Source organism: Amblyomma americanum, chromosome 1 (assembly GCF_052857255.1).
Source record: "Amblyomma americanum isolate KBUSLIRL-KWMA chromosome 1, ASM5285725v1, whole genome shotgun sequence".
In the NCBI taxonomy this organism is placed as follows: domain Eukaryota; kingdom Metazoa; phylum Arthropoda; class Arachnida; order Ixodida; family Ixodidae; genus Amblyomma; species Amblyomma americanum.
Genome location: NC_135497.1, coordinates 442,616,370 through 442,688,289, shown reverse-complemented (window position 1 = coordinate 442,688,289; position 71,920 = coordinate 442,616,370). Strand labels below are relative to the sequence as shown.

Sequence of the window (71,920 nt, the reverse complement as noted above, 5' to 3'; positions counted from 1 at the left end):
CAATCCAATAAATGACGAAATTCAAATGTTTTCTGATAATATTCTGACACCCTCTTTTCAATATAAGTCAGTAGAATATAACCGCGGGTTCAATTTAGAGGCAAGCTCGCCGAAATAGTAGCCAAACATGTCCCGCTTATCACGCTATCAAATCATAAACCTAACACTTGCTTTACAAGAAAGCATCAATGCATGAGAAATAAGAAAAAAAAACGGTTGTACACAAATACAAAGCACGAATGTTCGCCCTGCGCGCCGGGTAAATATAAAACCTACCTAAACCTCTGTTGTTCTGGCCTCTGTGACGAAAAATTTTTTTTTTCAAAAAGCCCTTCCTGCGCTACTTAAGAACAATAAAAGCAAGTCCTTCAAAACAATACGTCCGAACAGTGTCAGTAATGATATATCAATACATGATATTGACAGCACCCCCTACTTCGATGCTGAATGTCCTAAAGCATTTAACTCGTTTTTCGCATATATTTTCACCCAAGAAGATAATCCTAACGTCTCGTATGTACCTGATTTTGGTTACCCGTACATGGCGCCGGTTGACATTACACTTGATGGCTTAGTACACCTGATAAATAACCTAGTACCCTCTTTTTCTGGTGTTGATTAAATCAATTCAAAATACTAAAGAAATGCCATTTCTGTCTCCAAAATCATCTTCCTTCATATCTTTAAGCAGTCAATATCTACAGGTGAGGTTTCCACCGGTTGAAAAATAGGAAAGGTTGTACCGGTTTTCAAAAGTGGCAACAAAAGCTCGCACGAAAACTGCCCACTTCCACCTTTTTGGACTTTGCCAAAGAATTTTATCGGGTAGAACATTGCCGACAAATATCTAAGCTTTGTGCGCTTAAATTACATTCTTTAACTCTGTCATGGGTCCGTAGTTTTTTTTCTAATTGCCAGCAGTACACCGTTGTTAATAAGTTTTAGTTTCCTGTTTGCGATGTTACATCGGGCGCGGCGCTAGAAGCCTCCTCTGTCCATTACTATTAATAATTTACATTAATAACCTGCCAGCAACAATCTCATCTTAGATACACATATTTGCTGACGTCTGCATTATTCATTGACCAATAAAATTTACTAATGTCCACCTTGAACTTCAAAGTCACCTCGATTGCATAAACGACTGGTGTAAAACGTGTCTAATGACTAAACATTTCTAAGTGTAATATAATTATTTTTAGCCGAAAATGCGCAACTTCGAATTTTCCATACCGCGATAATAACGATACATTGGCTCGGAATACGCAGTATAAGCATCTAGGTGTCCATATTTCACCAAACTTTTCTCGGGCTGAACACACATCCACCACTTTCGCTAATGCTTCCCGGTCACTAGTTTTCTTTCGCCGTAACCTGCTATGCACTACCCCTGACATGCGTAAACAAGCCTATATTACTTTTGTAGCACCGCAGCTAGAGTACACTTCATCCATCTGGTCACCTTATCAGAAATATCTAATAGACAATTTGGAAGCTGTCCAGAATCGGGCTTGTCGTCTCATTTTGGCAAAATTACAGTTATCAGTCCAGTGCAACCCAACTGAAGATCAAACTTTCGCTCCATGCATCCTTTGCAAATTCGTCGCGAGACTGCCCTTTTATCTATCTTTCACAAATACGTCCATGCCACTGATTCACCGCCAGCACATCTACAACGTCCCTCCTACTTATAACTGCAGCTATGCCGAATTTATGGCAACACACATGATTTCAACTTCTCGTCACTCCCGCGTGCCATTCGTCTCTGGAACGATCTTCCGGACTGCACCGCCCTGCAGGCTAATCATGACCCCTTTCGCGAACATCTACCCAAACATTTCGTTGATAACGGTTAGCACGTCATTTAAATACTCAGGATTCGTACAACTTCGTTTTCAGCAGCTTGAGACTATTGCCTCTTCGGTTTCGTGATGCGCAGCTTTGCTCATTTATGCCTGATATGTTTTCTTTGGCTTTTGTATAATTCTTCGTGCATTTCTCCTGTTTTTGTTTCATGAAGCAGAGTGGTTTTTTTTACTTTTATCCCTGTTAATGAATTGCGATATCTTATCTGAACTCACCTGTTTTTTGTGTGTTTTGCTGTACTTTTAATATGATTTTTGGATTTCTGGCCTATTTCTCACTAACTTCTGTATCGCCCCCTTACACAATGCCTCTCCAGAGGCCTATAAGGTATCTGTATATCAGTAAATAAATAATTTAACTAGTCACGGTGACGATACCGCCTTCAAGGCAGTAAAAAAAAGCCCTGAATATAAACAGTGTTAATGAGAAAGTATAAGAGCAATGCCCTTCAAATATATTATAAAAATTATTTTGTAGAAAATGCCACTGTTCTTGCTTGACAAGTGTGTAAAAGTAGAACTCGTGTGTCAGCTCACAGGATAACAGTACATATGAATTCCTATTAAAAATAGTGTTGTTTATGAATAAACGATTATACTCTGGGTAGTGACTTCGCACAAAAAAGTTGCATGTCTTTCCGCATGCGGAATGGCGAAAAGAGTATACAGATCTCGGGCGAATGAGGTGTGGCGAACTCAGAAGGTCGCAAACGCCAGTTAGTCTGTCTAATGTCATTAAATACAAGTGTGTGGCACCGCGCCAAAAGTAATTAATGACATAAAACTTGACCGTGTGGCACGGGTATAACACCTCGAACTGTCGTTCAGCTCAACGGACGGTCAACTGCACAGCAGTTATAATCGCCCGTGTGTAAGAAGGATGAGAGGCGGAGCGGATACGTACAAAACCGCGCCAGAGGCCTCAGTCTTGGATGTTTACCACCTTTTGAAGAGAAACGATCAAGCTGAGGTCAATTAACGCCGACAAGACGTCTCCAGAAATGAACATCCTGGATGTCCTGAAATTATATCCCTGTGGAGATCAATTCGGTGTCGTTACGTATATGCACAGCTAGTCGGCTTCTCCAAAGACAAAGGTTATCCAATGACACTAGTGACATTGAATGCGGGAAAAACTGTCTTAACAAGATGAGCGTTTAGTGGGCACAGTATAGTAGTAGGCGCAGTTACTTACCTCATAGTTACGGACTTCCAAGAACTGCCCCTCGCTCACTCCGTCCCTGTAGAAGACGATCTGCTCGGGCTTGTGCCTGGTGGCGCGGTGGAAAGCCAGTAGCAATTCTTTGATCATGTCCTTCAGGTCTCTAATGATTTCCACACGCGCCTTAGCCTTGGAGTCTTCAATCTGTACCCGAATGGTGGCGTGAAACTTGGACGGTACAGTGTCTAGGCTTCCGACGCACGCGGCGATGGATGGCCTCACCTTGTCTCCAGGCGATGGGTGCGACACGTCTGCTCCAATGACGATCACGGGCCTATGAAACAGCTTCGGCTTCTCCTGCATCAGGAGACTATTGTTGATACCGCCAATCTTGGCGTTGATCTTCTGGCACAGGTTTTGGATGAGCGCTGCGTTGCACTTTTGGACCACGTTGTTGTCCAAGATGCATTGTGTGCGCAGAGAGAGCTCAGTCTCTGCCACCTGCTTGATCTCAGCGTAGTTCGTGGCTTTTGTTATCACTGCACAACCATCTCCAACTGCGGGTACTGCTTGCGCTGCTCCGTGAGAACGGTCCGCATGGGCTGGCGGTTTGTGTCGAACGTGATGACCGCAAGCGGCTGCGCAATGCGCATGCCCAGTTCTTGGCCGATACGGATCAGCATCCTGATGAAGTTTTCCAGGGAATCCTTGTGCGCGAAGCGGCTCACGTTGAGAACAATCCACTTTGTCATGGACATCGCCTTGTAGAAGCGCTGCCCTCGGAGATCCCACGTACCGTCGCGCGGCTTGCACATGGTGTTGTTCTCAAATACCAGAGATGGCGGGTCGAGCACTCTGCCCACAACCTGAGTGGGCTCAGTGTTGATCTTGACGCCGAACTCTCGCAGGTACTTGTCCGAGCTGCTGACCATGTCGCGCACAGACTGACGAATCTTCTGGAAGCGCTTGGCTGGCGGCTTGGCCGTGCGCTTGATCATCTCGGCGATCTGACTCTCGTCGAGCTTCTTCCGACAGTGCTGGCCTTCGGCCAGCTCGCACACCTCCAGAGGAATGTAGACCGGATGCGTCGGGCTGCCACTCTGCACGCAAGGGAAGTTCGGGTACGACAAGCGCCTGTAGCGGCTCTGGAAGTAGTCGGCGACGGAGATCTGACTACCTTCTGATTCAAAATAGATTTCCTTCGCAGGTTCCCTCGTGATCTTGACCACTTTGTACTTGCGCGGGTACGGAAGGTGCGTCACTTTGACACGGAGTCCCATGAGCTCCCTATTCAGGCGCAGGTACTGGTTGTCGCGCAATGACCGGAAGTCTGCGGGCGTCAACACACGACGGCTGTCGCTTAAGAACCTGCACATGAAGTCGACCAGTGGAAGCGACTCGTAGAATGTTGTTGCTGACATGTCGACGTTAAGCATGGGCTTCCATTGGGCGGGTCGAACACTCGTGTAGTAGCCAAACCACACCTCCCGGCCTCCTCCGAGGTCATTGTGCTCGTTGGGTCCCGGCGGTCTGAAAAACGAGCGTCCAACCGGTGCAAGGTTGATCGAGGGGCTTTGCCTCAAGATGATGTCTATGGCCTGGTGGACTTCCTGGGGCACAGTTTGCACGCGCTTTTGGAAGACGCCATGCAGGGCGTCCAGATTCACTGTGGCCGCGTACTGGATCTTGATTATAAACTTCTGGGATCTTTGGTCTTCCTCGAGGTCGACTGTGAATGTCCGCTCGCGGAAGTTGAGCTGGCGGCGCGTGTACAGGTTCTTGCGGCCATCGAAAGCCGGGATGCAGTTGGCCAGGTCTTGCCGGTACTTCTTTACTAGGAGCTCGATGACAATCCTGTTGATCTTTGTACTGAGGCATCGGTACTTTTTCTGCTCAGGAACCTTGGTCTCCTTGGCAGTTTCCGAGGAGATGTCGACGTCGTAGTGGTAGACGCTGCCAGTCGGTATCTCGATGCTGAAGTGGTTGGCAAGAAGTTGTATGGTCCGGCCCAGCTGGCCGTGGGCTGGCCGCCGTGGGAAGTGAGAGGGTAGGGTTCGCTCGAGCTCCTGCGCCGTGTTTGGAGGTAATTAGAGCAGAGCATGAACAATTAAGTATGGACGCACTGTTTCGTGTGTTGAGCGTCACATAAGTTTGGCCGAATGGTCTTCGATCTACACTACAGCGAAGGACCGGTTCCGGTGAGTCTTAATGGAAAAAGCCTCCTGCACCCCGTGCATTATAGCGAGCCCTTTAAAGGACAGCGCTTGAACAAGAATATCCTCCAGTGACAATGTTTAAAATGTTTTGTGCAAGCGAAGTTATGTGCAGTCAAAATTTAAATTTCAGCGTCTTCGACCCTTTCTATATCTTTTCATCACTCTTTTCATGCTCACAGGTCGGCGCTGTTCAGCCAGCCCTACCCACTCGGCCCCACCGCCGGCTGCCTATGCGTTCGGGATTCCCCCCCCCCCCCCTGTAGAATGGGGTCGGGGGGGCTTCCTGAACCGCCGAAGCGACGCTTATTACTGGCAGCGGCCATAGCAGCTGCCTTACTTCTGAATCTAACCGACAGACACATCTGAACAAAAATACGCAGGAGCGCGAGGCGGAGAAATGCGCGGGCGTGAAAAAGTCACTGGAAAGAGCTCGCCAACCTTCGCTCGGGATTGTGGGTTCTGAATATTTGGTTCCGATGTTTATGACGAGAGAACGTAGTGATTGAGCGAGGTTCTGTACCCGGTTGGTCAAAAGTTTCGGGGCCAGAGGGCTTGCTTGTTTCATCGGTATATCATGGCATTTAAGACGCGAATAAAGCTATCAAGGTTCCCAGAGCACAGAACGATACCTCTTCCGCTTTCTACGGATATTCTGAGTCTGGTGGTGTCATGTCTGCCTGATAATACAGCTCAAAAGCAGACCCTTTGGCCTGAGAACTTTTAACCGACCCTGTACTTTCCTCGGATTATATTTCAGAGCCTTGTGCTATTTTGAGCGCATATGACAGGGACGATCGGGACGATTGCAAAATCAAGGAACCGCACTGCGTAGTCGCGGTGTTCATCAAAAGCGAGACAGTAATTACTTGTTCTTTTTCTGCCTTAAATTATTTATACAGTGAACCAAGGCCATGATGGTGCCACAGCTGTAGAAGCATTTCTTGAAAGGTTTCTGAACCACTCAAAGGAAAAATGTGGGCTATTTTGAATATGTTTAGACGTGGTATTGTGTTCCCATTCGCATCACATTTCTTAAGAGTCCCTTCTCTGTGCCTCAAAAACCGTTTTTCAGAATCCTGAGTAGAAGCTCTTTAAAACAGGAAAAACAAAGAACGCCGAAACCAAAACTCGGTTTCTCCCCAAGTATGACGCCGAGATCGAGGCTTGTCGTCATGCATACTGTCACAGAACCTCTCGGTGCGTTGACTGACTAAACTGGAGACTGTAAGCGACAGACCACTGTTTGTGTGAAATGGCCAAAAACAAAGGTCTTATTTTTTTTCTTCTTGACCAATCTCCGAGCAAATATCGACGGGCATGCAGCTGGTGACGTCACATGTCCAAGGTCGCCCACAGAAATGGTCCCGATTGGGGTGAAAAAAATTGGAAAAATTTAATTATTCATGATGAAACAAACCGGCGCCCGGCACCGAAGCTCGGCACAAGGAACTACAGTGGAAATTTCGGCATTCGTGGAGGTCGGAAAGACGCACCAGCCGCTTATTAACAGTGAAAGATGAGCAACATACGGGAATCTTTCTATGAATTGACAATGTGCAGACGCGTAATTTATAAGAATCAACAGCTACAGCCCAAGGAAACATCAGTTTGCCAGAGTGGAAGTTTGGGCTCGACAGTGCAACATTTCGCTTGGAGTAAAAGCGCATTTAACGCGTGAATAAAAAAGACAATGCACTCACTGCGGTGGCTCAATGCTTAGTGCGCTCGGCTGCTGCCCCGGTGTTCGCAGGTTTGAACCCGACCGCGGCGGCTGCGTTTTGATGGAGGCGAAAGGCGCCCGTGTGCTGTTCGATGTCAGTGCACGTTAAAGATCCCCAGGAGGTCGAAATTATTCCTCAGCCCTCCACTACGGCACTACTTCGTTTCTTCTTTCACTCCCCCCACCCTTGTCCCTTCCCTTACGGGCGCGGTTGGGGGTACTGCACCATTTCCTTCCGCCCCCCCCCTCCCGCCAGAAAAGTTAATGTCGATTAGCCCAATAATAATAATAATAATATTAATAGGAATAATAATAATAATTGCTTTTTGGGATAAGGAAATGATGCACCATCTGTCTCATATATCCCTGCACACCTGAACCGCGCCATAAAATAAGGGATAGAGGGAGTGAAAGAAGAAAGAAAGAGGTTCCGTAGTGGAGGGCACCGGAATAATTTCGACCACCTGAGGATCTTTAACCTGCACTGACATCGCACAGCACATGGGTGCCTTAGTGTTTTGACTCCATAAAAACGCAGCTGCCGCGGTCGGGTTCGAACCCGGGAACTCCAGATCAGTAGCAGAGCGCCCTAACCACTGAGCCACCGCGGCGGGTTGGATTAGCCCAGCTAATCCAGGATATACAAAGGGGAAGTGAGATTGAGCTCTCCACTGTCTCGCAGAGCCGGTTGTGCGCCTTTCCTGGTTGTGCGCCTTTCCTTTCGTGAAAATGAATGGTCTTTGCAAAATTGTGAACTCCAATGAACTCTACCAAGTCCTTCCACTAACTTGTTTTCTTTGGTTTTTGAGGAAAGGAAATCGCACAGTAACCATCTCACATATCTGAGTGGACACCCGAACCACCCCAAGAAGGAAGTGATAAAGGAGGGAGGGAAAGAGGAAAGAGAAAACAAAATTGAAAGTTGGATTTTGAGGAAAGGCAGGTGGAACACCTGTGGCTCAGTGCTACTAGTGGGGCATGCACAGTAGTGGGTAGAGAGCGAAAGAGAGAAATGCCATGTGTCATTACTGCTCCACGTGCTCTCCAGGAATCATGCAAAATTGCTCAACCTGTGGCCAGTAAAGCTTTCACTTTAAAAACAATATTTCATACGCTGGCAACAAAACACTCGGCCGCCGGCGTATAAGTAGTTAACTCCAAGGCTAAACCTGACGACGCACCAATTGCTTGAGCCACCCTTTATCCAGGTGAGACTAAGGCCCTGAACCTCACAGAAGAAACTGTGAAAAATGAAAATTGATTTTTGGGGAAAGGAAATGGCGCTGTATCTTTCTCACATATTGGCAGACACATGAAACACCCTATAAGGGAAGGGAAAACGGAGGGAGTGAAAAAGGAAAGGATGAAAGAGGAAAGGAAGAAAGAGGTGCTGTAGTGGAGGGCTCCGGAATAATTTCAATCACCCGGGGATCTTTATTGTACACTGACATCGCAAAGCACAGGGGTGCCTTAGCGCTTCGCCTCCATCGAAATGTATTGCAGCTGCCCGGTCTGATTCGAACCACTCATTTAAGTACGGTCTTCTACGTCACAAACTTCGGTTTTAAATTTCAGCCACTCGCCTTGTCCTCCTCATTGTTGACCAAGGAACCCGTAGCGGTTCCGAAACGTTGTTCTCGATCTAGGCATTGTCAGCAGCTAAATCTTACGTTTCACTTCCAGAGCGCCCTATACGTCATGCACTACCACGATGCTTGCTACCCACAGCACTTTTCAGCAGTAAAAACTAAGCCCTGTAGTCGGCTGGAACTCCAGAAAGAAGCGACGGATGCACTTCAAAGGACGCCTTGCAGCCTACGGCGTCGGCCGATTCTCCGGGCGCCGCAGTCAATCTGATCAAGCGGTGGTTCATATCCTTTCATATGCCACTCCCTGAGATGTCACACAGGTCCAAGAGGATTGAGTAACCATGACGTCATGGGAACCAGTCGACGCCATTGGCTGGAGGGCCTCTATCGAGAGGCACATGCCGCTTCTTTCTTCAGTTGTATTATACCGGAGTTCGGATCTCGTACCGTCCACTTAAGTCGATGTTTTGGAGAGGTGAGGTTTCCTCTTGCCTTGAAGCTAACAGCTGAACCTCTTTGTAACGAAGCGGTTTAATACGAAACAACTTATATAACGAAGAAATTAAGATTGCACGTGAAAGCTCGGCCATCAGGGGCTATAACGAAGCTACAGCTATAACGAAGTAACCGCCGGAAACCTTCAACTTCGTTGTAAAGAGGTTCAAATGTATTTGGGCCGCTGGCATAACGAGATGCACAGCATGGTTTATAACGAAATAATGAATATAACGAAGGAATTACGATTCCCCTCGGGAGCTCCTTCAACAGTGCATATAACGAAGCAACAGCCGTGAACGAACTTTCAGCTTCCTTATAACGAGGTTAAACGAACTACATGGCATGGCTCAAGATGAAGCCCTTTTCGGAAAACAGTACGCACCTTGATCCTGACATCGTCGCCTGAAGTGGCCTGGTCGCCAGCTGCGGGGGTCTGCTGTGTCAGCGCGACGGGCGGCGTGCTTGGTGGCGACGGTGGTAGGGCAGCTGCTGCCGGCTGAGTGCCACTCACGGCGGCTGCTGCGGATGCAGGCCGGGGGCTGCTGGAAGCTACCTTGGCGGAACCCGCGGCGGCGGCGGCCCCGTAGCTGGGACGGGAGGCGCTGGGCTGAGCGGTGGGGTGAGCGCTGGGATCCGCGGCCGTGGTCGGGCCGCCGCTGACGGCGCGCGGCTGCGGGCTGGCCGCGGCGCCCTGCTGGAGTGCTTGCGCGAACGAAACCCACGAGGGACCGGCGGGCGACGGAGCAGGAGGTGTGGCTTGGTTGCCACCGCTGGCCGAAGGCACTGCTGCGAGCCGAAAATGCCCATTTAACGTCGGCTCTATATATCGGCTGCGTTTGCGATCATATCGATCGTTACGACACGCATATATACACTGCCGAAAGCAGAAGACTGGACAGGCGTCGCCGGAGCTCCGTTGGTAGAGCACCGGACGCGAAATTCAGAGGTCGTGGGTTTCGGATCCCACCGGCGGCATGTGGTTGTTTTTCTTCTGCTTTTTAATGAATTATCTTTAAAAAGTTTCGCTTTTTATGGGGGTTTAAGGTCGCATAGAGACTATTTAAAAAGTCATTGCCATATTAAGCCCCCACTGATGAACACCACAAAATATTTTTTTTAAAATTTCCCTATGCTCCTTGGTTCGGTCACTGTTGGCTTGCGTCATGTATTTCTTAACGAGCCCCTCTCGTCCCTTCCCTTGTCTGCTCAACGGGAAAAAACAGCTGGTATAGAGTACTTAGTCGATGGTTTTATGGAATGCCGTCTGGTCAGGTCAGCAGAATGAATCTTCGGTTTACTGACCATGTGAAAGTGGTCAGCTGACTGCAGTTAACATAGTTGACATGGTCAGTGACCGAAAACTCAGTATACTGTGGTCGAGAGAACAGGTCGGAACAGCCGTCCCAACTCAGACAGCTGTGTAAGCCGATAATGGCATGCTCCGTGACTAAACGCGACTAAACATGCAGCTCCCCCAAACAGCGTCGTATAGCCCTTGCACTGAAGAACTTAGTGCGAGGCAATAGCTGTCGCGCAGGGTCTTAATTTTCACACAAAAGTGATCAGCCCTCCCCCCACAGCAACGAAGAAGCGGCAAACGACAAACCCCGCCGCGCATTCAATATACTTGAGACACACGCGCACGCTTTTCGTCTAGCTGTATACGTGAGAATAAAAACAATTTTCTAAAACAACAAAAAAAAACAACTTGGCTAACCCTGGAATTCAGCGAAAAGCAAGGACGCTTGCAAAGTGCCTCAGGCTCGTCCATGGCAGCGCCTGCATTCACGGCCGTTCTATATTATATACACACACGACATGGCTTAGACGTAGTATCACCCAATGTCAAAGAGCAGAGGTGAACTAAAGGTCATGGGTAAAGGGTCAAGAGCGACGCCATAACTGTACCACGTACGGTCATACACGGCTAACGTGGTTAGGCTGAAGGTCGCCCAAGGTTATTCTCCGGCCTATGCGATGAATGCTTTACCAAACGTGGTGAAACTTTTCGCTTCGTGTTCAAATGCAGTGACTTCTTCAGTTTCATTCCGTTTAGGGCGCAGCTCGCCCGTCCCTGCGTTCCGCATCGTAGTCGCTGTAACATGCTACCTGACAGATGACGTGTTACGGAGTGTGACAGGTGACGTGTTGGCACGTAGTAGCAGAGCGAAGCGCCACCTGACACGGCGAGAGGAATGGACAGCCGGAAGGCGGCTGCTACGGGACGATGCCGGAGGGCGGCTAGCAACGTAACACGACACCTGCCAAGCGGTAGCTGGCGGCTTGCGGAGACCTGGGCTGAACTTTCGAATTACCGTCCGTCGAATCAGCCTTCAATTTTTTTCATTTATATATCGGGCGTAAAGAATGCACGTTTCTTGCCGCGGATAACGCTTGCTGTCACGGAGAATGTCAGCACATGCTCGCTGTGGGAAACGCGCTTCCCCAATTCCCTTCCTTTCTTCAAAATCGACGGAGTCCGCAACATCGTGAGCGACAATGCCAATGATCACAATGAACGCGACGGTGGCGGCTGAGTGACGTCATAGCTCTCACATGGTTTCTCCTCGGTTCAAGGTCAAACTCGTCAAGCTGTTAAGCCGCCTTGACTTCACCCGGCAGCCCCCCCCCCCCACCCAAACAAAACAACAAAAAAAACACGCAGTCGCGAGAAATAGCGACCACAATCCGGGGAGAGGTATTTTTTGAAAATTGGCTTTTGAGGAAAGAAAATAACGCAGTAACCGTCTTGCATATCTCGGTGGACACCTGTACCACGCCGGAAGGGAAGGGATAGAAGGAGCGAGTGAAAAAAGAAAGGAAGAAAGAGGTGCCGTAGTGGGGTCTCCGAAAAAGTTTTGACCACCAGGAGATATTTAACCTGCACTGACATCGCACAACACTCGAGCGCCTCTGCATTTCGCCTCCATCGAAACGCGGCCGCCGCGGTCGGGTTCGAACCCGGGTACTCCGGAACAGTAGCCGAGCACCCTAATCACTGAGCCACTGTGACGGGTAATGCGGATAGCCCAAGCCAAAAACCAATTATTATTATTATTAAATTATTCCTGAGCCCTCCACTACGGGCTTTCTTTCTTGCTTTCTTTTCTCAGTCCCTCCTTTATCCCTTCGCTTAAGGAGCGGTTCAAGTTTCCGCCGAGATTTGATACATACTGCACCATTTCCTTTCCCCAGCAGCCAATTTTCAATTTTAATGGATTGGATTGGATTCTAAAACATTTACCCGCCGCGGTGGCTAAGTAGTTAGGGAGCTTGGCTACCGATCCGGAGTTCCCGGGTTCCTTCCCGACCGCGGCGGCTGCGTTTTTATGGAGGCAAAACGCTCAGGCGCCCGTGTGCTGTGCGATGTCAGTGCACGTTAAAGATCCCCAGGTGGTCCAAATTAATCCTGAGCCCTCCACTACGGCACCTCTCTCTTCCTTTCTACTTTCACTCCCTCCTTTATCCCCTCTCTTACGGCGATGTTCGGGTGTCCGCCGATATATGAGACAGATACTGCGCCATTTCATTTCTCCAAAAACCAATTATTATGATTATTATTATTATTATTATTATTATTATTATTATTATTATTATTATTATTATTATTATTATGTAAAACATTTATTGCGTCGAGGGCAGATTGCAGGAGACACATACTAGATGGCCGCTAGCCCATGGCTGGCGGCGACCTCATTGACCCGCTCGATTGCCCGTACTTGAATCTTGGGATCCGAGCTGACCAGCACGGCGTCCCACCGCTCGGGAGATTTAACTGTATCAACTCCGCCTGAGGCGAATTATTTGCGCAGTTTCACAGAATGTGGTCGTATGTGGTCCTTTCACCATATTTATGGCAGTTTGGGTCGTACTGGCCAGGGTCCTTGAGGGAAAGCACTGCCGGATTCTGAAGGGAGCGTGTTTGCAGTCGGCGCCAGGTAACTTCCTGCGCTTTTGTTGAAGATCTGTGGGGAGGGGGATATGCGCGCCTCTCCAGCCTAAAGTGATGGGTGGTGTCATGAAATGAGATCAACCCGTCCCTCGTGAAATTCTGGTCGTAGGGCGTCCTCACTGCCCGAATGCGATAGCCCACCCTCTTCGATGACATTATTGCAACCTCCCTCGGCAGAGGAATGGGACAAGCTCTTGGCCAGTTCAAGAAAACAACGCAGCTGGCCATCATCACGCGAACTCGAGAGGCCGCCCCCGAGTGGAGGTCACACTGCCTCGCACCATCCCCAAATAATCCAGGCTTCCATTTTGTGGCAATAAAGTTGTAACCACCACCTTATTGGGGCAGAACGCTACGGCGGTGCCAGCGCTTCTATTTTCGAACGGGCGCTGGTTTGAAAGCGGGTTGCTCCGCCGATAAGTGAGACCATTACTTCGCCGTTTTATTTCTTGAAAACCAATTTTTCGTAGCCCAGCGCTACGGCATCATGTCTCATACTTTGCGAACTACACGACATTCGAAAAGAAGTGATTTTGAAGACTGTGGCGGAAGCACAACGCTGCCCTAACGGAGTTTCGTAGTCATCTAGCGTTTCTAACATAAAAAAAACAAATAAAACGTTGTTTGGTTTGTTTTAAGGTGTTCAACGTCCCAAAACAACTGAGACTATCAGGGACGCCACAGTGAACGGCCTTTGGCAAAAGTATCCAAGAAACTCAGTTTGTTTCTAACACGTGTGGTGGAGCACTTGTCACGTCCTTTCAGCTCTAATTTAGTGCAATGACGACCCTATTCTCACCTTTTGCGGACTTTTTTCGTCTGGTGGTACCCTAAGTGCTTCAATATGACGCTGAAAAGCAAACCCCTTTCCTTAGTTATACACCTCTGGCTAAGAAGACATGTCTGCAGCGAAGCTCTTTGCTCGGCCTGTGTGTGCGTGTGTGTGTGTGTGTGTGTGTGTGTGTGTGTTCTATCCTCCTCTCTTTGTCTCTCTCGCTCGCTCTTGATCCAGCTCTGGACAGCGTAACTATAGGCTAGCTCCGTGGTTTAATCTCCCTTCCTGATCCTCCTCCACTCCAGTTACATTATACTTATTGCACTGGCAAGTAAGTATAGCCTTCAGTACACCATGAAATGCATTCTGAGCACAGAGATGATGTCAACGCCGCGGTGGCTCAGTGGTTATGGCGCCAGAAAACTGATCCGGAGTTCCCGGTTTCGAACCCGACCGCGACGGGTGCGTTTTTATTGATGAAACACGCTAAGGCGCCCGTGTGCTGTGCGATCTCAGTGCATGTTAAAGATCCCCAAGGGGTCAAAATTATTCCGGAGTCCTCCACCACGGCACCTCTTTCTTCCTCTCTTCTTTGAATCCCTCCTTTATCCCTTCCCTACGGCGCGGTTCAGGTGTCCAAAGATATATGAGACAGATACTGCGCCATTTCCTTTCGCCCAAAACCAATTATTATTATTAGCACAGAGATGAGCACAGAGAGTAGTGGAGGGCTCCGGAATAATTTCGGCCACCGGGGGATCTTAACGGGCACTGACACCGCACAGCACACTGGAGTAAATACGCTAAAGCGCCCGTGTGCTGTGCAATGTCAGTGCACGTTAAAGATCCCCTGGTGGTCGAAATTATTCCGGAGCCCTCCACTACGGAACCTATTTTTTCCTTTCTTCTTTCACTCCCTCCCTTATCCCTTTCTTTAAGGCGTGGTTCAGTTGTTCAACGACATATGAGAGAGATGCTGCGCCATTTCCTTCCCCCAAAACCAATTATTATTATTATTATTATTATTATCGCAGAGGTTCTCAAGAATACCTGTAGAGTCAAAAATGGCGTTTCGGTAGATCGCACAACGTACACGAAACATCGTATTTTTCTTGGCTGGATACTGGCCGAGAAAACGAGGATTCAGTAGGGAGAACTAGACTCCTTGAGACAACGCACCTGGCAATACGCTGGTAATTTCCATGCACGGCTGGTACCAAACCTTTGGTCACATTAAAGGACCCCAGGTGGTCGAAATTTTCTCAGCCCTTCACTGTGGCGTCTCTCATAACCTTAGTTACTTTGGCACGTTAAAAACACCCATAAAAAACCATACCTTTGCTCACAATAAATTATAAAAGGACTGAAAGACGTACAAGTGAGATAGTTTCATCTGTCCTCTCGGCAGCACCGAACCGCAGCTGTGTTTAAGGAGCTGGCTCGATCGCTTCGGCCAAGCACTAGCCAAGCCTAGTACGGAGTTCATATTTCCCGACGTCCCCTAGGTGCATGTTATCAGACGTCAGCGTCTCTTTTCTCTTGCGGTAGTGATACTGAGAAGCTCCGTGATTTCGGCTGCTGGCTGTGTCTTGGAAGCAGGCAAACCCTCTCTGCACATAGGCAGGCGTGCGCCAGGATGGCGGGTCGTGCTTCTGGGAGGGCCAGACGGGCGACGGAGAGGCTGTCTTGGTCTCCCGGCTGAGGGCGCTATTCCTCCGGCGCCAAGCAACGTACCCGAACTGTGCGCATGGGGCGACGCGGCCAACGCGGTAGACAGGCGGACGAGGAATCCGTACGACACCCGCAGGAGTCCCGGAGGGAGTAGCGGCGGGCGGATCTGGTATGCCACGGCGTTCTTGTTATTATTAATGCGAAAGCATTAGATGGTTATGTGGCGTGTTTCGTGTCAGCAAAACATTATCCGCACGATTACGTCATTCTGTGAACATGGATGTGCAAAAGTTTGGTAATGTTAGAGAGTAAGTGATGAGGTCTTGCTGTGGAAAACATTTGGTTGACGAATTGTGATTAGTTAATTAGCTACACTTCGACGACGCGATAGACACGTACGGACGCCGACATAGCACCTGGGCGAGGAAAGTAAATTAAAGTAAAAAATAAAACTGAATAAGAACAGCAAAAATAAAAATATTTTAAAATAAAATAAAATAAAAGTAAAAATAAAAAGGAAAATAAAAACGGCCGTGGCTTAGCTTGGTTACGCCTAATCATCTAAGAGGAAGTCATCCGTCGAATCCGTGTATGCCGACAAGCATTTCCCTCACCAGCGTGCCCATTACAAAATCTTCCAGTATCGATTGGCCGACGGTGCGGTAACACTCCATTTTCTCCGCGTAGTAAGATATGCCCACTCGGTGCTTGCAGTAGCTTTCGTTAAAGTACGGTAGCGTTACGCCGTAATAAATGTTGGGGTTATTGTCCCCGTCCAAAATGCGATACAGTTTCTTCTTCTTCTTCTCCTCCTCAAGTAATATGGCACATACCCACGTGGGGGGATTGGCCAACGTATAGAGTAGAATGCCAATGAAGCATTTGCGCGGGGAAGGAAACGTCAGAAGACTGAATCAAGATTAAAAAAATTGGAAAAATAAAATGAATTCAAGAGGTATGAGTCATCCGGAATAGAATCAATCTAGCCTTTTTTGGACATGCGAAAGAATTTTGTATATAGCTAACAAGATAATCGATTAGTTGCACTTATGTAATCGTGAAGGTAGCCGCATACACTGCTTAACGGGAATCCCTTGGCACTCGCACCGAACGATAGAAGAACTGTAAGAGACAGAGGCAGTCCTAGTCTCGAGAGAGGAACCTCCAGATATTGCTTTCTCTGAACCGCGAACCGCCGGCAAGAGAGGAGAAAATGATCGATTGATTCAACTTGCCCGCATGATACACAAAGGTTTGTCGCAGCGAACCCGCACCTGCATTAATACAAGTTTAAGTGACGGATTCGACATCGAAGGAGCGTCATGGACACTTCACAAAGCCTTGACTTACACCACCGGATATTCCATGGGTACTTTAGGTGTTGAAAGTCCACGGTATTGAGCAACGGATCACTCAAAGTGGCTGAAATATGTTAGAACCGCTGGAAACATGAAGCTGCTAACAGAATGAGGTGAGGGACGGGATATATTACAGGTGCGCTGAGAGCTGACCTTGCCAATAAATCAGCCACCTCGTTAAAATAGACGCCTGAATGCCCAGGTACCCAGACCAAACGGATCTCGCGCACTGTGCTCGGAACAAAAAACCTAAGTGAACGAGTCAAGAAAGATTTTTCCTAATTTTGGAGAGAGACAATAACTGAAAGGCAGTCTGTAAGAATAAGAACCCGTGCGACATGTCTGAGAATTTTGAGAAGAGCCAAACCAATGGCCAAAAACTCTGCGAAGAATATAGGAGTATAATCAGGGATACAAACGGAGTAGCTCCAAGCTAGATCCTGCGAATATATGCCAATCGCCGCCTTCTCACAGCTGCCGGAGGCATCAGTGGAGAGACCAGTATGATGTGGAAAATTCTGTAGGTGTTCAGAAAGAAGACCATTTAGGGTATGTGCGGGCATATGCTTCGCATGGGACGGGAAAATAAAGTAGTAATAGAAGACGGGATCAGCCTGCGTGTCAGCAACTCGTTGCAAGGAGATCAGATCAACCTGAAGCGGAGCTAACCGATTCTGCGTGAACCTAGCTTGCGGAAGCTGATAACGTGGCCAGTGATTAGTCAAAAAAGGTGTGGTTGGGATACAAAAATTGGAATACTAACGCCTGGGGCCGGGTCAAAAGACTTGAGGAAAGTATGCACTGTTAGAAGTTGGAAGCGGGAATAGAGGTTGGGGATACGGGCTTCCAGATAAAGGACAGCGTTGGAAGCTGATTTTGGGAGCCCGAGGCATAGCCGTAGGGCACGCCTTTCCAGTAAGGCTAATGGCTGCAGCTTGTAGTTCGCTCTACCAGAGAACAAGGGGCAACCAAATTCCAGAATCGGTCTCATATAAGCCTTATAGAGCAACAGTAGCGTGTCACGACGCATGCCAAACTTTTTATTGCCAACTCGGGTCAAACGGCCCAGTGCACGTTCCCCTTTAATAAAATTATTCTTAATATGGTGTCGCCAGTCCAAATTTTGGTCATAAGTAACACCTAGGTATTTAACCGACTCCACCTGCGGAATTGGAGTGGAGCGGTAGGCTAGCGAGATGTACATAGGAGCGTCGGGTGGAAATACCAGCACGCCACATTTGCTGACATTAAGTGATAAATTGATTTGGTCCAACCAGACTTCAAGAGCATTCAGATATGCCTGCAAATACCCGTAGAGCACATGAATATCCTTTGCTGATGCGAAAAAAGCTATATCATCTGCGTATACATGAACTGTAACGTTAGGATGAATGGGGATGTCCCGAACTAATATGTTGAAAAGCAGCGGAGAAAGAACAGAGCCTTGCGGCACACCTCTTGATTGACCATAGGTATTAGAACAAAAAGATCCGTCTGTACAGAAGAAAAATCTATCTTTTAGAAATTCACAAATCCAGGCGTAGAGGTAATGCGGTGGTTGTAGTTGAGCAAGCTTGTTAATGAGGACTGTGTGCTCCACGCTGTCATAGGCCTTCGCAACGTCAAGCGTCACCAAGGCTGAAACTTCTCTCTGGCGCAAACGAGAGCGCCCAAACGAGAGCGGCGGAGGCCACAGAACCGAAAGCAAATTCGCTACGCACCTGGAGGTCCACCAGCTGAGTCGTTTTTCTTCTTGTCTTTGCGCTTTCCTTTCCCCATTTAGATAGCAGGCCACGAACACAAATGGCAACCACCGGAACGGACGTCTTGCCTGCCTGCCGAGCCACTGCAGAAAGGCAAAAAGGCTGCGTTGTTACTCTTTTATAGTGACCTGTTCCGTTCCGTGATTCGCTCATATGCTTCTCCACGAGCTGCACGTGTTCCGTCGTCATTGGCTGCGCTTGGAGACGTCGTGCGCGTGCCGGCGCTTCTGCCTCCAAGAACGCATAAAGAAAAAAAAACTATGGAACCAAAGGAAATCGTCGTACGATACCGCTTTTCCACAGCCCCTTATGGGAACGCAAAGTCCCGGCGCGTCTCGAACACGCGCGCTGTGGAAGTCGAAGACAACAAGTGGAGGGGGACTCCGCTTCGAAACTCAAGTAGTCCTAGAAGCTGCTTTGCTGAGAGGGTCTAGTTCAGAAAATACAGAGGCGCATACCAAGTTCACGGGCGTACAAAGTGAGAAAATGGGACGATGCTGCTAGCATTCATTTCCCATTTTGTCCAAGTCCGTGGTTTCAGCTCAGAGATCCACATAAATGAGCCACCAGAATGCGGCAAATAAAGAGCTGTAGCGATTTGTCAACATTTCTGGCTTTTACCTATGTCTATGTATTTGTAATTGCATCCGTTTAATTCATTTTATTCCCACGTGCTAGCGTGGATAAGCCCCGGAGTAAGGAGTATGTTTTACTGCCCACATGTGAGGCGACAGTCTGAAAAATCGGATTGGGGGGGGGGGGAATGGCTTATTATCTGTCTCACATATCCGCGGAACCCTGAACCGGACCGTAAGAGTAGGTATAAAGCAGGGACTAAGAGAATGAAGGAAGAAACAGGTGCCGTAGTGGAGGGCTCCGGATCAACTCGGACCACCTGCGGATCTCTAACGTGCACTGACATCGCACAGCATACGGGCGCCAATCTCAGAGTTTATGTCGAGTCGTTGCGGTGGCCATTGCTCTCGAAGGAGGCCCCGATGCACGGTTCGCCGGTCACAACTGTAGCACTCGCTCGGCAAAGAGGAGCCGCCAAACTTTGACGTCTCCCTTTGTGCGAGGCGAAAAAAAAAACTCAAGTCGGCGACGCTAGCCCATGCTTAGCTCAGCCGGAATATCTGATACGCGTCTCGCTGGCAATCTCCAACGCCGGCGTTTGGTGGTATTGTAAGATCATCGCAGGCATCCATGTCCGAGGTTATACATTCCATAAGCTATCCATGTTGCGATCACAGGTAGAGGAATGTGCACGGGCCTGCCGACGGGCTCCAGCTATGCCTAACCACTGCCGCGTGCAAACAAAGGACAGTTCAGAGGTGTGAGGGGAACTACTGAAAGAAAAATGTGCTTTGCATCAACTGCGACCGTAGGAGCGACGGTGGTTCTGGTGGGGAGCTATCTTTAGAGTCAGTTGTGTGGCGTTTGCAAGACAGCGACAGCACGCGTCACAGCACTCATGTAAGGATGGTGCCGAGCGTGTCTTCGTGATCAGGCGTTAGGTGCCTTAGCCAGAGGACGTGGGAACAAAGCCTGACAGCGACGGCCCCGTTTCGATGTATACGCGAAATTATTTAAAGAACCCTGTGTGTTCGAAGTTACTGCAGTACCCCTCTATACGACGGCCACGTTTGACTTCAACCTGTGTTTAATGCTGGCTATCAAATTCAGGCAAACGCCGAGTAGAATGGCAATGCAGTCGCCACGTTTCACTTGATGAGCGCGGACGGCAATTGTAGTTTAAATATTTAGCTTAAACGCTTGTCGTTACCTCGTGTTCGGGAAAGAGGCCACGCTGGGTCGAACACTGCTGCCTACCACAGCAACGCCAGCATCAAGGAAGCGCCACGTGACAAAGTTTAGCCGCCGCGGTGGCCCAGTAGTTACGGCGCTCGGCTGCTGACCCGACAGACGCGGGTTCGATCCCGGCCGCGGCGGTCGAATTTAAATGGAGGCGAAATTCTAGATGCCCGTGTACTGTGCGACGTGAGAGCACGCTAAATAACCCCAGGTGGTCGAAATTTCCGGAGCCTTCACTACGGCGTCTCTCATTGTCTGAGTTGTTTTGGGACGTTGAACCCCTCACACCAAACAACGTTTTCTTCCTTTTTTTGATGTTAGGAACGCTAGATGATCATGGAACTCCGTTACTGCAGCGTTGTGCTGCCGCCACACTCTTCATGGGCGCTTCTGATCGAATTTCGTGTAGTTCGCAAAGCGCTGAGACCCGATGCCGCAGCGCTGGGCTACGAAAAATTGGTTTTGAAGAAAGGAAACGGCGATGTAATTGTCTCGCTTCTTGGTGGAACAATCCGCTTTGCAAACCAGCACCCGCCCGATAATAGAAGCGCTGGTATCACCGTAGCGTGCTGCTACATTAAGGTGTTGGTTACACCTTTATTGCCACAGAATGGAATTGATTAGTTGGGGCTGGTGCGAGGCAGTGTGGCCTCCAGTCGGGGGCGGCCTCTTGAGCTCGCGTGACGATGGCCAGCTGCGTTGTTTTCTTGAACTGGCCAAGAGCTTGTCCCATTCCTTTGCCGAGAGAGGTGGCAAGGATGTCATCGAAGAGGGTGGGCTATCGCATTAGGGCAGTGAGCGCGCCCTCCGACCCGAATTTCACGAGGGACAGGTCATCTAATTTCATGACATCACCCATCACTTTAGACTTGACAGGCGCGCTTATGCCCCTCCCCACAAATAGTTAACAAGAGCACAGGAAGTTACCTGCAGCGCCGACTGCAAACACGCTCCCTTCAGAATCCGGCAGTGCTTCCCCTCAAGGACCCCCGGCCAGTACGACCCAAACTGCCATAAATATGGTGCAAGGGCCACATATGACCACATTATGCGAAACTGCGCAAATGATCCGCTTCAAGCGGAGTTGATACAGCTCGCTTCTCCCGAGCGGTGGGACGCCGTGCTGGTAAGGTCGGACCCCAAGATTCAAGGATGGGCATTCCAGCAAGCCAATGAGGTCGCCGCTAGCCATGGGCTAGCGGCCATCTAGTATGTCTCCTGCAATCTGTTCTCGACGCAATAAAAGTTTTACAATCCAATCCATAAAAATTGAAAATTGGCAGTTGGGGAAAGGAAATGGTACAGTATGTCTCAAATCTCGGCGGAAACCTGAGCCGCGCCGTAAGGGAAGGGACAAAGGAGGGACTGCGAAAAGAAAGCAAGGAAATCCAGTAGTGGAGGGTTCCGGATTTATTTTGACCACCAGGGGACCTTTATATATTACAATTCGTTTTTTGGGGAAAGGAAATGGCTCAGTATCTGTCTCATATATCGTTGGACACCTGAACCGCGCCGTAAGGGAAGGAATAAAGGAGGGAGTGAAAGAAGAAAGGAAGAGGAAGGTGCCATAGTGGAGGGCTCCGAAATAATTTTGACCACCTGGGGATCTTAAACGTGCACTGACATGGCACAGCACACGGGCGCCTCAGCGTTTTTCTTCCATAAAAACGCAGCCGCTGCGGTCGGGTTCGAACCCGGGAACTCCGGATCAGTAGCTCATGATTAAAATTCGAGCCGGAGCTGGAGTTTGTTGTTTCCGATCAAGCCACGTTTGTTGAATGCGTCAACCGTAATGTTAGTGTGAGAACTCCCTACAAACACAACTTCTTTACTAAAACCAGGAAGGGGATGTTTTGGGAGTGGACAAAGTGAGCTGCTTAATGCCAGTTGCCTTGTGCAGTCGCAAGGATTGATTAAAAGTAGCTTCACCTTCTTCTCTATGGGCCACTTCAGGAACTTGTCAAACAAGCCTTCAATTATATACACACGAACCCAAACATAGACACGGCTAAAGCATAGCCTCGGAACTAAAAGGTACCATAGTGGTAACTAGGCCGGCCATCGTTGCCTGTGAAATAACGCAAACGATCAGACGATTTCCTGCAGAATCCATTCCAGTCATCTATGGTCCATACGTACGGGACGGATTTGCTGAGGACGTCGCTTCTGATGCTGAGAGACGCTACGGCCAGCAGTTCCAGAGATTTCGCCTCGTCCTCTACTGAAGCCGCCTCATTTTAGCTGCTGTCATCTCCGAAAGTGAAGATCCGGCATCTGCCGGCGTGCGTTCTTCACAAACGGCTTTTACGACCCTGTCCTCCAAACGCGACACGTTACGCTCACACCCCTCGCTGTTCTTCTCTTTCATGGTCCGCTGGATGTAAGCCAGCGCATCCCTGATCTCTGCGATGACTTCGCGTTGGTCTTCAGCCAACGCTGCCTCCGCTCCGGTCGTCAGCTCCGAAAATTTGGGCGGCTGTCACTGCGTCGGCAATACTGGTGCGCTGCGCTGCAAAGGCGCCACTGGTATCAGGGTGCAGACGGTCCTCGAACGAATCCATCTTCGTGCGCAGGGCAGCATTTTCTTCCAATATTTTGCCAGCGTTCCTTTGACTTCCATAAAGGCGTTCGAAAAGTTGTCCTCTGATGCTTGGTCGCGTGCGCGCGGTGGTTCACAGTCACGCGCCAGATGTTCCGCAATGTCTCGGTGTCGGACACTCTCGCTGCATTCGGGGCATCTCACGACGTGGAACTGGCAGGCGTTGGCGAAGTGCTCCAACATGGCGGATGCGAAGACCTCCGTGTCGCAGCCGTGCTCAGCGTTCCAGCAGCGTACCTTGCGGCCGAGGATACTGTCCCTGGTGAAGGCTGACCACACCACGTCTTCTTCCTGGAAGGGCTCCTTGTGAAAGGGGCAGTGGTTGCGTTTGGCACCGGCGCCCTCGGAGCAGGACTGGCAGAGCAGGTGTAGACAGGGTAACATGGCTGCCGATGAAGGAACGAGACCGCAGACTATGCACACTCTAGTTGGTGGGAACGGGTTCACAAAACACGTCGGCCTCCAATCGAAGCCTCTGTCGAAACCGAACACTGTCTGCAGGCTCGTGGGCGCCATTGCTGGAGGCACGCACTCAAGCGTCCTAACATGCAGCGTCTCGGCCACAGTCGGCTGAGGATGCAGTCTGCGTGTGCGACTGTTATCACGTTTCCGCCGTCCTTGTCACACCAGGGTATGGTGTAAAAAGAGAAAACACTAGACTGCGAAGCTTTGCGCGCGGCAGCAGACGGTCAGACGGAATCCCGGCCGGTCTGCACGGCGTTGTCAATATTTCCAAGAAGTTATATCTACCCGGTTTACCTGATGAGAAACGCGACGTTCTTCTGTTGGTCGTTTTCACCTCCTCGCTGGCCACAGCTACTCCCTAAGCAGAATTCTTTTCGTCTATCTGTCTCGAAAACGAACATGGAACAGCTGGCGACACCTGGTGTGTGCTGCGGATATCAAGACACGGCGCGAACTTGGGAATCGAAACTGCATTGAGGAGAACAATGCTTTATCTTAGGACATTGCAACGGAAGAAGGCGCTTGTTGATGTAAATTGCGTGGACAGCGGAGTAAGCCGGTAGGATGGTAAGTTGATTACATATATATTTGTTTGAAAAGAGAGAGCTGCGAATGACCGGAAAGGTTTTCGAAATGCCACTACATTAAACGTATAGTTGTTATTCCGGCGGGTGACGCTCTAAGGGAGTTCAAAAGTGGCGTTCGGTAGGGCTGGGCCAGTAGCGTCAGTTTAGTTCCGGTGTTCCAGCGGGAACCTTGCGTGGTCCAGGCTTCGATTACAAGGCAGTACTAAAGCGCCGCCATAGTGAATTCTTCTGAAGAACTCTGTTCATTACCTCGTGCGTTTCTGACGGCTATGTCTAGGGTTAAAGCCCATCGACGATGAAAGCAACGCATCCGCTGCAGCAGTGGCGAAGTACCCCGCGCACTTCCAATCAACGTCTCCTGAGCTAAGAGAAATTTTTCTTGCATAAGAATTTGTCCACAGTTTCATGAAACAATGCCACCATTTGTACTAGATTAGGAAACGTGTGCTCCGCGATAAAGCCTAACAAATGATTTGTGGTGGAGCTAGTCGAGGCGAAAACCGGTGCTACAAGTGTACAGTAGCGAGGCTGAGCATCCGTCCAGCATGCATGAGGTGAGAGGTTCGATCCCCAGTGTCGCTGGGTACGCAGCTGTGATACAGTGGGTACAAGCTTCACCTGGCCTGGTGCTCGGCTTAAACAGGGTGAAATGCTTGGAAAATGGGTCTTTGACCCCACCTTGAGCAAACGAAAATACCTTGTGCCATGGTCGCAGGCAACGTTACTATTAGCTCTACTCGGATGCGACTCAAGAACAAAGCGACAAATGCCCCTCAGAGGAGACCCTCCAGCCAGTGGTGTCGGCCCATTCTCCGCATGACCGTTCCCTTCGGAACTGCCAGCTTGAACTCGGAGGCGGTGGCAGAAGGATGGAAAATAAACAAGGGTAAATCAGATTAACCGCGGCGTCTTGAAAATCGGTCACGCCATTGGCTGGAGGGCCTCCCTTGACGGGCGTCTGCCGCTTCCTTCTTGAGTTGTATCCGACTATAGCTGGCGTCACTGGCGTCAGGTCCATTCAGCAAACCCTACCTTAATACCCGATCTCGGAGGCCTTGGCTTAGTATAATTGCTACTCGCCTCATGCCCTGAAGTGTGGCTCTAATTGATTGTCTTTCGTCGCTAAAATTATTTTGTACGTATAATTTGACGGTCATAGATATAATACATTGACTTCGCGTTGAGAAGACCTCTTAGTGGAGACTAGTGTTGCTGTTGACTTCGCGTTGAGAAGACCTCTTAGTGGAGACTAGTGTTGCTGCTGTTAACAGCTGTAGAATTCCTGAATGTTTACAAATAACCGAGGTGGCGCTACAATCGCTAGCGGGCTCGCGGTAGGAAAGGGGCCGGGGGCGTCATCGTGGGGTAGACCTGAGCACCAGTTTTTCAAGGCCTGTAGGCGCGTTTTCCGTCTCTGGAAATCACAAAAGTGGTCGATGCTTTTCATGGGTTCCTGCTGCCATCCCCCCGGCCCTCCTTTTCTAATTCGCCTTTTATCAACATAGGGTCCAACCCTCATAGGGTTGACACGCTCATAGGATGTCAACCCTCTGTAAGACGGCCGCCAAGCCTATCCTTATATCTACTTGCAACCCATACGGAGACGAACACTGTTTCAGGGCTGCAGTGCAAGGACGTCCGTGACTCGAACCATGCGCTGCTATAGCGATCCGCCACCTAACACGGGACAACGGGTTTTTTAACGGCTACACTGTCACCTCTCTGTCCGCAGGTTTCTATCTGTCCGCCCGTCCTCAGCACAAGACAGCTCGAGGAAATAAAAGCTGTGCAAATAGATATGTTCGACTGGGATTCGAACCTGCACCTTTGAGGTCTCAGTGTGGGTATGCAACGCCACGCGTTGGGTCGTTTGCGCAGACGCGAGAAGACAGCGCTGCTGCCACGTTGATCTAGCTAAGCCTTAACGCTTATGCACGGGCACTTCCTCATGTAAGTGTTGCCATTCAATTAGTGCGACTGTACAACAACACCGCTGCTAAAAACGGACTAATTTCGCACAGCGAAGTACAAAGGGGATAGCAGGGATTTTTACAAAAGAGAACTTATATGAGAGATAAACTTTTCTTATGATTGCTCACTATCTTCACGAGATAACTGAACGTATTCCTTGACAGCACTGTGCATTTATATCCGTTTAAAATGCGCATGTGTTTTCTTGTGATGCGTACTCCGTAGCGTTCGAGCACCCGTTCTTCAACGCCCTCGTATGTCCTCTTGTAGTACGCAATCACACGTCGTTCTGCACTGGGGGACAGTGCCCGCGTTCTTTCTTTCGCGTGAGCGATTTTTTGTGGGTCTGGTTGGCTTGTCGGGTGCACAAAATGGCTCTAAGTGTGCTTGTGTCAACGCTAGCGTGCTGGTTCCTTGAATCCGCCTGAACGATCTCACCTCGAACGCGTGACACCATTGGGAGGTAAGTGAAATTAAAAAAAAAGAATGGCGCACGATTTAGCATGATTAGGCCACCTACGAAATAAGTCTGCTAGAACTTTGGTTTTCAATTCAATTTAGGTTCCAGGCTCGGTTTTCAATGTCAAGCAGGTGCCTCAGAAAAAGGTGGGCGAAATCGGACTTCGGTTCCGCCTTAAGGATATGACGCGATAGAGTTAATGGGCTGATGCCCATGTATGTGGAAATGGTCATTCTCTACTTTTAATTCATAGATCGCTAGCAGTCCTTATACCAGTGCCAGCGGAGTGGCGCAGCTGTTAAGCGATGCGCCAGAGCCGTGCGATGGCAGGTGCTGCCACCGGTGAGGTTAGCGCGACCCATGTTTCTCTTCCCGAGCAAACTCAAGGTTTCGTACAGACAAGCGTCGGCGACATTTGAAATTGGGGGTTTCAGTCCTGGCGTACCAAAAAGGTGCTTGCGCCGCGACGCCGATAACAGGCGATAATTCATAGCGGACATATCGTACAGCCTACGTCATCGCTGAATGCTTACAAGCGACGTAACGTCCAAAAGAAGTGCAAATATTGTAAATGCTCGCCAAAGTTGACCAATATAAAGATTCTAGGCAGAAGTCGAACGGTACCTACTGGTAGCGTTTATCAGAATAAAAGGCTGATATATGTATCAGCGACATTTCACTGCGCTTGAAGCGAAAATATAATTTCTCTGGAGACGTACCTAATATTATGGAAATTTTGATATGATGAATCACTGCATGACTGCATATATGTACGTGCGTTCTTTCTGAATAAACAGTTGTGAGATCACGCCTGTATTGTTCCCTTCATGTGCTGCGTTAAATTTAATTCCATCTTGGCAAAGAAACAAGTGCATAAAGATTTTTTTGCTGACAATGTTCATTGTGTTGTTGCTTGCGTGTGGATGAGATCAAAACAATGAACAGTGGGCACGCATTCCTGCAGTGGGGTAATATAGGCGTAGCACGGATTAGCCAGCAATTTTTTAATCGACCAGGGTCGGCTGCATTAATTATGATTAAGCTGGAGGATAAATGTCACATAACCTCGTACTCCCGTACAGCTTTTCTTCAGAGCTCTGCTTTCTGCTGCTGCCCACCCACACCTCGCCGTATTTCACTATTTCGAATGGAACGACAGCCGAAGAAGCGTGTTGGCGTAGTGCTCATGTGACAACGAGGCAAGGCTTTTCGTGGACAGAGATACGAGTCGGTAACCAGGGGCAGATTCATGTGTTACTCTTGGAAATGCTGGTCGCATTTCAACAGCGTATTTCTTGGACTTTTTTTCGTCCACATAATGGGGTCCAGCCGAGATAAGGGGGGGCTCCCTTTCCTCCCATAAATACGCCCCTGTCGGTAACCCCGAAGATGTGCCATATATAGCGCCCACAATCTATACACGAATAAGCCGATAAAGGTGTAAAAACAAAGTAAGCTGTCCTCTAGCGCGCTCACATTTAGGGGCAGGGTATTTTGCCCAAGTTCCGTAGGAGATTTCAGTCACTAAATATACGGAATGCTTACTCTTAGCAACGGTAGTATATTCCTACTGCAAAGCATGGTAACTTGATGCAGTTGGCAAAGGCAGTAGGCATACAAGCGCAGCGGCGGACTGGTCGAATTGCGTTCCTTACAGTTAATTGTCTCGTGCAGTCGCTAGGATCGATGAGAACTAGCTTAACCTTCTTATCCATGGGTCAATTCAGGAATTTGTCGCACAAGCCCTCGAGTATGTAAACACGAGGCCAAACACGGTGGCCGTGAAAACATTGGCACGGAACTATAAGGTTTCCATGGTGGTAGCTAGGCTGGTCATCGCTGCTTGTGCGGAATGGCGAAGAACGTGCTTGGGAGAGAAATTCATCCCAGTCATATATGGTTCATTCGAACGGAACCTACTTGTCCAGAAAATCACCACCGATGTTCAGGGAAGCGATGATCAGCTGTTCCTCAGCTTTGGCCTCGTCGTCTACTGACGCAGCCTGTTTTCCAGCAGACGCTGCCGAAGCTAAAAATCCGGCATCTCCCAGCGTGCGATCTTCACACAAGGCTTCTACGACCTTGTCATTCATAAACAGCGCTGTCCGCTCACACTCTGGCATGACTACCTCTTTCATGGACCTCCCGTTTCCAGCCAGTGCGTCCCTGATTTCCGATGCGACTTCGCGCCTGTGTTCAGCTAATGCCGTCTCGGCCAAGGTCTTGAGCCCCAAAACCTTGTTTTCTAGAGCGTCCGTCACTGCACTGGCGATAGTAGTGGACTGAGATGCTACTGTGTTTTAAGTCTCAGGGCGCAGACGCTGCTCGAATGAATCCAGCTTCATCCGCAGGGCACCATTCCCTTCCTGTATCTTTCCTAACGCTTCTTTTATTTGCATGAATACGTTGCCAAATTTATCGTCTTGTTCGCGTGCGCGGGACGATAAACAGTCGCGCTCCAGATGTTCCGCAATGTCCTGGTGCAGGACCATCTGGATACACAAGGGGAGATCATGGCGTGGTACTGGTAGGTGTTGGCGAAGTGTTCCAACATGGCGGACGCCACGCACTCGGCATCGCAGCCGTGCTCAGAGTTACAGCGGCGTACGTTTCGGCCGAGAACGTTGCCCCTGCTGATGGTTGTCCACGCCATGTCTTCCTCCTGGAAAGGCTCTTTGTCCAGGGGGCAGTGGCTGCGCTTAGCAGCGGCGCCGTCGTAGCAGGGCTGGCATACGGAGTGACGCCAACTCTGCCGCCAAAGCAGTGACGAGACCGCACACTCTGCTCGAAGGGAAACAGCAAAAAGTTGCGTTGCAGGACCAAAGTTTCTGCAGCCACGTCAAAAGTCAAAATACGCAACGAATAACAAACGAGGCCCGGGACAGGCTCATATACGAGCGCCGTTTCGGAATTGAAGGCTCCAATCAGAACAATGCCCAAAACAATGGCTAAACAAACTCCACTAGAAATCTGGCAATGGAACTGCAGGGGGTACCGCCAAAAGCAGGGACTCCTAATGCAGTTTTTACATACGCAAGGTTCAACACCCGATATAATAGCTTTACAGGAAACTAACACGACACCGTCACTCAGGGGATATACGTGCTACGATAGCGGACGCACGGCAACCTTGGTCAGCAAAAAGTTGGTAGCCATAGCCCATGACCGAATTCCCAACACCAATATTGAACACTTAGTGACGGAAATTATTCCCAAAAAGAAGCGTAAGGAAAAGAGTGTCTTTCTAGTAAACCTCTATAGCCCGCCTCGCCAGCGGGACGCGCATTTTGATATACTATTTCTAGGGGCCAGCAAACTTGCTAAAAGCAACTCGTTGCTCATTGTAGGCGACTTCAACGCTCGCGGACAGCAATGGGGATACCCCACTAATAATCACAAAGGTATACAGGTCGAGGACGCGGCGGAAGCGATCCAATGTACCCTCTTAACAGACCAACTTCATCCCACGCGCCTTGGCACTTCGATCTGCCCGGATACGTGTCCGGACTTAACGTTTGTCAGGGGAGTGAAGCACGCAACGTGGGAGAATCTGCTGGAGAATCTAGGCAGTGACCACTATATCCTGAAGACCACGATAGCAGCCACCAACATCAAGCGCAAGCTCGGCACGGCCAAGATCACCAACTGGCCGGCTTTCCGCAAGGCTTGCGCGGACCTGGAAGGGGGGATTACTTCCATAGATGATTGGTGTCAACAACTTAAAGACATCCAGAAGCGGTACACTCAGGAAGTGGATCGCACCGAGCAAACACCTGAGGTGGACCCTCGGCTCATCAGGCTTTGGGAGGCACGTCGAGGACTCACCAAGCGCTGGAAGAAGCAGCGCTTTAACAGGAAGCTCAAGCTCAAGATCGCAGAAGTCACCAAGATAGCGGAGGAGTACGCGACCCAACTGGCCAGGCAGAGCTGGCAGCAGTTCAGTAGCTCGCTGGACGGCACCCTCAGCACGGCCAAAACTTGGCGTATACTCAAGACCCTCCTCGACCCTACCCAAACCAGGGCCGAAAGCGGGAAAGCTATCCGCAGACTCGTCCACACCTTCGAGGGTACGGAAGAGGAACTGCTAGATAAGGCCAAAGAGAAATGCCACGGCACGACCTTGCCTGCGGCATACGCGAAACCATACCTGGGGAAACCGAACACCCACTTAGACAGGCCGATCACCAGGGAAGAAGTGTTCGCTACCATAAAGGCATGCACGCGCAACACTGCGGCGGGAGCAGACAAGATCCAGAACGCACTCATACGCAACCTCTGCGACGAGGCGGTCGACCAACTTACCACCTTCCTCAACGGGCACTGGGCCGCAGGAACGGTTCCTGAAGAGTGGAAGCATGCAGAGGTCGTAATGATCCCCAAACCGGGTAAGAAACTCCAGATCGAAAATCTCCGACCTATCTCACTCACCTCCTGCCTAGGCAAGCTCTACGAGCGAGTCGTTACTCGGAGGCTCCACAGCTACATGGAAGACGAAGACCTGTACCCCCACAGTATGTTCGGCTTCCGAGCCCACCTCTCCACCCAGGACATCCTCTTACAACTCAAAGAGGAAGTCCTCACCAACGTCCCGAGCGTAGGCGAGAACGTGGTTATGGCCCTCGACATCAAAGGAGCCTTTGACAACGTTAGCCACACGGCTGTAATGGAAGGACTCGACAACCTCCACTGCGGCGAGAACATTGACAGCTACGTGAAGGCCTTTCTCTCCAACCGCACTGCAACGGTTGGGCTCGGAGACCTTCGTAGCGCTAAATTTTCGACCCCAAACAAAGGCACACCTCAAGGGTCCGTCATCTCGCCACTACTTTTCAACGTGGCCATGATCGGCCTCGCAAGACAACTCGAGAAGATCGAAGGCCTACAGCACGCAATATACGCTGACGACGTCACGGTCTGGGTTACCACTGGGTCGCTCGGCCAGAAAGAAGAACGACTGCAAGCAGCGGCTACCTGCGTGGAAGAATATGTCAGTGCACGAGGCCTCACCTGCTCCACCGAAAAATCAGAACTCCTGCGAGTCCACAAAGGGAAACACAAGAAAGGGTCCCTCAATGTCTCCCTCGAAGGACAGCTAATTCCCGAACGAGACAAGATACGAGTCTTGGGAATGTGGCTGCAGAGCAACCAGCGATGCGGCCATACGCTTGGCCTTCTCAAGCAATCGACCACTCAGGTCGCCAGAATGATCACGCGCGTGTCACAGAAGCGGAGCGGCATGCGAGAGGGGGATACCCTGCGCCTGGTTCAGAGCCTGGTGGTTAGTCGCGTGGGTTACGCCCTCCCGTACTTCAATCTCAACAAAGGAGAAGTGGATAGTGCAGACACCATACTCCGCAAAGCTTACAAGACAGCCCTGCATCTACCAATGAACACCTCCAACGAAAAACTATTGGCTCTTGGAATTCACAACACCTTCGAAGAGATCAAAGAAGCCCAACTGGTCACGCAGTTAGCTAGGCTCCAGCAGACTCCTACGGGGCGCTCGCTCCTTAGCCGACTGGGGCTAGGCGGAACTGCGGAATTCGAGAATCGTACTGCGAGCATACCGGACGCAATCCGCCAGACGCTAAAGGTTCGCTCCCTTCCCCGGAACATGGACCCCAACTTGCATGCGGCCCGTAGGGCAGCCCGGGCGAGGTATGTACAACAAAATCTAGCTACAAAATCCACAACGGTATACACGGACGCGACTCCGTATACAAGAAGCTCACATAACAGCACAGTGGCGGTAGTTATTGATTCCAACTTAAAGGAATTAGCTAGCGCCTCAGTGAGGGATTGCACGGTAACCGAAGGGGAGGAGCTGGCCGTAGCTCTAGCGGCGGTAGCCGGTTATCGAAGCAACATGTCCCTTACCATCCTTACAGATTCGAGAGAAGCGTGCCGTAACTACATGAACGGCCGCATAGGTCGCGCCGCGCTCCGGCTCCTCCAGAGCGCGACCCCACCAAAAGTCATACATAGCATTTACTGGGTGCCAGGACACACCGACATAGCGGGGAACGAACGCGCCGACGAGGTAGCTCGAGGGTATACGAGCCGAGCTTCCTCCCAATCGGACGATCTACCCGACCGAGTCAGTCCTACGTACTCAGACATTCTCAACTACTATAAGGTGGTACGGATCCGCTATCCGCCGCCTCATCCTGATCTAAATCAACTAGAGGCAGTGTATTGGCGAAGATTGCAGACAGGAACATTCCCAAACCTGCATATCCTTAGCAAGATTTACCCGACGCAATATCGGGACACTTGCCCGTGGTGTGGCAGCAAACCATCGTTGTACCACATCACGTGGGAATGCAGTAAAAACGACAGCTTTCGCAAAGACCCGAGTGCGGAACAGTGGGAGAGCCGGCTCTCCAGCGGCGATCTGGGTTGCCAACAAGGTCTGATCCAGCACGCCCAACGAGCAGCGAAGCTCAGCGGAGCCCTGGAATAGGGGCACCGACCCTGTGAGAAGAAGGAAGATGGACCTCTTCTTTCTCGTCTGCTACTAGCACCTTTCTAGAGCATTAAAAGTCTTTACTACCTACCTCGAAGGGAAAGGGTTCAAGAAGAACGTGGGCCGCCGATCGAGGCCGGTGCCGAAACCGAACACTACCGGCATGCATGCGGGCGCTATGGCCTGAGGCATGCAGTCAAGTGTCCTCAGAGGGAACATCCGGGAACATTGACATGCGCGCACGCATGACTCCCGGGAGAACACCACTCGTCCAGCCACGGACCACCGAGGTAACGTGCGCCAGTCTGTGGATCGGCCCTGTCGTGCTCCTCAGGTCGTCTACTCTCCCAGTGCTCGGGGAACAAATTGTGTTTCTTTTCTCTCTGTGTTAGTGCGCTTTAAATGCAGATTCTGTTGAATTGTAATCTCTCTCGATTGTTAATTTGCATGAGTTGCACTGTATTTGTAAATCACTTTGTATGTGCTCGTACGAATGATTGCAAAATCCTCTGTATCGTCTCTCTGCTGTATAAGCTTTGTTTGGTTTTGTGAACCTTTGGCTTAGACCCATTCTCTGGCTTGCGACCGGCGAAGGCTGGGCACCAAACGACCAACCCCCTCGGCTCTTGGTAGCTGGTCTCCGGCTGAGCTTGGCACATTGAGTCAATGGCATCTCTTTTGGCACCGAGACCGCTACCCCCACACGCTCTAAGGGTGTCTCGGTGCGCACACAAAGGTGCGCGAAGTACTGACACCCAGCAGCACAACTAATCGGCCCAATATTGAGAATATACTGGCAAATTTTTATCACCAGAGTGAAATCAGTCATTCGCAAAATTGGCCCATTTGCCTGCGCTGCTTGGGAAGGGACTAGCTCACGAAGTCTAATCGGCTGACCGAGTTTGCGCGGAGCTTGACTTTGAGTGTCAACCTAGGCGCATGAAGAAATAAAATATAAGTATTGCGGCGACTGGGCGATGAACCCTCGGAGGCCCGAACAGATCAGATTCGCTCGCCAATACACAAGGAGCACTGTGCTATCTCCGCAGCCGATCACGCCTCGTGTCAAAAAACCACACTCACTCATGCTGTCCATTGCACGTAATCGTCTATATCAACTTCCATCTGCGGCGTGAACAGATCAGATCAGCCTAACCTCTTTCAGAGCTTAACCTTAGCCCAATATCACAGCAAAGCAAAACACAACCAGCCAGCAAAACCTTGAGCCTACCTAGCCAAACATATGCTTTCGCACCTCTACTCGGCTTAACTACGTTTCAAAACCCTATCACTTTTTTAGCATGTGTTGTAGTTTAAAAGACTGGATCCGGACAACGCTGGCCAATGCAAGCGCCAGTGACTGCAAGACAAGGAAACCTCATGTAACGGCCAACTTTATCGACCTTTTTTTATTAGAACTTAATAGATTTCAAGGCACAAGAACAGCAAACAACAATTTAGGCTCCCGCACCCTTCGGACAGCACATGAAAGAAAAAAACCAAGGAAATCCTTCGCCTTGCGAGCCTGCAAGAAAACAAAAGGTGCAATTAGTGGCGGCTTGGCTGACTTACGCTAACCTGGAAATTGTTCCGTCGAATTTGAATCAAAGCCAGCCCGAGCCTCTAACAACGAAAACCACCGATTAGTAGTTGCTCATACCAGGCTTGCGGAGCTACAACTGAAAGATACTGATCATACATCTCTTCCAAGAAAATAAATCCGTTATTTCATAGTCTCCGATTTTTTGCGATTGTTTCCGATCACAAAGAAAGATTTTTGATCTCTATGTTCATCACACTGGTATCTATAGAGAATGCTGAAAAACAGTGACAAATGGCATATACAGCGATCTCACAGAACGAACTCCGAGATCCATGCATCCGCTCGAAAAGGCCAATGTCGCCTATATAGGCAAATAGAAAACAACTCACCGCTATGAATTGAAGTCTCACCACTATGCACTATTCATGCAGTGAACACTGATAGCCCCTTTGTAGGACATACTGCGCATCACCATTTAATATCTTGTAGCATTACTTGTCCATGTACCTCAGCGCAAATTGACTGCCCATTAATGCTTAGATTATATTTATTGATTTTTTTATTCTTTTACTGCTATAAAAATATTTTCCGCGCTTCTCGCCTTACGATATTTTCGCCACAATACTCTTCCCCATGTAGAGTATGCTCTAAACAGAAAGGAGTAAAAAGGGAGTAAGAAAGGGAAGTAAGCTGTCCTATCCGCTAGGAGGCAGCTTACTCTCTTTCTTACTCCCATATAGGCGTTTGTTTGTGTTTAGAGTGTAGCATGCGAGCTAAAATCTCTTGTTTAAATTAAAGGGCTTCTCGCTCTATCTATCGCAAAGGGACACCCGCGGAGCTTGACAACTAGCTGACGGCTATGCAGTTGAACGTCGCGAAGGCTGCGGTTTTTAAAGTTAGATCGCATTTTTGTGCAGCTATGAAATGCTCTCAAGGTGCAGAAAGCCGGTTAAATTCAGTTCAGGTTCTTCTCTGCCTGCAATACATACAGCATATATGAGTATAGCAAGTCGGGGCGCAGGCAGCGAGAAAAAGAGAAAATATCGCCGGACAGTGGTCAATAACATTTTGTTAGGACGACAAAAAAAAGCATATTAGGCGCATATATATTTAACGGAAAATTTTGGTTGTGCGCTCATAGAAGATGCACAGCTGAACTAAGCGCAATTAAACACCTGAAAGGCACACAACACAGGGCAAGCGCTTTGTGTTCATGTTCCTATTCAGTTGCGCATCTGTGATGTGTAGCTTACAATGAACCAAACTGAAACACTTTAAGTTCCGATCATAGAATTTGGATCAAAATTCTCTCGTTTTTAATTTCGTCTGGTGGTAAACTTCTAGTTTAGGTAACACAAAACGAATTTATAACCGATTAATTTTTTCCTCGTGGAGGAATTCGATGCAGCGGCCCTAATGTGGGCGGAGCAGCACTTAACAGTTAAGTCGTCTCTCACTACAACAAAACGCATTAAAAAATGTTGCTATACGGCATTCGTAAAGCGGTGATCTTTATCGTCCATCCCATGCATACCACTTCACCTGCGCCTTGAACACACGACAGTGCAACGCCAAGAGGGCCGGGAGAAGATGTCCACTGCGTGTCACGTATATCTTGTCCTCTACGTCTTGCGCACATGTCCAACATTCTTCGACAAAAAAAATTGAAATTTGGGAAAGTGTAAGATTCTGGTATTGAAATATTCAAGGCCCATTCTTCCGATATCTGGAAAAATCTTCCTTTTACACTGTTTCCATTGCTCGCATCGAGCAGTTATGACTGTATTAGAAAACCAATGAGGAACACTTTGGACTGTAGCAAAAACGTTAATAGCAAAAAAAAATGCAAGCCTGCAGGCGGTAGGTTGGGGATATATTGATCGTTGTAGTAGAATTTTACAATATATGAGGAACACTGCGCTCATAATACCCTCCCTATACCCTATATAACACCCTCCCTGCAAATGCCTTTACACGTTTTCCCGTTCCAGATTGCTTTTCTCCAGAACTGTTGGGTATGACGTCAGTGGTGCGCCTCCAGGCTCACCGTAACCGGAATGCAGGGGCAGCGGAGAACCTCCTCTATTACACGAAGTACATGGAGGCCTGCAGTTCCTGCAGCACCTTGACGGCCTCCACGTATTGGGCAGTGGTCAACACTGTGTCACCGCCGCCCTCAGACGACTGGCTGACCGCGCCGGACGTCTCCAGCTTGCTGGCGATGTGGTGTTTTGCACGGAAGGCGGCCAGGTGCGCGTAGTACACAGGGGCCGGGATGCTCACGCTCCTTGCACATCGGGAGTATGTGTGGCACAGGTAGAAGCTGAGCTTCTGCAGGTCGTCCGCGCTGAACATGGAGTCATCCCACACGACATAGTAGTGGGCCGGCCGGCTGGTGCCCAGCGGGTGTGCCGAGGAGTACACTTATTCACATGCGAGAATTCCAAGGGCCGTGTCATGTTGTGTCGCGTCGTGTCGAGGTATGTGGTGGTGCGGTGTGGTCCTGCTTGTGGTGCGATGTGGTGTGGCGTGGTGTTTGCGGTTTAAATGCGCCATTACGTGGGAAGGACAGTGTTTAAACGCAATATACAAAAACCGGCAGTGCCCATGAGCAACCCATGCACTTGCCCTGCTCCTAATGCCGCATGCACAACATGTTTCCGGCTTTATCTGGCCTTAGATGCCCTCGCGCCAATAAATACAGTGAATAACTATTATTTCCTGGCTGGCTGTCATCAGCGCATTGGTCGGTCATCGTCATCTATGTCGGTGTCCCGACTTCGGGACAGCATAAACACCGAGGCATACAAGCCGACACGACTATTTAAACAAAAATCAATTTTTGACCGTTTTTTGAGACTTAAAAGCCGCTTCCATCTTTTACGTACGAGCTAAACATCAAGCGCTTCTCTTTTCACCCAACCTTCTGCAATCATGTCTCAGTAAACGCCACCTCGAGAATAAAAACCAATGACCATATCCACATGACAGCATCACTGAGCACTGGCCATAGAGGCCCCCCATGCGCAACTTCCGATACCGCTTCCCCAAAGGTGAACGATGACGTCACAGTCACACACAGCGCTCCTGATGAACTCAATGTAAAGCGGAAATCTTCCGTCACAGTTTCGCGCGTAGGTGATCTCGAAAACCATGCTTCCGTTTCCTCAAGATGTCGAAGGCCTACACCGCAGGCGCTCCTGGAATTTGTAGCGCATTAACGACGCGACACGACTTTGGCGATGCCGGCGCCCGGACTATTTCCTCCGCAAATTCATAAACGAAAACACCGCAGACCATTTCTTACCGCTGACAATCGCAACAAGAGCGGAGAAGAGGACGCCTACCTGGATGCCGAAGTGGCTGCAGAGGAAGAAGTCGAAGTCCAGCGGGTGCGTGACCACCGAGTCTACGGTCGTGCCTGGTGGGACGTTGCGACACTTGCCCACGCCGTCGCGGTCGTTGGCGGGCATGAACCTCGTGTGATGCCGCTTCTGGACCACGATGAAAGTAATTGCTGGCTCGTAGGTCTCGTTGGGAGACAGTTCCTTGCACGCCAGCCGGATGGCGCTCACCTGCGAGATTTGAGAGCGGAAACAAAAATGTCGGTCAAGGCTGAAAGGCCATTCGAATCATCACGATATCTACCTAGTTCAGAATGTAAACCAAACAGTTTGGATGTTCACGAACTATGCTGTCTTATCTTATACAATTGTCGTTTCACAAAGAGTGTACGGCGAAGATCACCGTTTTTTTAAGCAATGCTATTATCGGTTGTACTCTGGTTAAACGAGCCGTTTCAGCTACCGTTCAGTTCAACGGAAGTGCAGCATTTCCAACTGACGCTTAAATGAATAACAGTCGGCTGCAGTTACTCGGCATACTCCTCTAAATTGAGTTCACGCGGTCCACATTCCGGATCACGTGATCGGTTTGCACATAACTCTGCGCATTGACCACCTAGTTGACTTCACTCAACAAAAATTTCTGTGCAAGCTTGGCGTTTCAGTATACCTGTAGTGAACAACCACACAGAGCCAAAAAAAATTCAGTACAGGAACGTACGGCTTCACCGCTCAGCCGTTGTTTTACTGGTGCCACTTCGCGGGCTTTTTTTTTCTGGCTACACTAATCAGAATATAGTCGGATACACTCAAGAATGAAGCCGATTTTCTCCGTAAAAGGACCCCCTTCCAGCCAATGGCTTCGGCTTATCATCACGAACCCTCAAGGCTGACAATGCGGTGTGCGCCGTGGCAGTGACAATAGTCTTCCCTGTGAGGGGGGAGACTAACCCCTTTCATCTAGCATTCGCCACGTGGTTACCCAAGCAGGCTCATGAGAATTGGTCTATGCCATTGGCTGCAAGAGAGTCCATTCAGGGTTCTTGAGTTGCTGGGTTCTTGAGTTGCATCCGACTATAATGGAAGTTGTAGTTGTACTTATATTAGCCAAGATAGCAATATGTGGCAGCCGGAAATGCCGCCGACTCGGCCGATGCAGCGGGTCAGTAGACTGGTCCAACCGCGTATCTCCACTGAGCTGAGATCTCAACAGCAGGTGGCGCTGCCTTTTATTACCCGTGCCACACGCGCACTTTCTAGATGTTTGTAGCCTTAAGTTTGCCTATGCCATTATTTTCGGGGCTGGCGCTACACGTCCAGATTTAACGACATTATTATTTATTGGCAGATTTATTGACATTACTGATTCGCAACTAAACAGAGGAGATTACAATCCAATAAATGACGAAATTCAAATGTTTTCTAATAATATTCTGACACCCTCTTTTCAATATAAGTCAGTAGAATATAACCGCGGGTTCAATTTAGAGGCAAGCTCGCCGAAATAGTAGCCAAACATGTCCCGCTTATCACGCTATCAAATCATAAACCTAACACTTGCTTTACAAGAAAGCATCAATGCATGAGAAATAAGAAAAAAAAAACGGTTGTACAAAAATACAAAGCACGAATGTTCGCCCTGCGCGCCGGGTAAATATAAAACCTACCTAAACCTCTGTTGTTCTGGCCTTTGTGACGAAAAATTTTTTTTTTCAAAAAGCCCTTCCTGCGCTACTTAAGAACAATAAAAGCAAATCCTTCAAAACAATACGTCCGAACAGTGTCAGTAATGATATATCAATACATGATATTGACAGCACCCCCTACTTGGATGCTGAATGTCCTAAAGCATTTAACTCGTTTTTCGCATATATTTTCACCCAAGAAGATAATCCTAACGTCTCGTATGTACCTGATTTTGGTTACCCGTACATGGCGCCGGTTGACATTACACTTGATGGCTTAGTACACCTGATAAATAACCTAGTACCCTCTTTTTCTGGTGTTGATTAAATCAATTCAAAATACTAAAGAAATGCCATTTCTGTCTCCAAAATCATCTTCCTTCATATCTTTAAGCAGTATATCTACAGGTGAGGTTTCCACCGGTTGAAAAATAGCAAAGGTTGTACCGGTTTTCAAAAGTGGCAACAAACACTCGCACGAAAACTGCCCACTTCCACCTTTTTGGACTTTGCCAAAGAATTTTATCGGGTAGAACATTGCCGACAAATATCTAAGCTTTGTGCGCTTAAATTACATTCTTTCTCTGTCATGGGTTCGTAGTTTTCTTTCTAATTGCCAGCAGTACACCGTTGTTAACAAGTATTAATTTCCTGTTTGCGATGTTACATCGGGCGCGGCGCTAGAAGCCTCCTCTGTCTATTACTATTAATAATTTACATTAATAACCTGCCAGCAACAATCTCATCTTAGATACACATATTTGCTGACGTCTGCATTATTCATTGACCAATAAAATTTACTAATGGCCACCTTGAACTTCAAAGTCACCTCGATTGCATAAACGACTGGTGTAAAACGTGTCTAATGACAAAACATTTCTAAGTGTAATATAATTACTTTTAGCCGAAAATGCGCAACTTCGAATTTTCCATACCGCAATGATAACAATACATTGGCTCGGAATACGCAGTATAAGCATCTAGGCGTCCATATTTCACCAAACTTTTCTCGGGCTGAACACACATCCACCACTTTCGCTAATGCTTCCCGGTCACTAGTTTTCTTTCGCCGTAACCTGCTATGCACTACCCCTGACATGCGTAAACAAGCCTATATTACTTTTGTAGCACCGCAGCTAGAGTAGACTTCATCCATCTGGTCACCTTATCAGAAATATCTAATAGAGAAGTTGGAAGCTGTCCAGAATCGGGCTTGTCGTCTCATTTTGGCAAAATTACAGTTATCAGTCCAGTGCAACCCAACTGAAGATCAAACTTTCGCTCCATGCATCCTTTGCAAATTCGTCGCGAGACTGCCCTTTTATCTATCTTTCACAAATACGTCCATGCCACTGATTCACCGCCAGCACATCTACAACGTCCCTCCTACTTATAACTGCAGCTATGCCGAATTTATGGCAACACACATGATTTCAACTTCTCGTCACTCCCGCGTGCCATTCGTCTCTGGAACGATCTTCCGGACTGCACCGCCCTGCAGGCTAATCAAGACCCGTTTCGCGAACATCTACCCAAACATTTCGTTGATAACGGTTAGCACGTCATTTAAATACTCAGGATTCGTACAACTTCGTTTTCAGCAGCTTGAGACTATTGCCTCTTCGGTTTCGTGATGCGCAGCTTTGCTCATTTATGCCTGATATGTTTTCTTTGGCTTTTGTATAAATCTTCGTGCAATTCTCCTGTTTTTGTTTCATGAAGCAGAGTGGTTTTTTTACTTTTATCCCTGTTAATGAATTGCGATATCTTATCTGAACTCACCTGTTTTTTGTGTGTTTTGCTGTACTTTTATTATGATTTTTGGATTTCTGGCCTATTTCTTCTGTATCGCCCCCTTACACAATGCCTCTCCAGAGGCCTATAAGGTATCTGTATATAAGTAAATAAATAATTTAACTAGTCACGGTGACGATACCGCCTTCAAGGCAGTAAAAAAAAGCCCTTAATATAAACAGTGTTAATGAGAAAGTATAACAGCAATGCCCTTCAAATATAATATAAAAATTATTTTGTAGAAAATGCCACAGTTCTTGCTTGACAAGTGTGTAAAAGTAGAACTCGTGTGTCAGCTCACAGGATAACAGTACATATGAATTCCTATTAAAAATAGTGTTGTTTATGAATAAACGATTATACTCTGGGTAGTGACTTCACACAAAAAAGTTGCATGTCTTTCCGCATGCGGAATGGCGAAAAGAGTATACAGATCTCGGGCGAATGAGGTGTGGCGAACTCAGAAGGTCGCAAACGCCAATTAGTCTGTCTAATGTCTTTAAATACAAGTGTGTGGCACCGCGCCAATTGCGTTAAAAATTGATTTACTAAGTAATTAATGACATAAAACTTGACCGTGTGGCACGGGTATAACACCTCGAACTGTCGTTCAGCTCAACGGACGGTCAACTGCACAGCAGTTATAATCGCCCGTGTGTAAGAAGGATGAGAGGCGGAGCGGATATGTACAAAACCGCGCCAGAGGCCTCAGTCTTGGATGTTTACCACCTTTTGAAGAGAAACGATCAAGTTGAGGTCAACTAACGCCAACAAGACGTCTCCAGAAATGAATATCCTGGATGTCCTGAAATTATATCCCTGTGGAGATCAATTCGGTGTCGTTACGTATATGCACAGCTAGTCGGCTTCTCCAAAGACAAAGGTTATCCAATGACACTAGTGACATTGAATGCGGGAAAAACTGTCTTAACAAGATGAGCGTTTAGTGGGCACAGTATAGTAGTAGGCGCAGTTACTTACCTCATAGTTACGGACTTCCAAGAACTGCCCCTCGCTCACTCCGTCCCTGTAGAAGACGATCCGCTCGGGCTTGTGCCTGGTGGCGCGGTGGAAAGCCAGTAGCAATTCTTTGATCATGTCCTTCAGGTCTCTAATGATTTCCACACGCGCCTTAGCCTTGGAGTCTTCAATCTGTACCCGAATGGTGGCGTGAAACTTGGACGGTACAGTGTCTAGGCTTCCGACGCACGCGGCGATGGATGGCCTCACCTTGTCTCCAGGCGATGGGTGCGACACGTCTGCTCCAATGACGATCACGGGCCTATGAAACAGCTTCGGCTTCTCCTGCATCAGGAGACTATTGTTGATACCGCCCATCTTGGCGTTGATGTTCTGGCACAGGTTTTGGATGAGCGCTGCGTTGCACTTTTGGACCACGTTGTTGTCCAAGATGCATTGTGTGCGCAGAGAGAGCTCAGTCTCTGCCACCTGCTTGATCTCAGCGTAGTTCGTGGCTTTTGTTATCACTGCCACAACCATCTCCAACTGCGGGTACTGCTTGCGCTGCTCCGTGAGAACGGTCCGCATGGGCTGGCGGGTTGTGTCGAACGTGATGACCGCAAGCGGCTGCGCAATGCGCATGCCCAGTTCTTGGCCGAACGGATCAGCATCCTGATGAAGTTTTCCAGGGAATCCTTGTGCGCGAAGCGGCTCACGTTGAGAACAATCCACTTTGTCATGGACATCGCCTTGTAGAAGCGCTGCCCTCGGAGATCCCACGTACCGTCGCGCGGCTTGCACATGGTGTTGTTCTCAAATACCAGAGATGGCGGGTCGAGCACTCTGCCCACAACCTGAGTGGGCTCAGTGTTGATCTTGACGCCGAACTCTCGCAGGTACTTGTCCGAGCTGCTGACCATGTCGCGCACAGACTGACGAATCTTCTGGAAGCGCTTGGCTGGCGGCTTGGCCGTGCGCTTGATCATCTCGGCGGTCTGACTCGCGTCGAGCTTCTTCCGACAGTGCTGGCCTTCGGCCAGCTCGCACACCTCCAGAGGAATGTAGACCGGATGCGTCGGGCTGCCACTCTGCACGCAAGGGAAGTTCGGGTACGACAAGCGCCTGTAGCGGCTCTGGAAGTAGTCGGCGACGGAGATCTGACTACCTTCTGATTCAAAATAGATTTCCTTCGCAGGTTCTCTCGTGATCTTGACCACTTTGTACTTGCGCGGGTACGGAAGGTGCGTCACTTTGACACGGAGTCCCTTGAGCTCCCTATTCAGGCGCACGTACTGGTTGTCGCGCAATGACCGGAAGTCTGCGGGCGTCAACACACGACGGCTGTCGCTTAAGAACCTGCACATGAAGTCGACCAGTGGAAGCGACTCGTAGAATGTTGTTGCTGACATGTCGACGTTAAGCATGGGCTTCCATTGGGCGGGTCGAACACTCGTGTAGTAGCCAAACCACACCTCCCGGCCTCCTCCGAGGTCATTGTACTCGTTGGGTCCCGGCGGTCTGAAAAACGAGCGTCCAACCGGTGCAAGGTTGATCGAGGGGCTGTGCCTCAAGACGATGTCTATGGCCTGGAGGACTTCCTGGGGCACAGTTTGTACGCGCTTTTGGAAGACGCCATGCAGGGCGTCCAGATTCACTGTGGCCGCGTACTGGATCTTGATTATAAACTTCTGGGATCTTTGGTCTTCCTCGAGGTCGACTGTGAATGTCCGCTCGCGGAAGTTGAGCTGGCGGCGCGTGTACAGGTTCTTGCGGCCATCGAAAGCCGGGATGCAGTTGGCCAGGTCTTGCCGGTACTTCTTTACTAGGAGCTCGATGACAATCCTGTTGATCTTTGTACTGAGGCATCGGTACTTTTTCTGCTCAGGAACCTTGGTCTCCTTGGCAGTTTCCGAGGAGATGTCGACGTCGTAGTGGTAGACGCTGCCAGTCGGTATCTCGATGCTGAAGTGGTTGGCAAGAAGTTGTATGGTCCGGCGCAGCTGGCCGTGGGCAGGCCGCCGTGGGAAGTGAGAGGGTAGGGTTCGCTCGAGCTCCTGCGCCGTGTTTGGAGGTAATTAGAGCAGAGCATGAACAATTAAGTATGGACGCACTGTTTCGTGTGTTGAGCGTCACATAAGTTTGGCCGAATGGTCTTCGATCTACACTACAGCGCAGGACCGGTTCCGGTGAGTCTTAATGAAAAAAGCCTCCTGCACCCCGTGCATTATAGCGAGCCCTTTAAAGGACAGCGCTTGAACAAGAATATCCTCCAGTGACAATGTTTAAAATGTTTTGTGCAAGCGAAGTTATGTGCAGTCAAAATTTAAATTTCAGCGTCTTCGAGCCTTTCTATATCTTTTCATCACTCTTTTCATGCTCACAGGTCGGCGCTGTTCAGCCAGCCCTACCCACTCGGCCCCACCGCCGGCTGCCTATGCGTTCGGAATTTCCCCCCCCCCCTGTAGAATGGGGTCGGGGGGGCTTCCTGAACCGCCGAAGCGACGCTTATTACTGGCAGCGGCCATTGCAGCTGCCTTACTTCTGAATCTAACCGACAGACACATCTGAACAAAAATACGCAGGAGCGCGAGGCGGAGAAATGCGCGGGCGTGAAAAAGTCACTGGAAAGAGCTCGCCAACCTTCGCTCGGGATTGTGGGTTCTGAATATTTGGTTCCGATGTTTATGACGAGAGAACGTAGTGATTGAGCGAGGTTCTATACCCGGTTGGTCAAAAGTTTCGGGGCCAGAGGGCTTGCTTGTTTCATCGGTGTATCATGGCATTTAAGACGCGAATAAAGCTATCAAGGTTCCCAGAGCACAGAACGATACCTCTTCCGCTTTCTACGGATATTCTGAGTCTGGTGGTGTCATGTCTGCCTGATAATACAGCTCCAAAGCAGACCCTTTGGCCTGAGAACTTTTAACCGACCCTGTACTTTCCTCGGATTATATTTCAGAGCCTTGTGCTATTTTGAGCGCATATGACAGGGACGATCGGGACGATTGCAAAATCAAGGAACCGCACTGCGTAGTCGCGGTGTTCATCAAAAGCGAGACAGTAATTACTTGTTCTTTTTCTGCCTTAAATTATTTATACAGTGAACCAAGGCCATGATGGTGCCACAGCTGTAGAAGCATTTCTTGAAAGGTTTCTGAACAACTCAAAGGGAAAATGTGGGCTATTTTGAATATGTTTAGACGTGGTATTGTGTTCCCATTCGCATCACATTTCTTAAGAGTCCCTTGTCTGTGCCTCAAAAACCGTTTTTCAGAATCCTGAGTAGAAGCTCTTTAAAACAGGAAAAACAAAGAACGCCGAAACCAAAACTCGGTTTCTCCCCAAGTATGACGCCGAGATCGAGGCTTGTCGTCATGCATACTGTCACAGAACCTCTCGGTGCGTTGACTGACTAAACTGGAGACTGTAAGCGACAGACCACTGTTTGTGTGAAATGGCCAAAAACAAAGGTCTTATTTTTTTCTTCTTGACCAATCTCCGAGCAAATATCGACGGGCATGCAGCTGGTGACGTCACATGTCCAAGGTCGCCCACAGAAATGGTGCCGATTGGGGTGAAAAAAATTGGAAAAATTTAATTATTCATGATGAAACAAACCGGCGCCCGGCACCGAAGCTCGGCACAAGGAACTACAGTGGAAAATTCGGCATTCGTGGAGGTCGGAAAGACGCACCAGCCGCTTATTAACAGTGAAAGATGAGCAACATACGGGAATCTTTCTATGAATTGACAATGTGCAGACGCGTAATTTATAAGAATCAACAGCTACAGCCCAAGGAAACATCAGTTTGCCAGAGTGGAAGTTTGGGCTCGACAGTGCAACATTTCGCTTGGAGTAAAAGCGCATTTAACGCGTGAATAAAAAAGACAATGCGCTCACTGCGGTGGCTCAGTGCTTAGTGCGCTCGGCTGCTGACCCGGTGTTCGCAGGTTTGAACCCGACCGCGGCGGCTGCGTTTTGATGGAGGCGAAAGGCGCCCGTGTGCTGTTCGATGTCAGTGCACGTTAAAGATCCCCAGGAGGTCGAAATTATTCCTCAGCCCTCCACTACGGCACTACTTCGTTTCTTCTTTCACTCCCCCCACCCTTGTCCCTTCCCTTACGGGGGCGGTGGGGGCACTGCACCATTTCCTTCCGCCCCCCCCCTCCCGCCAGAAAAGTTAATGTCGATTAGCCCAATAATAATAATAATAGGAATAATAATTGCTTTTTGGGATAAGGAAATGAGGCACCATCTGTCTCATATATCCCTGCACACCTGAACCGCGCCATAAAAGAAGGGATAGAGGGAGTGAAAGAAGAAAGGAAGAAAGAGGTTCCGTAGTGGAGGGCACCGGAATAATTTCGACCACCTGAGGATCGTTAACCTGCACTGACATCGCACAGCACATGGGCGCCTTAGTGTTTTGACTCCATAAAAACGCAGCTGCCGTGGTCGGGTTCGAACCCGGGAACTCCAGATCAGTAGCAGAGCGCCCTAACGACTGAGCCACCGCGGCGGGTTGGATTAGCCCAGCTAATCCAGGATATACAAAGGTGAAGCGAGATTGAGCTCTCCACTGTCCCGCAGAGCCGGTTGTGCGCCTTTCCTGGTTGTGCGCCTTTCCTTTCGTGAAAATGAATGGTCTTTGCAAAATTGTGAACTCCAATGAACTCTACCAAGTCCTTCCACTAACTTGTTTTCTTTGGTTTTTGAGGAAAGGAAATCGCACAGTAACCATCTCACATATCTCAGTGGACACCCGAACCACCCCAAGAAGGAAGTGATAAAGGAGGGAGGGAAAGAGGAAAGAGAAAACAAAATTGAAAGTTGGATTTTGAGGAAAGGCAGGTGGAACACCTGTGGCTCAGTGCTACTAGTGGGGCATGCACAGTAGTGGGTAGAGAGCGAAAGAGAGAAATGCCATGTGTCATTACTGCTCCACGTGCTCTCCAGGAATCATGCAAAATTGCTCAACCTGTGGCCAGTAAAGCTTTCACTTTAAAAACAATATTTCATACGCTGGCAACAAAACACTCGGCCGCCGGCGAATAAGTAGTTAACTCCAAGGCTAAACCTGACGACGCACCAATTGCTTGAGCCACCCTTTATCCAGGTGAGACTAAGGCCCTGAACCTCACAGAAGAAACTGTGAAAATGGAAAATTGATTTTTGGGGAAAGGAAATGGCGCTGTATCTTTCTCACATATTGGCAGACACATGAAACACCCTATAAAGGAAGGGAAAACGGAGGGAGTGAAAAAGGAAAGGATGAAAGAGGAAAGGAAGAAAGAGGTGCTGTAGTGGAGGGCTCCGGAATAATTTCAATCACCTGGGGATCTTTATTGTACACTGACAGCGCAAAGCACAGGGGTGCCTTAGCGCTTCGCCTCCATCGAAATGTATTGCAGCTGCCCGGTCTGATTCGAACCACTCATTTAAGTACGTTCTTTACGTCACAAACTTCGGTTTTAAATTTCAGCCACTCGCCTTGTCCTCCTAATTGTTGACCAAGGAACCCGTAGCGGTTCCGAAATGTTGTTCTCGATCTAGGCATTGTCAGCTGCTAAATCTTACGTTTCACTTCCAGAGCGCCCTATACGTCATGCACTACCACGATGCTTGCTACCCACAACACTTTTCAGCAGTAAAAACTAAGCCCTGTAGTCGGCTGGAACTCCAGAAAGAAGCGACGGATGCACTTCAAAGGACGCCTTGCAGCCTACGGCGTCGGCCAATTCTCCGGGCGCCGCTGTCAATCTGATCAAGCGGTGGTTCATATCCTTTCATATGCCACTCCCTGAGATGTCACACAGGTCCAAGAGGATTGAGTAACCATGACGTCATGGGAACCAGTCGATGCCATTGGCTGGAGGGGCCTCTATCGAGAGGCACATGCCGCTTCTTTCTTCAGTTGTATTATACCGGAGTTCGGTTCTCGTACCGTCCACTTAAGTCGATGTTTTGGAGAGGTGAGGTTTCCTCTTGCCTTGAAGCTAACAGCTGAACCTCTTTGTAACGAAGCGGTTTAATACGAAACATCTTATATAACGAAGAAATTATGATTGCACATGGAAGCTCGGCCATCAGGGGCTATAACGAAGCTACGGCTATAACGAAGTAACCGCCGGAAACCTTCAACTTCGTTGTAAAGAGGTTCAAATGTATTTGGACCGCTGGCATAACGAGATGCACAGCATGGTTTATAACGAAATATTGAATATAACGAAGGAATTACGATTCCCCTCGGGAGCTCCTTCAACAGTGCATATAACGAAGCAACAGCCGTGAACGAACTTTCAGCTTCCTTATAACGAGGTTTAACGAACTACATGGCATGGCTCAAGATGAAGCCCTTTTCGGAAAACAGTACGCACCTTGATCCTGACATCGTCGCCTGAAGTGGCCTGGTCGCCAGCTGCGGGGGTCTGCTGTGTCACCGCGACGGGCGGCGTGCTTGGTGGCGACGGTGGTAGGGCAGCTGCTGCCGGCTGAGTGCCACTCACGGCGGCTGCTGCGGACGCAGGCCGGGGGCTGCTGGAAGCTACCTTGGCGGAACCCGCGGCGGCGGCGGCCCCGTAGCTGGGACGGGAGGCGCTGGGCTGAGCGGTGGGGTGAGCGCTGGGATCCGCGGCCGTGGTCGGGCCGCCGCTGACGGCGCGCGGCTGCGGGCTGGCCGCGGCGCCCTGCTGGAGTGCTTGCGCGAACGAAACCCACGAGGGACCGGCGGGCGACGAAGCAGGAGGTGTGGCTTGGTTGCCACCGCTGGCCGAAGGCACTGCTGCGAGCCGAAAATGCCCATTTAACGCCGGCTCTATATATCGGCTGCGTTTGCGATCATATCGATCGTTACGACACGCATATATACACTGCCGAAAGCAGAAGACTGGACAGGCGTCGCCGGAGCTCCGTTGGTAGAGCACCGGACGCGAAATTCAGAGGTCGTGGGTTTCGAATCCCACCGGCGGCATGTGGTTGTTTTTCTTGTGCTTTTTAATGAATTATCTTTAAAAAGTTTCGCTTTTTATGGGGGTTTAAGGTCGCAAAGAGACTATTTAAAAAGTCATTGCCATATTAAGCCCCCACTGATGAACACCACAAAATATTTTTTTTTAATTTCCCTATGCCCCTTGGTTCGGTCACTGTTGGCTTGCGTCATGTATTTCTTAACGAGCCCCTCTCGACCCTTCCCTTGTCTGCTCAACGGGAAAAAACAGCTGGTATAGAGTACTTAGTCGATGGTTTTATGGAATGCCGTCTGGTCAGGTCAGCAGAATGAATCTTCGGTTTACTGACCATGCGAAAGTGGTCAGCTGACTGCAGTTAACATAGTTGACATGGTCAGTGACCGAAAACTCAGTATACTGTGGTCGAGAGAACAGGTCGGAACAGCCGTCCCAACTCAGACAGCTGTGTAAGCCGATAATGGCATGCTCCGTGACTAAACGCGACTAAACATGCAGCTCCCCCAAACAGCGTCGTATAGCCCTTGCACTGAAGAACTTAGTGCGAGGCAATAGCTGTCGCGCAGGGTCTTAATTTTCACACAAAAGTGATCAGCCCTCCCCCCACAGCAACGAAGAAGCGGCAAACGACAAACCCCGCCGCGCATTCAATATACTTGAGACACACGCGCACGCTTTTCGTCTAGCTGTATACGTGAGAATAAAAACAATTTTCTAAAACAACAAAAAAAAACAACTTGGCTAACCCTGGAATTCAGCGAAAAGCAAGGACGCTTGCAAAGTGCCTCAGGCTCGTCCATGGCAGCGCCTGCATTCACGGCCGTTCTATATTATATACACACACGACATGGCTTAGACGTAGTATCACCTAATGTCAAAGAGCAGAGGTGAACTAAAGGTCATGGGTAAAGGGTCAAGAGCGACGCCATAACTGTACCACGTACGGTCATACTCGGCTAACGTGGTTGGGCTGAAGGTCGCCCAAGGTTATTCTCCGGCCTATGCGATGAATGCTTTACCAAACGTGGTGAAACTTTTCGCTTCGTGTTCAACTGCAGTGACTTCTTCAGTTTCATTCCGTTTAGGGCGCAGCTCGCCCGACCCTGCGTTCCGCATCGTAGTCGCTGTAACATGCTACCTGACAGATGACGTGTTACGGAGTGTGACAGGTGACGTGTTGGCACGTAGTAGCAGAGCGAAGCGCCACCTGACACGGCGAGAGGAATGGACAGCCGGAAGGCGGCTGCTACGGGACGATGCCGGAGGGGGGCTAGCAACGTAACACGACACCTGCCAAGCGGTAGCTGGCGGCTTGCGGAGACCTGGGCTGAACTTTCGAATTACCGTCCGTCGAATCAGCCTTCAATTTTTTTCATTTATATATCGGGCGTAAAGAATGCACGTTTCTTGCCGCGGATAACGCTTGCTGTCACGGAGAATGTCAGCACATGCTCGCTGTGGGAAACGCGCTTCCCCAATTCCCTTCCTTTCTTCAAAATCGACGGAGTCCGCAACATCGTGAACGACAATGCCAATGATCACAATGAACGCGACGGTGGCGGCTGAGTGACGTCATAGCTCTCACATGGTTTCTCCTCGGTTCAAGGTCAAACTCGTCAAGCTGTTAAGCCGCCTTGACTTCACCCGGCAGCCCCCCCCCCCCAAAAAAAAACAAAAAAAAACACGCAGTCGCGAGAAATAGCGACCATAATCCGGGGAGAGGTATTTTTTGAAAATTGGCTTTTGAGGAAAGAAAATAACGCAGTAACCGTCTTGCATATCTCGGTGGACACCTGTACCACGCCGGAAGGGAAGGGATAGAAGGAGCGAGTGAAAAAAGAGGTGCCGTAGTGGGGTCTCCGAAAAAGTTTTGACCACCAGGAGTTATTTAACCTGCACTGACATCGCACAACACTCGAGCGCCTCTGCATTTCGCCTCCATCGAAACGCGGCCGCCGCGGTCGGGTTCGAACCCGGGTACTCCGGAACAGTAGCCGAGCACCCTAATCACTGAGCCACTGTGACGGGTAATGCGGATAGCCCAAGCTAAAAATGCGGCGGTAACAGAGTAATGAAGCAAAAACACGATACCCGAAAGACGCGGGTTCGGTGGCCGCGGCGGTCGAATTTCGATGGAGGCGAAATTCATGAGGCCCGTGTTCTGTGCGATGTCAGCGCACGTTAAAGAACCCCCAGGTGGTCGAAATTTCCGGAGCCCTTCACCACAGCGTCCCTCATAGCCTAAGTCTCTTTGGGACGTTAAACCCAAATAAACCATAAAGGAATCGTAAATGCGCTGAGAGGACTGGGGTGCGGAGCTGCAGAGAGGTTGCTGTGCACCAAGAAGAACGGGCTAAAACGAGACAGCAGCGGTCGGAAACGTGCCGTGGATCAAGGCACTGACCAAGCTGAAGAGCGTTCCACAGCACCCGTCCCGTGTCAGGTCAGCAGCATGGACGGAACACACAGGCGCACGGGCGACGCGTGCAGCAGCGCGTGCTCGAGGAGCGTCGAGACGAACAGTGCGCGTGCGCAAGGCGAACGTTCGGCAAGGCATTCACGGCAGGAACGCGGAAGAACGCGGAAGAACGCGGAAGTGTTGGACGGTGCTGACGTGTTCTTGCTGGTGCTTGGCTTCGAGCTCAACTGTGGTGTCCTGGTGGTGCCTACGTGGTCATCTCTGGTGAGGCCGTTCTGTGTGGGGGATTTGGCCAGGTCTCAGGTTAGGTCTGTAGGCCAGGTTAATGTGCATTTGAGGGTGCGTTTGGCTTAGGTATGTCGCTGACCTCCCCGGGTGGAGGGACGGCAACCTGGTTTGCCAGCTTGCCCACCCAAAGCTTGCCGCTAGAAAATTTTCGTAAAAATGGAATTGACATCATCCCTATGGCTCTCGTGCCGATCGGTGAGGGAACGATCAAGATGAAAAGCCCCAAGGTCCTTCAGCAGGAGCTAAGATCTCTCACTACCCACTACCTCCAGATCTCTGAGGTGCGACTGTTCGGCCGGAGAGGCATTGTTTGCAGGTCCGCTGACATTGATTGTGTCACAGACCTGCTCCAGTGCAAAATATTTCAGTCCTTAGCGGTTAAAGCCTTCATCCCGGAACAGCTCGCATGTTCCAAAGGTATTGTTCGTGGAGTGGACCCAGCATCTTCCCCGCAGGATATACTGGAGGAGTTTCAGGATGCAGGTGTGGGGGTTCTTTCTGTCTACCGGTGCAGTAGAGAATTCAATGGTGTGCGTGTTGCGACAGAGTCAGTTATCACTACGTTTGCTGGTTCCTCCTGTCCTTCTGAACTCAAGGTTTGGCCGATAGTGTATCGTGTGGACCCTCTGCAGCCCCGTCCTCTTCAGTGCAACAACTGTAGGCGTTTCGGTCACAGTGGTAAAGCGTGTAAGTCGGCGACCCGCTGCCGGGTTTGTGGAGAAGGGCATTCAGATGACAGCTGCGCCTCTGATCAGCCCCAGTGTTGCCTATGCAAGGGCAACCACTCAGCTGATGATGTCAACTGCTCGAAACGAGCCGACGAACAAAGCCTGCTCGATATCATTCAAGCGAAACGATGTTCGAGAGCAGATGCTTATGCACTTCTGGATCGGAGGGATAATACATATGCCAGCAGTGCGCGAAGCTCTGTTGCTGATATACCGTCAAGTTTGACTACTTCAATAGTGTCCTCAGTAGAACAGGCTCTTTCTGTGGTGGTCGAGCGAATGCTGGGCAGTTTCACCGAGGCTCTATCTCAACTTGTTGCTGGCCAATCTCTGCCTACTGAATCACATGTTTCGGCGGCTACGCCGGCATCACTCCCGAGTGCTGCTAGTAAGAGTCATTCCATGTCGCCTCCTACCGTGCCCCAAGTACCGCCTGCCAACAGCGCTCCTGACAGTGTCGCTCACGTAGATCCTTGTAGCATGGACGTTGAAATGCTCACCACTTCCCAGAAGCGTCGAGCTTCTTCCTCACCCTCGAAGTCAGCTGTTCCGCAAGTCAAAGCAAAGAAAGGACCCCCCAAATTAATTCCCCAGACTGATGTGCTGAAGGAGGCTGTTGATGCCTCTTTAACCAGTCGATAATCATGGCGGGTCTAAAAGTTATGCAGTGGAATTGTCGCTCCGTACTTTCTTCTTTACCGGATCTTGAATTACTTCTTCATAAACATAATCCAGATATTGTGATTTTACAAGAAACGTGGCTCTCTCCACTTAAATCATTCACATTTAAAAAATTTCGTGTTTTCAGGGTAGATCGCGTTAATGGCAGGGGTGGTGGGTTAATAACTATGATCTCTACGAAAATATGTCACCGGGCATCAATCTCGCAGACAGTTATGCGCCCTGACTGTGAGTTGTTGGCGGTTGAAATCTCCCTTCCACAGTGCGCCAAAGTCACTATTGCTAACGTCTACTTCCCAATCGGTGTTCACAGGACAGACTGTTTGGACACCTTACTGAGCGGCGCAAACAGCACAGTCATCGCAGGAGATTTTAATTCGCACCACAGTGCCTGGGATAGTCGCTCTGACTCCTGCGGCCAGCTTCTGTGGTCCTGGATGTCAATGAATGCAGTGCGCTGCTGTAATTCCGGAGCAGTAACCTTTATGCGTGGAGGATCCCGTTCGATCATAGATTTAACATTAGCATCTCGTGGGGTTGGCGTATCTGCATGGTCAACTGAAGAATCAGGTACATCTAGTGACCACTTTCCAATAACCTTTTCTATTATATCCTCGCCTATCAGAAAAGGTGGTGCAACCATGAAATTTCTAAACCACATTATGTACAAAAAATTGATATCTGCCTCACTCCCCTCCATAGTTAGCTCAGGTCGAGTACAAAGAGCTCAGCGGACAATTACCTTTCTGCACGATGCTGCTGAGAGTTCTGTATTCTCGGTGTGCACTACTGCTCCTGCCAGACAGCCGTCTCCTTGGTGGACGGAGGAGTGTGAGAAAGCTTATCGTCGTAGAAAAGCAGCCTGGAAAAGCCTTTCCTATAATCAGAGCCCAGCTAATTGGATAAATTATAAGTTCTTCTCTGCATGTTTCAAAAGAACTGTTAAAAAGGCAAAGGAGGATTATAATCAAAATTTAAACACGTATCTCTCAAAACCCCAGAATAAGAAGGCTCTCTATAGATTCATGGCGCAGAATAACAGCTCTCCGGCCTCCAATCACATAAGGTCAATGGTAATGTCTCCGCAGGAGGCTAAGCAAAACCTTGAACTCATCGCGCAGGGGCTGGCCTTACGTTTCCAGGTACAGAAAGCAGAACCTTTGCACACTCTCACCCCCAGCTCGGACTATCCTGAGGTCGACGTGTCGGAGCTCCTGCAAATTGTTTCCTCGATGAACTCTGCTGCTCCGGGATCTGACGGGATTACTGTGGGCATGTTAAAGATTTTAGCGCATGACTTTCCAACTCACCTTCTTGATATTGTAAATGCGTCATTGGAAACCTCTTGGATTCCTCACAGTTGAAAAATTGCGAAAATAATTTTACTTTTAAAAATGCAGACAATGGATTTCAATTAGACAATATTCGGCCGATTGCTTTAACCTCAAATTTAGTAAAGCTAATAGAAAGAGTAGTACACAGTCGCCTCACAAAGCATGTTCATCATATTAACGGCCTCAGCCCCGCACAGATTGGCTTTCGTCGCGGTTGTTCCATATGGTCCGCGCATGTGGATCTCGAGAGCCGAATACGACTCTCAATGCGCCAGAGAGAAGTTTCGGCCTTGGTGACGCTTGACGTTGCGAAGGCCTATGACAGCGTGGAGCACACAGTCCTCATTAACAAGCTTGCTCAACTACAACCACCGCATTACCTCTACGCCTGGATTTGTGAATTTCTAAAAGATAGATTTTTCTTCTGTACAGACGGATCTTTTTGTTCTAATACCTATGGTCAATCAAGAGGTGTGCCGCAAGGCTCTGTTCTTTCTCCGCTGCTTTTCAACATATTAGTTCGGGACATCCCCATTCATCCTAACGTTACAGTTTATGTATACGCAGATGATATAGCTTTTTTCGCATCAGCAAATGATATTCATGTGCTCTACGGGTATTTGTAGGCATATCTGAATGCTCTTGAAGTCTGGTTGGACCAAATCAATTTATCACTTAATGTCAGCAAATGCGGCGTGCTGGTATTTCCACCCGACGCTCCTATGTACATCTCGCTAGCCTACCGCTCCACTCCAATTCCGCAGGTGGAGTCGGTTAAATACCTAGGTGTTACTTATGACCAAAATTTGGATTGGCGACACCATATTAAGAATAATGTTATTAAAGGGGAACGTGCACTGGGCCGTTTGACCCGAGTTGGCAATAAAAAGTTTGGCATGCGTCGTGACACGCTACTGTTGCTCTATAAGGCTTATATGAGACCGATTCTGGAATTTGGTTGCCCCTTGTTCTCTGGTAGCGCGAACTACAAGCTGCAGCCATTAGCCTTACTGGAAAGACGTGCCCTACGGCTATGCCTCGGGCTCCCAAAATCAGCTTCCAACGCTGTCCTTTATCTGGAAGCGCGTATCCCCAACCTCTATTCCCGCTTCCAACTTCTAACAGTGCGTACTTTCCTCAAGTCTTTTGACCCGGCCCCAGGCGTTAGTATTCCAATTTTTGTATCTCAACCACACCTTTTTTTGACTAATCACAGGCCACGTTATCAGCTTCCGCAAGTTAGGTTCACGCAGAATCTGTTAGCTCCGCTTCAGGTTGATCTGATCTCCTTGCAACGAGTTGCTGACACGCAGGCTGATCCCGTCTCCTATTACGACTTTATTTTCCCGTCCCATGCGAAGCATATGCCCGCACATACCCTAAATGGTCTTCTTTCTGAACACCTCCAGAATTTTCCACATCATACTGTTCTCTCCACTGATGCCTCCGGCAGCTGTGAGAAGGCGGCGATTGGCATATATTCGCAGGATCTAGATTGGAGCTACTCCGTTCGTATCCCTGATTATACTCCTATATTCTTCGCAGAGTTTTTGGCCATTGGTTTGGCTCTTCTCAAAATTCCCAGACATGTCGCACGGGTTCTTATTCTCACAGACTGCCTTTCAGTTATTGTCTCTCTCCAAAATTCGGAAAAATCTTTCTTGACTCGTTCACTTAGGTTTTTTGTTCCGAGCACAGTGCGCGAGATCCGTTTGGTCTGGGTACCTGGGCATTCAGGCGTCTATTTTAACGAGGTGGCTGATTTATTGGCAAGGTCAGCTCTCAGCGCACCTGTAATATATCCCGTTCCTCACCTCATTCTGTTAGCAGCTTCACGTTTCCAGCGGTTCCAACATATTTCAGCCACTTTGAGTGATCCGTTGCTGAATACCGTGGACTTTCAACACCTAAAGTACCAGTGGAATATCCGGTGGTGTAAGTCAAGGCTTTGTGAAGTGTCCATGACGCTCCTGCGATGTAGAATCCCTCACCTAAACTTGTACTTATGCAGGTGCGGGTTCGCTGCGACAAACCTTTGTGTATCATGTGGGCAAGTTGAATCAATCGATCATTTTCTCCTCTCTTGCCGGCGGTTCGCGGTTCAGAGAAAGCAATATCTGGAGGTTCCTCTTTCGAGACTAGGACTGCCTCTGTCTCTTACAGTTCTTCTATCGTTCGGTGCGAGTGCCAAGGGATTCCCGTTAAGCAGTGTATGCGGCTACCTTCACGATTACATAAGTGCAACTAATCGATTATCTTGTTAGCTATACACAAAATTCTTTCGCACGTCCAAAAAAGGCTAGATTGATTCTATTCCGGATGACTCATACCTCTTGAATTCATTTTATTTTTCCCAATTTTTTTTTATCTTGATTCAGTCTTCTGACGTTTCCTTCCCCGCGCAAATGCTTCCTTGGCATTCTACCCTATACCTTGGCCAATCCCCCCCACGTGGGTATGTGCCATATTACTTGAGGAGAAGAAGAAGAAGAAGAAGAAGAAGAAGAAGAAGAAGAAGAAGAAGGGACGCGCCGCCGGTCACAAATGCGCGGCTCGGCTGGAACCTCTTTTATGGGTCCTCTCAGAAAAAATTAAAAACAAAAGATGACGTGAAGCGAAGCGACGCGATCCTTTGTATTGGGTTATGCGCTTCAGTTAGGTATTTCACATAACCTGTTAGCACTGACGTTCGTAGCATGCCTGTAATTTGGTAATTTTCATCATTCCGCATACATTCTATCGTTTAGCAATGCTACCGCAACATCAAGTATTCCCGAGACTGCAGCATCAATGCAAAACGTTGGTTGTCATAACAAAATAGCCTAATATTATTGATATCTAAAGAGTGCATTGTCCACAACGCAGGTTGGAGCTTGAGCAAGCTGAAGGCTTCGCGATTTCACTAAGCGTGCGGGCTTTGTTCGAACAAAGCAAGGCTATTGTCACAGCCTGAGGGCATCGAGCCCAATACTGGCGTTGCATATGGCGACACTGTACGAACCACGAGGACCGGAGACGCGAAGTCGTACGCAGTCCAAAGGCCACTTCACATAGGAGCGGAAACGCTAGCAATTTGTGCCGCCGCGGCGCACAAAGCCGTTTCGAGCGGTCGCGGCGCATCGAACGGCCAGAGGAAAGAGGTTCAATAAATGTGCAAATTCTTCGATGCAACGCGCCGCTCTATCGCTCTGCTCGCTCATTTGCTTGCACGTGAACCCACCTTAACGCGATTAGAAGGCTGCCGAGGTCGCTTCGGCTCAACCGAACCAGGTTCTTTTTTCTCTCAAGTCACGGTCACTCACGCTCACGTAAAAACGATGGTGCATAATAGCGAAAACAAACGGGTAACGAAGCTCGTGCATTTCGTTCAGCCTTCTCGCAAAAATATGCTTTAGAACACAATCATCGTAGCCCACGAGGTTAGGCCTAAAGCGACCACTATGTGACGCCAGATGAACAAAGGGATCGAGCACCCAAACGAGACAGCGGCGGAGGCCACAGAACCGGAAGGAAATTCGCTACGCACCTGGAGGTCCAGCAGCTGAGTCGTTTTTTCTTCTTGTCTTTGCGCTTTCCTTTCCCCATTTAGATAGCGGGGCCACAAACACAACTGGCAATCAACGGAACGGACGTCTTGACTGCCTGTCGAGCCCCTAGAGAAAGGCAAAATGGCTGCGCTGTTTCTCTTTTATAGAGGCCTTTTCCGCTCTGCGATTGGCTCATATGCGACGCCACGAGCTGCACGTGTTCCGCCGTCATTGGCTACGCTTGGAGACGTCATGCGCGTGCCGGCGCTTCTGCCTCCATGAACGCATAAAGAAAAAAAGACTGTATGGAACCAAAGGGAATTGTACGATAACGCTTTACCACTGCTCCTTATGGGAACGCAAGGTCCCGGCGCGTCTCGAACACGCGCGCTGAGGAAGTCGAAGACAACAAGTGGAGGGTGACTCCGCTTCGAAACCCAATTATTCCTAGAAGCTACTTTGCTCAGAGGGTGGTGGTGGTAGTGGTTTTATTAACAATAATAGTAAAAAGGAAGGAAAAGTTTTTTGCTAGCCCCGGCATCTGCCATCGATACTGAAGCACCTGAGCTGGGGCAGCGGAAATAAAGGACAGCAGGCAGAATGAAGAAATGAAATGTAAGAGGTGAGGGGACAGGAAGAGAGGATAGGGGGAGAAGTAATATGTACAAACTATATACACAATAAGAATTGTGTCCAGGTTGTGCGCGTGATTAGTTCATTTTAGAGGAATTAAATGACACACGCGCACATCACTGTGTTGGTTACAACTGGAGTGGGGCGTCCAGTTATTAATCGTTCAAGGTAGAACTTGCGGAGCGTTCGGTCACTGCGTGTAACTACCTGACGGAGAACAGACGGGACGTCAAGCCCGTGTGTTCGAGGAATGCACAGAGGCTCACCAAAGTTCGCTCACGAGTGCGCGCACTGCCCTGCGGCCACAATAGCGTCTTGATGGAGTCAGGTAGTATGCCCTGCGCCCTATAGGCCGCGAGCATATCGCGACGAGCATCGGCGAACGCGGCACAGAAAAGGAGCAGGTGTTCTAGTGTTAGCAACCGCATCCGTCACACACAACACTCGTCGCGATTCCGTGCCGCACCCGTCGTTCCCCGGGCCACACGCAGCCAATGCGCGCGCGGAGGATCATTGCACGTTGCGACCGTGTAAGTGCGCGACAGCCGATGACACTGTCGATGCGCTCACCTCCCGCGATGCGTGGGTCGGGGTGCTGCTTTCGGAGATGGTCGTGAATGGCCGCACGCACGTCCTCCAGCGCAAGGGGCAGATCGCTGGCAGGTAGTTGGTGTGCAGCGGTCGCGAGGTCGTCAGCTTCTCTTCGTTGCCGGCGATGCCGCAGTGACCGGGCACCCACTGTGCACGCACGGCACAACCTCTCAGCGCGAGGCGCCTCGATGCGCGAGCGAATTCCCGCACTAGTGGGGTACCGCGGCCGTTAGATTGCAGGCGGCTGAGGGCGGCGCGGGAGTCGCACAGCAGAGCACTCCTGGGCGGCGGAGGGCCGATGGTGAGCAGCAGGTCCAGCCCGAGCCGGATCCCCATCAACTCCGCCGTGGTGGAGGAGCCCAGGAAGGCTGCGTGTTGCTGGCTGTGCAGTCGCAGGGCGGAGATGGTGGCCCGCAGCAGCAAGGGAGCAGCTGTCGTGGGCCACTGAGCCGTCGGTGTACACGAGGAGATGGTCCTGGAGCTCCTCGTGTATGACGTCTCTGGCCAGCTGCTGCAAAGCACAGAGGGGTGTGCTCCGCTTTCCCGATATGCCAACGATCTCTCGCTGTACCTCCGAGGCAGCAGGCCAGGGCGCGCAGGAGCCGTAGGGGGGGGTGGGCCTTGGTCAATTGCTCATACTCGAGCAGCGCCGCGCCCCATTCGTGAGCGCGGGTGCGAGCGCATACACTGCAGCAGCGAGCCTCCGTCCGGTGCGCGGTGAAGCCAGGCGACACTGGAAAATTTTTTTTGGGGGAAAAGAAATGGCGCAGTATCTGTCTCACATATCCGCGGTCCCCTGAACCGCGCAGTAAGAGAAGGGATAAAACATGGGACTAAGCGAATCATCGAAGAAAGAGGTGCCGCAGTGGAGGGCTCCGGAATAACTTGGACCAACTGGGGATCTCTAACGTGCACTGACATCGCACAGCACACGGGCGCCAATCTCAGAGTTTATGTCCTGTCCTTGCGGTGGCCATTGCTCTCAAAGGAGGCCCGATGCGCGATTCGCGGTCACAACCTTTGCACTCGCTCGATAAAGAGAAGCCGCCACACTTTGACGTCCCCCTGAGTGCGAGACGACAAAAAAAAATCAAGTCGGCGACGCTAGCCCAGGCTTAGCTCAGTCGGAATAACTAATACGCGTCTCGCTGGCGATCTCCGACATCGGCGTTTGGTGGTATTGTAAGATTATCGCAGACATCCATGTCTGAGGATATACATTCCCTAAGGTTTCCATGTTGTTGCGATTACAGGATGATAGAGGAAAGTGCACGGCCTGCCGACGGGCTCCAGCTATGCCTAACCACTGCCGCGTGCAAACAAAGGGCAGTTCAGAGTGCTGTCAGGGAAACTACTGAGAGGAAAATGGTGCGCTGCATCAACTGCGTCCCCAGAAGCGGCAACGGCTGCATGTGCAGAAGATCCTCCTTTTCATCCCTGCTCTTCAATGCCGGAAACAGCTGTGGCGTAGGGCATTTGGAACACTGTAGTGCTGCGTTTGTATCTAGTGTATCGGCGCCCCTTGGATTGTTACGCTGTTCAATCGAGTAACTATACTTATTTCAGACACCTCAGGGGCTGTTTATATCGAAAAACGCCCGTGTGCTGCACAACATGAGTCCTCGTTGAACAACGCCAACCGATCGAAATTACTGCGTAGCCGTCAATTACGCTGCCTCTTTTGCACTTCTTTATTTTTCGCTTCCTCTTTCGTTCCTTCGCTTACAGCGCGGAGAAGCCACGGAGGAGTGTGTTATCTAACCGTTCCCTTTCCCAGCCTACGCTAACTATAACGACACCCTGCCTGTTCAGAATAGTATAGCGGGGTTATGCGGCCACAGAAGTTACAATCTCCGAGGCACCGTTTGCCAGGGCCACGGGTCACTTTATCGCTCAAGGACATGTGGATGTTCCCTGGTCTGCAACTTTCCTGTTATCCAATATTGCGCCGACAGCAACACCGTTTGCGCAAAGGATAGCCCTCCACAAATCTACAGCTGAAAACAACCACCACACATGCGATCCAGAGAAAAACCAAGAGGGAACAGCACGGCATTCGAAGCTAGGGATGACGGGTAGAATTGAATCTGAACAGTGTTGCGGCTACTGCGAGAGATTCGAAGAAACGCACAGTTTAAAGTGGCGTACTGTAGGTTTAACGAACCGGATGACGGGAGACCTCTCGGGAGCGGACGCCCCCGCCGAGGCGCCTCGCCGTACGCGGAGATTACAAACTTTCATCGCGGGCTAAGTTGCACGTATCCCGCTCTTCACCCCGACCTGGACAGGGCGCAAGCCACACTCAGACGCCTACAAACAAAGGCCATTCTTGGCCCCTACCGATTACGTTTAATCACCAACGGTGAATATGACCCTGCATGCCCGCACTGTGGCGACGGGACGCATGCCACACAAGACCATATATTATGGGAATGCGCTAGCAACCCCGCTCCGACGACACTCTTGCCTGCCTCCTCGGCGGATGAATGGGACAAACACTCGACCAGTTCAGGAAAAACAACGCAGCTGGCCCTCATCACGCGAGCTCAAGAGGTCGCCCTCGGCTTGCTGCCACCCTGGGCTCGCGCCTGCCCCAACTAATCCCTTCCATTCTGTGGCAATAAAGTTGTAACCACCACCTTATTGTAGTAGAACCCACGCTTCCAACGGTACCAACGCTTCTAGTTTCGAATGGACGCTGGATTGAAAGCGGGTTGTTCCACCGAGAAGTGAGATGATTCCTGCACAATAATTGCGTTTTTTTTGGGGGGGGGGAGGAAATTGTGCATTATCTGTCGCTTATATCGTTGGAAAAATGAACTGCGCCGTACGGGAAGGGATAAAGGAGGGAGTGAAAGACGAAAGGAAGAAAGAGGTGCCGTAGTGGAGGGCTCCGGAATAATTTCGACCACCTGCGGATCATTAACGTGCACTGACATCGCATAGCGCACGGGCGCCTTAGCGTTTTTCCTCCATAAAAACGATTACTTCACCATTTCCTTTGTGGTGGTAGTAGTTTTTTATAAAATATTATAAAAACGAAGGAACAGATTTTTGCCAGCCCCGGCATCTGCCATCGATACTGAAGCACCTGAGCTGTGGCGGCGGAAATAATGGATAGCAGGCCGAATTGAAAAATGAAATGAAAAAGGTGAGGGGAGAGGAAGAGAGTATAGGGGGACCGTTTCCTATCGTCAAAAACAATTTTTCATAGCGGCATAGGGTCTCAGCACCTTGCGAACTACACGACATTCGAACAGGAACCGTCTGGAAGGGTGTTGCGGCAGCACAATGCTGCGCCATTGGAGTTCCACCCTTATGTAGCGTTCCTAACGTCAAAATTAAAGCAAGAAATCAACACTGCGGCAATGATGTTCCACCATAATCTATTGTTCCTAACATTTAAAACTAAAGAAAACTTCGTCACATGGCGCTTCTTTGAAGCTGGCTTTGCTGTGGTAGGCAGGAGTGTTGGATCAAGCTTCATCTCTTTCCCGAAAACGAGCGGCCGAGCCTGCGAGCTAATTTCGACCACCTGCGGATCTCTAACGTGCACTGACATTGCATAGCACACGGGCGATTTAGCGTTTTTCCTTCAGTGTGCTTTTTCGATGTCAGTGCCCGTTGAAGATCCCCCGGTGGTCGAAATTATTCCGGAGCCCTCCACTGCTCTCTGTGCTCATCTCTGTGCTGATAATAATAATTTGTTTTGGGGGAAAGGAAATGGCGCAGTATCTGTCTCATATATCGTTGGACACCTGAACCGCGCCGTAAAAGAAGGGATAAATGAGAGACTGAAAGGAGAAAGGAAGAAAGAGGTGCCGCAGTGGAGGGCTCCGGAATAATTTCGACCACCTGGAGATCATTAACGTGCACTAACATCGCACAGCACACGGGCGCCTTAGCGTTTCTCCTTCATAAAAACGATTACTTCACCGTTTCCTTTCTGGTAGTAGTCGTTTTTTTATTACAATAATAGTAAAAAGGAAGGAAAAGATTTTTGCTAGCCCCGACATCTGCCATCGATGCTGAAGCACCTTAGCTGAGGCTGCGGAAATAAAGGATATTTGGAGGAATTGAAAAATGAAATGAAAAAGGTGAGGGGAGAGGAAGAGAGGATAGGGGGACGGTTTCCATTCTAAAATTTTGGATTGAATTGGAAAACGTTTATTATCGTCTTGAGTTATAAATCGGTTTGTTGATCTTGTTAGGTGGCCGTCAGTGGAGGCTGGCGGCGACCTCTTCGGCTCTCGTCATTACCTGTACTTTGGTTTCCAGGTTAGAGCTAAGCAACAAGGTCTCCCACGGGCCCGGGAGCGCGAGCCTCTTGAGCGATATTGGTTGGGGATCTCTCGGACAGTCCCAGAAAATGTGGTCTACGGTGGCTTTGTCGCCGCATTTGCTTCACTCCGACTTATATCTATCCAGGTACACATGGCTTAGGACAGCTGGATTAGGGAGAGTTTTTGTTTGAAGTTGTCTCCACAGTACCTCCTGTTCTTTGTTTATGCTTTTATGCGGAGCAGGGAAGGTTAGCCTTTCTAGTCTATAATGCTGAGTAATCTCATGGTAGGTATTAAGACCATCTCTCGTGATTTCGACGTCCGAGTTAGCCTCCACAGCTCGGCCGATAGATTCTCGAGCTTTATCGTGGGCTGCCTCGTTCCCCGGGTTTGACGAGTGAGCCGGTACCCAAACCAATCACACGTCTGTCCTGTCTTCCGGGTAATTCCTGAGAATTCCCAAGGAGATGGGAGATATTCTGCCCTTGGCGAAATTGCCAATGGCTGCTTTTGAATCCCTGGCAATCACTTCTGCTCGCGGGTTTGTCAACGTCAAGGTGATTGCCGCTTCTCCGGCTATTTCTGAAGAAAATTTTTCATAGCGCCATAGCACTATTCGAACAAAAGCGGTCTCTAAGGTTGTTGTGGCAGCCCAATGCTGCGCCATTGGAGTTCCACCCTTATGTAGCGTTCCTAATGTCAAACATAAAGCAAGAAATCAACGCTGCGGACAGGAGTCCCACCATAATCTATCGTTCCTAACATTTTTAAAAAATAAAGAAAAAGTTGCCCCGTGCGCTTCCTTGAAGGCGGCGTTGCTGTGGTCGGTAGCAGTATTGGACCCCAGCGTCGCCTCTTTCCCGAACACGAGGTAATGCCCGTGTGCTGTAAAATTTCATTGCTCGTTAAAGATCACCAGTTGGCCGAAATTATTCCTGGCGGCTGCGTTTTTTATGGAGGAAAAACGCTAAGGCGCCCGTGTGCTGTGCGATGTCAGTGCACGTTAAAGATCCCCAGGTGGTCGAAATTATTCCGGAGCCCTCCACTACGGCACCTATTCTCCCTTTTTTCTTTCACGCCCTCCTTTACCCTTCCCTTACGGCGCGGTTCAGGTGTCCAACGATACATGAGACAGATACTGCGCCATTTTCCTTTCCCCCCAAAAACCAATTATTATTATTATTAAATTATTCCGGAGCCCTCCACTACAGGCTTTCTTTCTTGCTTTCTTTTCTCAGTCCCTCCTTTATCCCTTCACTTAAGCAGCGGTTCAGGTTTCCGCCGAGATTTGATACATACTGCACCATTTCCTTTCCCCAGCAGCCAATTTTCAATTTTAATGGATTGGACTGGATTCTAAAACATTTACCCGCCGCGGTGGCTAAGTAGTTAGGGAGCTTGGCTACCGATCCGGAGTTCCCGGATTCCTTCCCGACCGCGGCGGCTGCGTTTTTATGGAGGCAAAACGCTGAGGCGCCCGTGTGCTGTACGATGTCAGTGCACGTTAAAGATCCCCAGGTGGTCCAAATTAATCCTGAGCCCTCCACTACGGCACCTCTCTCTTCCTTTCTACTTTCACTCCCTCCTTTATCCCCTCTCTTACGGCGATGTTCGGGTGTCCGCCGATATATGAGACAGATACTGCGCCATTTCATTTCTCCAAAAACCAATTATTATGATTATTATTATTATTATTATTATTAATATTATTATGTAAAACATTTATTGCGTCGAGGGCAGATTGCAGGAGACACATACTAGATGGCCGCTAGCCCATGGCTGGCGGCGACCTCATTGACCCGCTCGATTGCCCGTACTTGAATCTTGGGATCCGAGCTGACCAGCACGGCGTCCCACCGCTCGGGAGACTTAACTGTATCATTTCCGCCTGAGGCGAATTATTTGCGCAGTTTCACAGAATGTGGTCGTATGTGGTCCTTTAACCATATTTATGGCAGTTTGGGTCGTACTGGCCAGGGTCCTTGAGGGAAAGCACTGCCGGATTCTGAAGGGAGCGTGTTTGCAGTCGGCGCCAGGTAACTTCCTGCGCTTTTGTTGAAGATCTGTGGGGAGGGGGATATGCGCGCTTCTCCAGCCTAAAGTGATGGGTGGTGTCATGAAATGAGATCAACCCGTCCCTCGTGAAATTCTGGTCGTAGGGCGTCCTCACTGCCCGAATGCGATAGCCCACCCTCTTCGATGACATTATTGCAACCTCCCTCGGCGGAGGAATGGGACAAGCTCTTGGCCAGTTCAAGAAAACAACGCAGCTGGCCATCATCACGCGAACTCGAGAGGCCGCCCCCGAGTGGAGGTCACACTGCCTCGCACCATCCCATAATAATCCAGGCTTCCATTTTGTGGCAATAAAGTTGTAACCACCACCTTATTGGGGCAGAACGCTACGGCGGTGCCAGCGCTTCTATTTTGGAACGGGCACTGGTTTGAAAGCGGGTTGCTCCGCCGATAAGTGAGACCATTACTTCGCCGTTTTATTTCTTGAAAACCAATTTTTCGTAGCCCAGCGCTACGGCATCATGTCTCATACTTTGCGAACTACACGACATTCGAAAAGAAGTGATTTTGAAGACTGTGGCGGAAGCACAACGCTGCCCTAAAGGAGTTTCGTAGTCATCTAGCGTTTCTAACATAAAAAAAAACAAATAAAACGTTGTTTGGTTTGTTTTAAGGTGTTCAACGTCCCAAAACAACTGATACTATGAGGGACGCCACAGTGAACGGCCTTTGGCAAAAGTATCCAAGAAACTCAGTTTGTTTCTAACACGTGTGGTGGAGCACTTGTCACGTCCTTTCAGCTCTAATTTAGTGCAATGACGACCCTATTCTCAATTTTTGCGGACTTTTTTCGTCTGGTGGTACCCTAAGAGCTTCAATATGACGCTGAAAAGCAAACCCCTTTCCTTAGTTATACACCTCTGGCTAAGAAGACATGTCTGCAGCGAAGCTTTTTGCTCGGCCTGTGTGTGCGTGTGTGTGTGTGTGAGCTGTAGCGATTTGTCAACATTTCTGGCTTTTACCTATGTCTATGTATTTGTTATTGCATCCGTTTAATTCATTTTATTCCCACGTGCTAGCGTGGATAAGCCCCGGAGTAAGGAGTATGTTTTACTGCCCACATGTGAGGCGACAGTCTGAAAAATCGGATTTGGGGGGGGGGGGGGGAATGGCTCAATATCTGTCTCACATATCCGCGGAACCCTGAACCGGACCGTAAGAGTAGGTATAAAGCAGGGACTAAGAGAATGAAGGAAGAAACAGGTGCCGTTGTGGAGGGCTCCGGATCAACTCGGACCACCTGCGGATCTCTAACGTGCACTGACATCGCACAGCATACGGGCGCCAATCTCAGAGTTTATGTCGAGTCGTTGCGGTGGCCATTGCTCTCGAAGGAGGCCCCGATGCACGGTTCGCCGGTCACAACTGTAGCACTCGCTCGGCAAAGAGGAGCCGCCAAACTTTGACGTCTCCCTTTGTGCGAGGCGAAAAAAAAAAACTCAAGTCGGCGACGCTAGCCCATGCTTAGCTCAGCCGGAATATCTGATAAGCGTCTCGCTGGCAATCTTCAACGCCGGCGTTTGGTGGTATTGTAAGATCATCGCAGGCATCCATGTCCGAGGTTATACATTCCATAAGCTATCCATGTTGCGATCACAGGTAGAGGAATGTGCACGGGCCTGCCGACGGGCTCCAGCTATGCCTAACCACTGCCGCGTGCAAACAAAGGACAGTTCAGAGGTGTGAGGGGAACTACTGAAAGAAAAATGTGCTTTGCATCAACTGCGACCGTAGGAGCGACGGTGGTTCTGGTGGGGAGCTATCTGTAGAGTCAGTTGTGTGCGTTTGCAAGACAGCGACAGCACGCGTCACAGCACTCATGTAAGGATGTGCCGAGCGTGTCTTCGTGATCAGGCGTTAGGTGCCTTAGCCAGAGGACGTGGGAACAAAGCCTGACAGCGACGGCCCCGTTTCGATGTATACGCGAAATTATTTAAAGAACCCTGTGTGTTCGAAGTTACTGCAGTACCCCTCTATACGGACGGACACGTTTGACTTCAACCTGTGTTTAATGCTGGCTATCAAATTCAGGCAAACGCGAGTAGAATGGCAATGCAGTCGCCACGTTCTCACTTGATGAGCGCGGACGGCAATTGTAGTTTAAATATTTAGCTTAACGCTTGTCGTTACCTCGTGTTCTGGAAGATGCCACGCTGGGTCGAACCACTGCTGCCTACCACAGCAACGCCAGCATCAAGAAGCGCCACGTGACAAAGTTTAGCCGCCGCGGTGGCCCAGTAGTTACGGCGCTCGGCTGCTGACCCGACAGACGCGGGTTCGATCCCGGCCGCGGCGGTCGAATTTAAATGGAGGGGAAATTCCTAGATGCCCGTGTACTGTGCGACGTGAGAGCACGCTAAATAACCCCAGGTGGTCGAAATTTCCGGAGCCTTCACTACGGCGTCTCTCATTGTCTGAGATGTTTTGGGACGTTGAACCCCTCACACCAAAACCAAACAAACGTTTTCTTCCTTTTTTTGATGTTAGGAACGCTAGATGATCATGGAACTCCGTTACTGCAGCGTTGTGGCTGCCGCCACAACTCTTCATGGGCGCTTCTGATCGAATTTCGTGTAGTTCGCAAAGCGCTGAGACCCGATGCCGCAGCGCTGGGCTACGAAAAATTTGGTTTTGAAGAAAGGAAACGGCGATGTAATTGTCTCGCTTCTTGGTGGAACAATCCGCTTTGCAAACCAGCACCCGCTCGATAATAGAAGCGCTGGTATCACCGTAGCGTGCTGCTACATTAAGGTGGTGGTTACACCTTTATTGCCACAGAATGGAATTGATTAGTTGGGGCTGGTGCGAGGCAGTGTGGCCTCCAGTCGGGGGCGGCCTCTTGAGCTCGCGTGACGATGGCCAGCTGCGTTGTTTTCTTGAACTGGCCAAGAGCTTGTCCCATTCCTTCGCCGAGAGAGGTGGCAAGGATGTCATCGAAGAGGGTGGGCTATCGCATTAGGGCAGTGAGCGCGCCCTCCGACCCGAATTTCACGAGGGACAGGTCATCTAATTTCATGACATCACCCATCACTTTAGACTTGACAGGCGCGCTTATGCCCCTCCCCACAAATAGTTAACAAGAGCACAGGAAGTTACCTGCAGCGCCGACTGCAAACACGCTCCCTTCAGAATCCGGCAGTGCTTCCCCTCAAGGACCCCCGGCCAGTACGACCCAAACTGCCATAAATATGGTGCAAGGGCCACATATGACCACATTATGCGAAACTGCGCAAATGATCCGCTTCAAGCGGACTTGATACAGCTCGCTTCTCCCGAGCGGTGGGATGCCGTGCTGGTGAGGTCGGACCCCAAGATTCAAGGATGGGCATTCCAGCGAGCCAATGAGGTCGCCGCTAGCCATGGGCTAGCGGCCATCTAGTATGTCTCCTGCAATCTGTTCTCGACGCAATAAAAGTTTTACAATCCAATCCATAAAAATTGAAAATTGGCTGTTGGGGAAAGGAAATGGTGCAGTATGTCTCAAATCTCGGCGGAAACCTGAGCCGCGCCGTAAGGGAAGGGACAAAGGAGGGACTGCGAAAAGAAAGCAAGAAGGAAATCCAGTAGTGGAGGGTTCCGGATTTATTTTGACCACCAGGGGACCTTTATATATTACAATTCGTTTTTTGGGGAAAGGAAATGGCTCAGTATCTGTCTCATATATCGTTGGACACCTGAACCGCGCCGTAAGGGAAGGAATAAAGGAGGGAGTGAAAGAAGAAAGGAAGAGGAAGGTGCCATAGTGGAGGGCTCCGAAATAATTTTGACCACCTGGGGATCTTTAACGTGCACTGACATGGCACAGCACACGGGCGCCTCAGCGTTTTTCTTCCATAAAAACGCAGCCGCTGCGGTAGGGTTCGAACCCGGGAACTCCGGATCAGTAGCTTATGATTAAAATTCGAGCCGGAGCTGGAGTTTGTTGTTTCCGATCAAGCCACGTTTGTTGAATGCGTCAACCGTAATGTTAGTGTGAGAACTCCCTACAAACACAACTTCTTTACTAAAACCAGGAAGGGGATGTTTTGGGAGTGGACAAAGTGAGCTGCTTAATGCCAGTTGCCTTGTGCAGTCGCAAGGATTGATTAAAAGTAGCTTCACCTTCTTCTCTATGGGCCACTTCAGGAACTTGTCAAACAAGCCTTCAATTATATACACACGAAACCAAACATAGACACGGCTAAAGCATAGCCTCGGAACTAACAGGTATCCATAGTGGTAACTAGGCCGGCCATCGTTGCCTGTGAAATAACGCAAACGATCAGACGATTTCCTGCAGAATCCATTCCAGTCATCTATGGTCCATACGTACGGGACGGATTTGCTGAGGACGTCGCTTCTGATGCTGAGAGACGCTACGGCCAGCAGTTCCAGAGATTTCGCCTCGTCCTCTACTGAAGCCGCCTCATTTTAGCTGCTGTCATCTCCGAAAGTGAAGATCCGGCATCTGCCGACGTGCGTTCTTCACAAACGGCTTTTACGACCCTGTCCTCCAAACGCGACACATTACGCTCACACCCCTCGCTGTTCTTCTCTTTCATGGTCCGCTGGATGTAAGCCAGCGCATCCCTGATCTCTGCGATGACTTCGCGTTGGTCTTCAGCCAACGCTGCCTCCGCTCCGGTCGTCAGCTCCGAAAACTTGGGCGGCTGTCACTGCGTCGGCAATACTGGTGCGCTGCGCTGCAAAGGCGCCACTGGTATCAGGGTGCAGACGGTCCTCGAACGAATCCATCTTCGTGCGCAGGGCAGCATTTTCTTCCAATATTTTGCCAGCGTTCCTTTGACTTCCATAAAGGCGTTCGAAAAGTTGTCCTCTGATGCTTGGTCGCGTGCGCGCGGTGGTTCACAGTCACGCGCCAGATGTTCCGCAATGTCTTGGTGTCGGACACTCTCGCTGCATTCGGGGCATCTCACGACGTGGAACTGGCAGGCGTTGGCGAAGTGCTCCAACATGGCGGATGCGACGACCTCCGCGTCGCAGCCGTGCTCAGCGTTCCAGCAGCGTACTTTGCGGCCGAGGATACTGTCCCTGGTGAAGGCTGACCACACCACGTCTTCTTCCTGGAAGGGCTCCTTGTGAAAGGGGCAGTGGTTGCGTTTGGCACCGGCGCCCTCGGAGCAGGACTGGCAGAGCAGGTGTAAACAGGGTAACATGGCTGCCGATAAAGGAACGAGACCGCAGACTATGCACTCTCTAGTTGGTGGGAACGGGTTCACAAAACACGTCGGCCTCCAATCGAAGCCTCTGTCGAAACCGAACACTGTCTGCAGGCTCGTGGGCGCCATCGCTGGAGGCACGCACTCAAGCGTCCTAACATGCAGCGTCTCGGCCACAGTCGGCTGAGGATGCAGTCTGCGTGTGCGACTGTTATCACGTTTCCGCCGTCCTTGTCACGCCAGGGTATGGTGTAAAAAGAGAAAACACTAGACTGCGAAGCTTTGCGCGCGGCAGCAGACGGTCAGAGGGAATCCCTGCCGGTCTGCACTGCGTTGTCAATATTTCCAAGAAGTTATATCTACCCGGTTTACCTGATGAGAAACGCGACGTTCTTCGGTTGGTCGCTTTCACCTCCTCGCTGGCCACAGCTACTCCCTAAGCAGAATTCTTTTCGTCTATCTGTCTCGAAAACGCACATGGAACAGCTGGCGACACCTGGTGTGTGCTGCGGATATCAAGACACGGCGCGAACTTGGGAATCGAAACTGCATTGAGGAGAACAATGCTTTATCTTAGGACATTGCAACGGAAGAAGGCGCTTGTTGATGTAAATTGCGTGGACAGCGGAGTAAGCCGGTAGAATGGTAAGTTGATTACATATATATTTGTTTGAAAAGTGAGAGCTGCGAATGACCGGAAAGGTTTTCGAAATGCCACTACATTAAACGTATAGTTGTTATTCCGGCGGGTGACGCTCTAAGGGAGTTCAAAAGTGGCGTTCGGTAGGGCTGGGCCAGTAGCGTCAGTTTAGTTCCGGTGTTCCAGCGGGAACCTTGCGTGGTCCAGGCTTCGATTACAAGGCAGTACTAGAGCGCCGCCATAGTGAATTCTTCTGAAGAACTCTGTTCATTACCTCGTGCGTTTCTGACGGCTATGTCTAGGGTTAAAGCCCATCGACGATGAAAGCAACGCATCC

At 49.7% G+C, this 71,920-nt stretch overlaps 2 protein-coding genes across 2 annotated transcripts in view; both read right to left on the bottom strand.

The window, feature by feature from the left end:
* The window catches only part of LOC144125477 (protein argonaute-2-like), a 26,380-nt gene extending 2,881 nt beyond the window's left edge, over positions 1–23,499 (bottom strand). Inside the window, exon 1 of the mRNA XM_077658871.1 lies at positions 23,128–23,499. Within this exon, the coding sequence (XP_077514997.1) occupies positions 23,128–23,499 (372 nt within the window). The remainder of the gene's footprint in view (positions 1–23,127) is intronic.
* A 19,278-nt stretch (positions 23,500–42,777) lies between these two features.
* LOC144125470 (protein argonaute-4-like) lies at positions 42,778–70,940 on the bottom strand. Its single transcript, XM_077658861.1, has 3 exons — positions 70,640–70,940; positions 48,637–49,040; positions 42,778–44,312 (listed from the first exon to the last, which is right to left on the bottom strand). The coding sequence occupies exons 1-3, from the start codon at positions 70,938–70,940 to the stop codon at positions 42,783–42,785; spliced, it is 2,235 nt and encodes a 744-aa protein (XP_077514987.1). The 3' UTR covers positions 42,778–42,782.
* Positions 70,941–71,920: the final 980 nt, after the last annotated feature.

Coding starts and splice junctions, on each gene's coding strand:
- LOC144125470 (XM_077658861.1), bottom strand. CDS start 70,940: ATGTTACCCTGTTTACACCTGCTCTGCCAGTCCTGCTCCGAGGGCGCC. Junction 49,041..70,639: donor CATTGCGGAACATCTGGCGC/GTGACTGTGAAC, acceptor TTCGGCTCGCAG/CAGTGCCTTCGGCCAGCGGT. Junction 44,313..48,636: donor GCGACGATGTCAGGATCAAG/GTGCGTACTGTT, acceptor AACACGGCGCAG/GAGCTCGAGCGAACCCTACC.